The sequence below is a fragment of the Moschus berezovskii genome, chromosome 3 (genome assembly GCF_049115385.1).
Source record: "Moschus berezovskii isolate FMDL1 chromosome 3, NW_MosBer_1.0, whole genome shotgun sequence".
NCBI lineage: Eukaryota > Metazoa > Chordata > Mammalia > Artiodactyla > Moschidae > Moschus > Moschus berezovskii.
In genome coordinates this window covers 13525468-13597556 of record NC_142462.1, presented here as the reverse complement: position 1 = coordinate 13597556, position 72089 = coordinate 13525468, and the positions used below count along the sequence as shown (strand labels likewise).

General features: G+C 42.6%; 2 protein-coding genes and 1 non-coding gene across 4 annotated transcripts; all 3 read right to left on the bottom strand.

The window, feature by feature from the left end:
* Positions 1-14910: 14910 nt before the first annotated feature.
* On the bottom strand, positions 14911-31040 carry CLDN12 (claudin 12). Its single transcript, XM_088833128.1, has 3 exons — positions 30941-31040; positions 29256-29343; positions 14911-17926 (listed from the first exon to the last, which is right to left on the bottom strand). The coding sequence occupies exon 3, from the start codon at positions 17891-17893 to the stop codon at positions 17159-17161; it is 735 nt and encodes a 244-aa protein (XP_088689254.1). The 5' UTR covers positions 17894-17926; positions 29256-29343; positions 30941-31040; the 3' UTR covers positions 14911-17158.
* An 11313-nt stretch (positions 31041-42353) lies between these two features.
* On the bottom strand, positions 42354-71756 carry SUN3 (Sad1 and UNC84 domain containing 3). Of its 2 annotated transcripts, XM_055420216.2 has the most exons (9): positions 71708-71756; positions 65281-65378; positions 54496-54536; positions 52876-53047; positions 51546-51630; positions 48997-49112; positions 47644-47811; positions 43657-43749; positions 42354-42658 (listed from the first exon to the last, which is right to left on the bottom strand). In XM_055420216.2, the coding sequence occupies exons 1-9, from the start codon at positions 71742-71744 to the stop codon at positions 42539-42541; spliced, it is 930 nt and encodes a 309-aa protein (XP_055276191.2). In that variant the 5' UTR covers positions 71745-71756; the 3' UTR covers positions 42354-42538. The 2 variants fall into 2 exon arrangements, with proteins under 2 accessions (XP_055276191.2, XP_088688190.1); XM_088832064.1 differs by lacking the exon at positions 47644-47811.
* LOC129552890 (U6 spliceosomal RNA) lies at positions 56784-56887 on the bottom strand. Its single transcript, XR_008685370.1, has one exon. It is a non-coding gene; the product is annotated as a U6 spliceosomal RNA (small nuclear RNA).
* Positions 71757-72089: the final 333 nt, after the last annotated feature.

The window sequence follows — 72089 nt, the reverse complement described above, 5'->3', positions numbered from 1 at the left end:
TGCTCCTTGGTCTTTATCCCATATAATTAAGTATGTAAAAGGGTATCTATAAGGATATTTGTTATAGTGTTGTTTATGTGGCAAGTTCTCCTATTTGAATGAATTTGATGAAAACACATGAAACCATTCCTTAGAATTACTTAGAATAACCACTAGATGTCACAATTGTTCCACAAAAATAAAGCTATAGCCAAGGTCAATCAAATTTGAAGGCAATAAAGAACTTTGTACATATAGTCCTTCGTGTGTGCGTGCTCAGTCATGTCAGACTCTGCAACACCATGGACTGCAGCATTTCAGGCTCCTCTGTCCATGTAATTTTCCAGGCAAGAATACTGGAGTAGGTTGCAGTTTCCTCCTCCAGGAGAATCATTCCCAACCCAGGGATGGAACCCATGTCTCCTGTGCTTCCTGCATTAGCAGGTGGATTCTTTACCACTGAGCCACCTGGGAAGCCCCTATATAGGCTTTCACTTTAAGATAATTGGTGCTTATCCATGCCACACAGTGCAACTCTTCAACAAGGACAATTTCCATCACAAAGTACTTTGTAAAGCAGCATTTCACAAAGTGATCTTTAAACTGTCTTCGTAAAAAATGTTTTTCTCATATCACGGAACTCAAACCAGGGCTCTGTGGCAATCTAGAGGGGGAGGACGGGGAGGGAGGTGAGACGGATGCTCTAGAGGGAGGGGACATATGTATACCTAACTACAACTGATCCATGATGATGTATGGCAGAAACCAACACGATATTGTAATTATCCTTCAATTAAAAATGAGAAAAACATTTAAAATATTTTATCACAAAGAAGTCTCTGAGTTTTTATATGCTTTTATAAAACTTTATTCTAAAATGCACTAAAATGGAGTAGGCTTTTGTGGTGTGATTTGGCAGCTTCCAGGAGGAACTCAGGCTTCAAAGAATCTCACCACAAACATGTATAATTCCTAAAATTTCACTATGGAAGATTAATGTTGAGGAGTTTAAGAGTTTCCAATCTTTAGAAGTGTTAACTGTAAAATATCTCTGAATGAGGTGACCCTTTGAGCACTATTACTGAATAGTTTTAAAGATTTATTGAGCTTTAAACAAGAACAAAGCCCACTGTAAAAAAAACATCAAATGAGAACCTAGGAAACGAGATGGGGGTGGGGTGGCAGCATGCCAGACAGAATGGCTCAGGCTGGGTGCTGCATGGCTACCTGAGTGTCCTGTAAGCTAGATACGACACAATCCAGTGAGATCTTACTTCCGAGAAGTGTGAATACTCCGGGGAACCTAAGACCCTAGATAACATTTGACTTATCAAAATCTGTATTGTCACAACAATTTCCTAATGTCACCCCTATTTCCCTCATATCAAGCTGCATACTTGATGTTGATCTAAAGGCCATTCCATTCCGTCGCTCAGTCGTGTCCGACTCTTTGCGACCCCGTGGACTGTAGCCTACCAGGCTTCTCCGTTAATGGGATTCTCCAGGCAAGAATATTGGAGTGGGAAAGTAAATATGCACAAATATATTAGGAAATATATATCATTTATTTGTTTCTGTACTCATAAACTAACAGTCAAAGCAAATATTGAAACCAAACCCATATTTAGTTTTCGATTAAGAAGTTGCAAATAAAAGCAACTGCACATAGATTTAGGGCTAAATAAATGTTTGGCTTTAAAATAAGAATTTCTTCATCAAATACAGAAGCAGGAGGTGCAAACTGAATAGGAAAGCAAATCAATAGTGTTAGGTGATAACTTTTAAAAATAGTTGCTCATTAGCTTTATATCAGATATAAAATACAATCAGTAATGAAAGGGCTGAGAAGGTCTCACTTTGGCAAAGCAAAACATGGAATATCAAACCTGAAGATTCAGTTGCTTTTTGAAAGTTTTTCATTTGTAATGAATTACATTAACAAAGTGATATATGTAAGTATATTTAGTATTAGATATTAGTCAGCTTCATATTCACATCTTTAGTCCGTGGTACTATCTACAATTTTCAAAGAAGATTTTCATACTTTCTTTGATTTTCTCCTATAGAATGACTTTTTTGGATTGATATAAAAAATACTATCAGCCTATAATTAATTTTCTCCATCCAACTTCTAGGTCCAACTGAATTAAACATTCAGTTCAGTTCAGTTGCTCAGCCATGTCTGACTCTTTGCGACCCCATGAACACAGCATGCCAGGCCTCCCTGTCCATTACCAACTCCTGGAGTTCACTCAAACTCATGTCCATCGAGTCGGTGATGCCATCCAGCCATCTCACTCTCTGTCGTCCCCTTCTCCTCCTGCCGCCAATCCTTCCCAGCATCAGAGTCTTTTCCAGTGAGTCAGCTTCTCGCATGAGGTGGCCAAAATATTGGAGTTTCAGCTTCAGCATCAGTCCTTCCAATGAACACCCAGGACTGATCTCCTTTAGAATGGACTGGTTGGATCTCCTTGCAGTCCAAGGGACTCTCAAGAGTATTCTCCAGCACCACAGTTCAAAAGCATCAATTCTTCGGCAATCAGCTTTCTTCACCTTAGGCGTTACAAAAAGAGGAAAATAAGTCTGCCTATTGCTTGTGGACAAAATTATTTAAAGTTAGAGATAACATCAGTACCCAGTCCCCTAGCCACCTCCCCTGGCCTCACAGCTTTAGCTCATTCGTGTCTTTTTCAAATGGACATGGTTTATGATGTCAGTTGTTCAGTCGTGTCCAGCTCTGCGACCCATGGACTGTAGCCTGCCAGACTCCTCTGTCCATGGGATTCTCCTGGCAAGAATACTGGAGTGGGTTGCCATTCCCTTCTCCATGGTTTGTAAATGAATAAATAGTAATACCTTTTCCTGCACCATGCCATCACCCATTTTTTCTTATCCTTGAACTAAATGGTAAGGGTTATATCTTTACCCTACCATGATGGAAGAACAGTGTGGTAGCTCTAAACTGGTTAAGGGCTGGGTCTTTTTTCCCCCCAGTTTATCTTATGCCATATTATTGGAGAACTGTGCAAACACACAGTTTTGTAGACCAGGGGTCTTCTAAACATGGATGCACCCATGATGATCCATCAGGGCAGTGATTCACAAAATCCAACGCAGCCAAGCCCAGCCCGCCACTTATTTATCTTTTCTTAAAACTTTTTTATTGAGATAAAATACACGTAACATAAAATTTACTCTCTAAATCACGTTTAAGTGTACAGTGGTATAAAGTACCTTCCGAATGTTGTGTAACCAGAACCAACAGCTGAGTCCTTACTCCTGCCCATAATAGCAGCATCAACTGTCCACCGGGCCCTTCCCTGAGTCACTTACTTTCTCATTCCTGTATTCCCCCCTAAAGATCATAGTAAAAGGGGAGAGGTGGGTCTCATAACTCTTGGCTCAATTACTTTGTCTTATTTAAGAAGGCTAGTTTAACAAGAAGAAGCTTAAGCGTGCACTGTGTTTCTTTAAACTTGTAATGCGTTTTGGGGTTTTTGGTGTTGTTTCGAGGTTATTTTAAACATTCTGTTTATTTATTTATGGCTGCGCTGGGTCTTCGCTGCTGCACGAGGGCTCTCTCTAGCTGTGGTGAGCGGGGCTATCCTCTGCATGTGGCGCGCAGGCTTCTATTGTGGCAGCTTCTCTTCTTGCAGAGCACAGGCTCTAGGCACATGGGCTCGGTAGTTGTGGCACACGGGCTTTGTTGCCCAATGGCAAGTGGAATCTTCCCAGACCAGGGATCAAACCCATGTTCCCTGCAAGGTGGATTCTTAACCATTGGACCAGCAGGGAAGTCCTTGAAATGCATTTTGAATAGGGTCATACTCATCTGGGCTTCCCTCATGGCTCACGGTAAAGAATTCACCTGCAGTGCAGAAGACACAGGTTCAGTAGAGCCCCTGGAGTAGGAAATGGCTACACTCCAGCATTCTTGCTGGGAAACTCCCATGGACAGAGGGGCCTGGTGCGCTGTGGGGTCACAAAGAGTTGGACATGCCTGAAGTGACTGAACATGCACGATACTCATCATCTAAATTCAAATATCATCATGGACCGCACTACTATTTCTTTCTGGATAAGCATCTTTAAAGGAAGATTCTGATATACAACATGCTACCTTGCGTCACCTTTTTCATTCTCAGCTCCCATATTAGGTGTGGTCACTCATCTAGAGCCAGACATCCTAGAGTGTGGAGTCAAGTGGGCTTTAGGAAGCATTACTACAAACAAAGCTAGTGGAGGTGATGGAATTACAGCTGAGCTATTTAAAAAATTCTAAAAGGTGATGCCGTTCAAAGTTCTGCACTTAATATGTCAGCAAACCTGGAAAACTCAGTGGTGGCTACAGGACTGGGAAAGGTCAGTTTTCATTGCAATCCCAAAGAAGGACAATGCCAAAGAATGTTCAAACTACTGTACAACTGCACTCATTTTACATGCTAGCAAAGTTATGATCAAAGTCCTTCAAGTTAGGCCTGAACAGTACATGAACCGAGAACTTCCAGATGTACTACCTGGGTTTAGAAAAGGCAGAGGAACCAGAGATCAAATTGACAACATTTGTTGGATCACAGAAAAAGCAAGGGAATTCCAGAAAAACATCTGTTTCACTGACTACACTAACATCTTTGACTGTGTGGATCACAACAAACTGGACAATTCTTAAGGAGATGGGAATACCAGACTACATTACCTTCCTGAGAAACCTGTATGTGGATTAGGAAGTAACAGTTAGAATCAGGCATGGAACAACAGACTGGTTCAAAATTGGGAAAGGAGTAGGTCAAGGCTGTATATTGTTATCCTGTTTATTTAACTCCTACGCAGAGTACACAGAAATGCTGGGCTGGGTGAATCTGGAAAACAGCTGGAAACAAGATTACCAAGACAAATATCAACCACCTCAGATACGCAGATGATACCACTCACATGGCAGAAAGTGAAGAGGAACAAAACAGCCTCTTAATGAGGGTAAAAGAGGAGAGTGAAAAGAGCTGGCTTAAAACTCAATGTGTTCAAAAGACTAGGATTGTGGCATCTGGTCCCATCACTTCATGGCAAATAAAAGGGGGAAAAGTGGAAGTAGTGACAGATGTTCTTGGGCTCCAAAATAACTGAAGACGCTGACTGCAACTATGAAATTAAAAGACGCTTGCTCCTTGGAAGGAAAGCTATGGCAAACCTAGACAGCATATTAAAAAAACAGAGACATTCCTTTGTCGACAAAGATCCACACAGTGAAAGCTATGGTTTTTCCAGTAGTCAAGTACAGACAGATGTGAGAGTTGGACCGTGAAGAAGGCTGAGTGCCAAGGAATGGATGCTTTCAAATTGTGGAGCTGGAGAAGGCTCTTGAGAGTCCCTTGGACAACATGGAGATCAAACCAGTCGATCCTAAAGGAAATCAACCCAGAATATTCATTGGAAGGACTGAAGCTGAAGCTCCAATGCTTTGGCCACCTGATGAGAAGCGCCAACTCATTGGAAAAGACCCTGATGCTGGGAAAGATTGAGAGTAAAAGCAGAGGGGGCCAGCAGAGGATGGGATGGTTGGATTAGTTGGACATGATTTAGTGACCGAACACACACACACAAACAGAACTTAAGAACAGTCCATTGCACCCTCACAACCGTCTTTGAAAAGAAGTGTGGTGGCTATTGGCCTTCTCTGGTGGCTAGGACAATAATCTGCCTGCAATGCAGGGGACCGGGGATTGCGCCCTGGAGAAGGGAATGGCTACCGACTCCAGTATTCTTCTGGAGAATTCCATGAACAGAGGAGCCCGGTGGGCTATAGTCCACGGGGTTGCAAAGAGTAGGACACGATTGAATGACTAAGGCTACTACTAAAGTGGTTAAGGCTTGTGTCAATGCACAGATGTAGAAACTGAGAAGCAGGAGCTGGGATTCTCAGACGCCTGCCCAAGGTTACCTACTTAGTGAGAGGAGACCTGGAACCAGAGACCCCAGCGCTCTCGACTCCACACCCAGTGCTCCTCTGCTGCCTCCCACGGAAACAAATGAAGAATTTCAAGGCAGGGTTTCCCCAGTGGTCCAGTGGTTAAGAATCTGCTTCGGTAATGCAGGGGATACGGGTTCCATCCCTGGTCTGGGAAAATTCCACATGCCGTGGGGCAACTCCGCCCATGTGCCATAGCAGCTGAGTCCCTGAGCTGCAGCTACTGAAGCCTGCACATCCTAGAGCCCCTGCTCCGCAACAAGAGAAGCCACGGCAATGAGAAGCACGAACATGGCGGCTGGACAGTATCCCCTGCTTCCCACAGCTAGAGGGAAGCCTGCGCAGCAATGAAGAGCCAGCACAGCCAAAAAAGAATATGAAAGAATTTCCAGACGGCATCCAGACTATTAAACCAAGGGCAGAGCCCTTCTGAACCCAGGACCTCATGTGACTGCACGGGTCCCACAAAGCCAGTCCTGCTCTCAAAGCACAGATCCAGCTGGGTCTGAGGGGGAACTGGGGAGTGCTTCTTATGTATCCATGGTACAACTTGTGCTTATGCCACAGTAAAAGAATTGCTGATTTCTCTTGGCAGGGAGAGTGACTTTACTTCTAACAAAAAATTCAGAGGCATCTGTAGAAACAAAAACAAATACATAAACACAGGAAAAAAGGCTGCCAGTCCCGTAAGGGCAACTGCCAGTAGTGGGGTTCCTAAGTAAAACATCAGGTTAAGATGATTTTCTTTTTCCTTTGCCATTTTTCTCACTGGAGCATCCTAAATTTTGATTCCTTTACTTCCTTAACAATCATACTTTTGTCCTTTGAATAAACTGAATTTCTATTCATCATCCTTTCACTTGAGCTGAACTATAGGTAATTCTCACTTTCCACACAGTGTTAGATCTTGCTTAATTCCTGCTCTGTTCCCTGTCAAAGCTAATTCCACTGGCATTGTGATTCTGCCTTAGGGGAAATTTATCAGTCTCTCCCTAACTCCAGGCTTCCCAGTAGTAAAGAATTTGCCTGCCAGTGCAGGAGACGCAAGAGACGGGGTTCCACTCGTGGGTCTGGAAGATCCCCTGAAGTAGGAAATGGCAACTCACTCCAGTATTCTTGCCTGGAGAATTCCACGGACAGAGGAGCCTGGCAGGCTACAGTCCATGGGGTTCAAAGAGTCAGACATGACTGAGCAACTGAACACACACACACATACACTGCCTAACTCCAGGTTAGCATTAATGGCTTTTTCTACCTGTATGCCTGACAAAGTTGTACCGGCTGGTGGAGAGAGACGCAGTCTAAGAAGGGTAGGGACAGTTGGCTTTTGATGCTCTCCATTACATGGCTGAGCCATCCTCCCCCACTCCCAACCCCACCTCCACCTGCCAGGTCACATTTTCTTTCAGTCTCTTTTATTCCTCAACAGAGGGATTCAGTGTCATTAGGCTGCCCCACTCTGGGAGTCCTAGCTTGTGCCCTTTTCAGGCCAAGTATTAGGAAAGCAATCAGATTAACTTCGCTGTACTGAAACACCAATACAATTCAGCTTCCCGCTCCTAATGCTGATCTCACAATTGCTGCCATCAAGTTTTTTATTTTTCTTTTGGCTGCACGGCATATGGATCTTAGTTCCCCAGCCAGGGATCAAACCCCCACCCCCTGCACTAGAAGTGCAGAGTCTTAACCACTGGACTGTCAGGGAAGTCTCTGCCACAGGATTTTACCTTTCCGTTTGTTCTCCAAAAGGGAGGTTTTGCTTGTCAACTCAACTGCCTAGTGAATCTTACAATCAGCTATTTCCTCCTCTACCTAGGAAACTATCAATTTTATTTTTCTTCCTGAAAGGCTGACCCCAGAAATAATTGACCATTAGATAAAAACAAATGATATATTTTTTAAGGTATGGTTTATTTGTTCCTGATAACCATAGGCCAACATAAACACTATGTATGTGTGCTGTGCTAAGTTGCTTAAGTCATGTCCGTTTCTTTGCAGCACTATGGACTGTAGCCCACCAGGCTCCTCTGTCCATGGGATTCTCCAGGGAAGAATACTGGAGTGGGTTACTATATCCTCCTCCAGGGGATCTTCCTGAAGGATAGAACTGGAGTCTCTTACTTCTCCAGTATTGGCAGGTGGGTTCTTTACTACTAGTGTGAACTGGGAAGCCCCAACTACTATGTATGTCGACTTAAAAAAAATTCACAGCCTTAAAGTTGAGAGTTACATTTTATTCGGTGGTGATTTTTAGGACTTCAAACCCAGGAGACAGTATCTCAAGTGACCCTGAGAGAACTGTTCACAAGAGGCGAGGGGAGGAGCCAGATTATACAGAAGTTTTGCAGAGAAAGTTCAGGTAAGCTGAACATCAACAGATTATTGTTAATTAGAGAAAACCAGATAACCCAAGTTAAGGAATTTAGCACTTTTCTATGTATGAGAGGGCTGCCCTGGTAGCTCAGTCAGTAAGGAATCAGCCTGCAATGCAGGAGAACAACGTTCTATCCCTGGGTCAGGAAGTTCCCCTGGAGAAGGAAATAGCAACCCACTCCAGTATTCTTGTCCGGGAAATGCCACGGACAGAGGAACCTGGTGGTCTACAGTCCACTGGGTTGCACAGTCGGACACAGCTTAGCAACTAAACCACCCCCACCACTGACTTCTGGGCAGAGAATTAATGATACAGGAAAAGGGTGGAATCCTGGAGACCACTGACAAGCTATTGCACCACCAGTGAGCCATGGTGGCTGTTTGCACTGGGTGGGTGTATGAGTAGATGCAAGAGTCCGGGCTCACTGAAGTCATTCCTGCGGTATGCACCTCAGCTGTGTGGGGCCTGAATCCTGTGTTTTCACATCCTGAGTTTCTTCAGGGCTCACCACAGGTGACTGTGGTCTGATGGCTGCTATGATAGGTTCCAGGTATTCCTTCCTTCCTGAGTTCCCTCAGGGCTCACCAGCTCTCCACTGTGGTAGGTACAATTGCTGACGACTATGACTGCCTTTGTTTACTGATACGGCAGGAAATATTCCACTTCTCAAATATAGTAGTTTGACTGTAAATACATGATTTAACATCTATTCCAAACCCCATGAGTGTGTTTATTCTTCAGTTTATTTCCCTGGTAACAGAGGCAGTCACTTATAACCTAACCAGAATTAGAGAGGACTCTGCTCCCAACCTAAACCCAGATATTTCTTCCCTCCTACTCAGATTAGGCTGTTTCATCACATTTTGGTAACAAATATTCAGCATTTTCCAAGGGAATCTGGGACCATGAGAGAGATTTTTTTCTGACATGGAGCCAGGAAAGCTCACACCACCTCTTCATAGCATAAAGACAAACACTCCTCACGGTGGCCCCATGTTTGCTTTATGCTCTTTGTACCAGTCATCTATTGCCATGAAACAAACTGTCCCTGAGAAATGGAGTATTTCCTGCCATATCAGTAAACAAGGATGCCACTGTCATCAGTGATTCTGGCTCTCCAAACGAGGCACTCAGTGATTCTGGCTCTCCCTAGAGGCACTCAGGAGGCAGAACGATGCCTGTATAATCTGGCAGCCACCAGGTTGCAGTCATTCCCTACAGTGATCAATGAGAACTCAGGATGTGAAAAAAGCAGGATACTGGCTCCAGATAGCTGAGGTGCATGTCAAAGGAGTGATGCCAGTGAGCTCAGACTCTCGAATCTTCCCATATACAGAAAAGCACTAAATTCCTTAACCTGAGATGTCTGGTTTTCTTCTATTCACAAGATACATATGATGTCCAGACTACCTGCCCCTTGTTGCAAACTTCTATATAACCTGCCTCCTTCCCGCACCTCCTCAGAGCAGTTCTCACAGGGTTACTTGAGATATTGCCTCCCGGGCTTGAAGTCCTGAAAATTCCCACTGAATAAAACACAACCCTTAACTTTTAGGTTGTGATGATTTTTTAAGTTGACAGCTCCACACATAGCATCTTGAAACAATAGTAAGCACTATTTCACACAGGGTGTGTGGGTCAGGAACTTGAGGCAGCTTAGCCAGGAGATTCTGGCTTGGGACCTTTCAGTCAGGTTGCAACTGAAATGTTGGCCAGGGCTGCAGTAATCTGATAACTGTTTCCAACATAGCTGGCAAATTGGTAGGGGGCCTCTGTTCTTCCTGAATTAACTGTAGGAGCTATGTATGTCCTTACAACATGGAAGCTGGTTTCACCCCAGCGGAAGTGATCCAAGACAGAGAGAGGCAGAAGCGACATCTTTTATGACCTATAACCTCAGAAGTCACAAGCTATCATTTCTGCAAAGTCTTACTGGTAACACATGTCAGCCCTGCTACAGGAAAGAGCCAATTGTGACTCCTAGTTGGATCTGTTTCTTTGATTTGCTTTTCGTTACTTTATTACTATAATCATACGTAATGGCCTACCTTGGAGATCCCTGCCCCTCTGCCTGACTATAAGTGCCTTTGTTCAGCTCACAGAGAGACAACTTGACCCAGCCCACCTGTGAATGGCTGCAGGAAAGAAATCAACACATCCCCTCCTATGTTGCAAGATAAATGGCCTTTTTACTTTACTTCGTCACCTCCTAGCATCTAGATCCAGATAAGATGGTTATTTTGAGATATTAGTCTGCCATCTTCTCTGTCAGTTGGTTTTCCAAATGAAGTCGTATTCCTTGTTTCAACATCTCATCTCCAAGTTTACTGGCCTGTCATGCTGCGAGCAGAGAGAGCTTGGACTCGAATGTATTCAGTATGGGAACAGGACTGCATAAGGATGTGAATCCCAGGAGGCAAGGATCATTGCAGGCCATCTTAAAGGCTAGCTATCACATTCATTGTGCCACCCTTTCCATCATACAGGAAACAGAAATTCTTTGTTTCCAACGTGGCTTTCCTACATGGTTGGAAAATTGGTAGGGGGCCTCAGTTCTTCCTAAATTAACTATCGTCCTTACAACATGGCAGCTGACTTCACCCCAGAGGATGTGATCCAAGAGAGAGAGGCCTCTCTCTCTTGTGACCAATTTGGATTGGTATGTGACCAATCCAAAGGTCCTTGAGAAGGGATATTCCCTATTATTATTGAATTTGCATTCTGTTACACATGAACTTTTAAGATATTGTTAAGCGTCAATAATTGCTAAAATGAAAAAAAACACCTCTCTCAAGATAATGTGTGTGGCTGTGCTATGCCAGGCAGTGTGCTTGTCCTGGCTCCATATTCTTTGATGCACGCCTCTGTTCACTGCTGCACAAGACCTACCAGGGCAAGAATTTAGATTCTGTTCTGAGAGGGAACTAACTGCTGAATAAAGCTGAGGAGAGACAAGGTCATACTTGGATTTTATTAGGTTCGTTCTGTTGTCAGTATACAAGATGGGTTGGTGGTGGGGAGGGAGACAAAGCAATACTGGAGATAGGCCCATTAAACGTCTGTTTCAGAGAGTCCCTTTATCACAGATAAAGTTTTGCACTTGTTATAATGCCCAGTCCCTTCATTAACTAATTTGAAGTTCAGCAAATTAATCTCACCTGAGCAATGGTATGTGCTGATTTAGTGTTTAATAACAGCTGAAGAGGGTGGGGAAAGAGAAGAAAGAAACGAAGGAAGGAAGGGAAGGAAGGAGGGAGGGAGGGGAGGAAAGAAGAAAAAAAGGGCAAAGATAAAATTCTGTAGTATCTGCTAATTTCTGTGGCATCAATCTTTTCACCATGGCCAATTTTAAACTACAAACATGATCTCATTGGACAAGGAGCTGGAAAGAGATGTGTACAACTGGCTAGTACCACCAGGCTCCAGCACCCACTGTTGCCTTCAAGCTCTTTAAGCAGAAGCAGCCAGGAGCAGGTCAGCTGGTCAGAGCGTGACCCAAAGTCCTCACTCACATGGCCAGCAAGGGGGAAGACACACTTCTTAGGCACCTGCTCACCCCAGAGGACATCAGTCAGGAGCCAGGGTCCTCACTCTCTGCAGAAACATCCTGGTACTCAACTCCCAACCCGGACTATCCAGACCCCAGAATTAGCCTAAGGATAAGAAAAAGGACATGGGCATAGGGGCAAAAAGTATTTTTAAATTTAAGTGAATTATCTGTATTCATTTACTGGTAGCTCAGCTGGTAAAGAATCTGCCTGCAATGCAGAAGACCCCAGTTTGATTCCTGGGTCAGGAAGATCCCCTGCAGAAGGGATAGTCTACCCACTCCAGTATTCATGGTCTTCCCTGGTGGCTCAGGTGGGAAAGAATCCACCTGCAATGAAGGAGACCTGGGTTCAATCCCTGGGATGGGAAGATGCCCTGGAGGAGGGCACGGTAACCCACTCCAGTATTCTTGCCTGGAGAAGCCCCATGGACAGATTAAGCCTGGCGGGCTACAGTCTATGTGGTCACAAAAAGTCAGTCATGACTGAGCAATTAAGCACAGCACACAAACACTTTCAAACTATTAAGAGTGAATTATGGAGCAAGGCCACTAGATACATAATGCAGCTAAAGTATTACTATGCCTTTTCTCTTAATGAGAAGCATAAAGCATAACCCTGGAGACATGAATCTACATATATATTTTTTTTCTACAGAGGATTTAAGTGAACAAGGACCACTCAAAACCATGATTACTACGTTATTACTAATAGGACCCAGTCACATGGGGTTTTTCACAATGTGAAAATAAGAAAAAATTTCTTTCCTCATCCACCATCTCATTGTCTTCATCAAAATTTGCTGAAGCATTTGTTTCACAGAACAGTGTGGAAAGCTGGCACATTTCCAAACAAAGTAAAAAAAACCTAAATTCCCTGTTAATAGCAGATTTATATATGAATACTAGGCAGGCCATAGTTGTGCTTTTTCTCGCAGAGTTCCACAGTCCTACCTTGAGATTTTAAAGGGCTCTGGCACACTATGGCACTGACACAGAACCTTCCTGGCTAGAGGGTGGTGAGACACCCAGCAGACAGGGAGAATGACTTTCTCCTAGAAAAGTTCTCCAGTGTGGGGGGAGGGGAAGGAAAGGAGCTAGCCCTTAGGCTAACCTGTCAGTATGCTTCAGGATGACGTTATTGCTAATCAATGAAATGGGACAGCTAATTCAGATCCCTTGAGTCCTGTGGTTCTGTCACTTTGATTTATATCTCTTCTGCAAGGACCTTTCCTTTTTTTTCCAGAGAAACCTGTTGCACGTTCTTCAAATTCTCTCCTAAACATGAATTATTTGACAGATAATTTTGACTGTAAGTTTTTATGCTTTTTTATAAAAATGAAGAGGGGTGAGATCAGGAGAGGTAGAGAAGGAAGCAAAAAGCAAAAGCGGAACTGACAAGCTACATGTTTCCTCAAGATGAGTCTTAAGCGATGGTCTTAGTGGAACTACCACAAAAGCAATGATCTGACCTTCTCATTGCATCATATCAAGAAGTGCATGGTGTTGGTTTAACATTGGTGATAAATTCATTCACCTGGTTAAAGCTGCGACTGCCAAGCTGATCCATTGTTACTATTTTCCACTCTGAAATTAGTAAGTACTTTGTGAAGCAGTATTTTGAGACTATGCAAATATCCTGTTTTTGGTCAAACTTTCACCAATCGGTTTTAATTCCACTGATGTTTTCCCAACTCCGTCTATTTTTCTATACTGATCATCTGGTATTCTACGGAAGAAGCAACTTTTCTTTCTTCCCGTTTCTATCAGTAGGGATGCATGACTTTTTGCTTTACTCAATAGATTCCATGTTATTTTGATGCTTAGATTGTCCCAGATTCAACCAGTGGGAACCTCTTTAAGCTGGCTCCTCTGTAATTTGTTAAGTCCCCATCCTTCTTCGAGCGTTTCTTTTTGCGGAAGACAATGTGCTGGGCTCATCTTGCACTTTTCCTACCCCAGGACTGGAATCAGGCTTTTTCTCCAAAGAGCTCTGTGTAGGGTATATTTTTAAAAATTGGTCTTGCGTGATAGTGATTGCAAGCCATCTATATTTTTCACTTCTTGTTGGTAAATCACTCTTGTGAATTTGGTTAGCATGAAGAGTTTCTCCAGCATTTCAGCCACCCTCAGGGAGCTTGTGCAACTTAGGGGCAGACTCCAGATTGTAGTGTGTTAGCGTAATCAGCTATGGGGATAGCCAGCCTGAAATGGCTTCACACTTCTAGTGCAACATACTGCTCTGGCATCTGATGTCCCATCAGAGCCATGGGTTCAGTGAGGGGTGCTTGTGAATGTTATCACTGGGAGGCCAAACACTAAAAGCTCATTCCAGGTCCCGGAAATTTTGAGGTGACTTACCTATTAGGACCACTTTTCCTGACAACCTTGAATTCTGAAGAATGAAGAAAGGTCCTCCCACTTAACCATTTGAGAACTCTCAATCTCCAAGAGCAAAGATGACTGGAAAACTCCACTGATGAGGCAAGTCTGGCCCATTTACCTTTGTTGTTTTTCTGTGGAATGTTGAAATAGTCCAGTGAACTCCTAAGACTATTCTTAGAAATGAAGGGTCTTGATGCTTCTGAAACAATAATGCCAAGTTTTCTGATTCCAACTGCTATTCTACAGGGCTTTAAAAGGGGCTGTGCCTGTTACAATTTGCACATGTTTGAGAAACATTTCTCAAAATATTTCACCTTAAAGCACTGATGAAAATGAGGACAGAAACAGAAACTTGTAAAAATACATCTTTTAATAAACATCAAGAAGTACAGTGCAGTTTTATAGAAGTTTTACACTGCAGTTTACAGCAAACATATTATCTATTATAGTGTATATTTATTTACAAATAAATTCAGGTGTTTTTTCCTCCCATGGTTGGATAAACCAAAACTGGTGCATCATACTACATTTAAGGTCTTCCAAACTGTTTCCCAAGCTTCTGTAAAAGGCCTTTAACATGAAGATACTTGTAACAACAAAAGAAAGATATCCCCCATCACAATGATAGCCTGATGAATGCCCAAAAGTTATTTAAAAAAACTATAAATATATGGATTCCTTTGATGGTTTTGAAGAATAAGAATAGTTTCTGATAGCAAATCTGAAATATTAACAACAATAAGGGAAACAGCTATTTCTTTTGCCAAGTGAATCCATAATAAACACTAATTTGAGACTACAGTTTATGAAAAGAATTCGAAAAATGCTTGTAGTAAAAGTTCAAGATTTTATATATATGGTCCCATGGACTAAAAACTGTCTGGAATATTAATGGCTGGGTCTGCTTTTAACATTATTTATACAAAGAATGGTGGAATTCTTGACACTTCTGGACAAAGTCAGTGAAAATGGGGACAGAAATTAATTAGTAAAGGGAAAATTAATATTAATCTCAAAATTTTACCTGCTGTTGTCTTGGAATGATCAAAATTCAGCTACATCCAAAAAGAGTAAAAAGAACTGAAGGAAATCAGAAGCTATTGCTTAAAAACCAGAGTTTTGCATGCTTTCAATTGAAGGAATTTAAAATTTATACAACTGGATTTACTTTGCTATTTACATAAACCAGTGTTTGGAATTAGAAATGAAAGTACTGCTTTATACATAGAAGTACCAGAAGCATACTCAGATTTGCAAAAGAGGCACAATAACCTGTCAATCATGCAACTAGTCGTATGTGAAATTTGTAATGGGTAATAGAACAAATTCCCCATGAACACAGTACTGATGTGGAGCAAATTACATCAAATAAGTAAGCAGCTCAAATTCCTAAGGGTAAAGACCCAATATCCCTGAATCTCTAAGCATTCATCTCAGTGTTAACATGGTTTCCTCTAAGAATTATCTCATTAAAAATAGCGAGATTTTTAAATACTTCTCCCTCTTTGATATGCCATCATATTTTTAGAGGTGAAAAGGAAACAATTGGTGGGTTTTGTTTGTTTGTTTTTACCACTGTGGCCCATCCAATTCTCATGAATCTGATACCCTGTTATCACAGCATCAAGACTAAGGTAGGTGCTCTAAAGGATCCAACAGACTCAATTTCTGGTTCCAAATATTGCTGGTATTTACAATAAGCCTGACTGCCAGAAAGCCATGTCTCTGGGTGAAACGTACTCCAGGAACAATGACTGAGAAGTGAAGCCCAGCTGCCCCTGAGGTCAGTTAACCATCTGATCTTCTATCCTGAAGTAGAATTTCTTAGTAGATGGGACGAGATCTCATACGTTCCACGTATCCTCTACAGCACCTAGTAACGTGCTGGGCAAAGACACACGCTCACGGAAATAATCGGTGACGGGGCGGGAACTGAATCGAGGGTGAACATGGTCACGGGGAGGCCATGCCTCACTCCACCCATCACCCAAAAGGCAGTCACCCCGATGACTCTCTGCTGCCGTCACCGAAGAACAGATGCTTGTTCCCTGCCGCTATCTGAGGGAGAACTATCCACTCAGGCCTCTTTCTTTCTCTTGGTCACTGAGAGATTAAATGTGGGCCTGAGTGCCACCTGGTCGATGATATCTGGGAAGAAAAGGTTTTTTTTCCCCTCAAAGGAAGCACCAATCCATCACATGGCACAGTTTAATAATACAACTTATAGAACTATTTTATAATTGTTAAAATGTTATCCATACTAATAGATATTTTAAAGGTTAGGCTTATTCTCTCTGACATCACTTAAGGTACATTTTATTTTTAAACATAGGCATGAGGTAGAAGATAAGAACTCACAAAAGAAAGTCCTCTTCAAAATACCAAACTCTATTCAATACAATTAGCCCCGAGAAAGAAGTAAGAAAAGTTACAGCCTGAGCTGGTAGACTGGCTACTGATAAACTATTACCCTTACCTGAAAACAAAAGCTTAATTTAAAATTGTCGATTTTTTCCCACCAATTTAAGGTATTATAGAAAAAGGGCGATACACATTCTGACATTCTGAAATATTTCTAAGGATCGCATACAACAGCTCCTCTTAATAATCATTTTTTACTATGTGGCTCTAAATCACCTCAATTGAGACACAGGTCCTTTCTACCTAAATAACTGATCAAATATCAATACGGAGGTTAAAAATGCTTTGAGCACAAGAAGCAAGATAAAAGGAATGATTCACATTTAAAATATTGTACTTTTTATAAAAACTAGCAGCACTTCATCCTACCAAGACATACAGATTTGGCTTCATTGACTGATCAGGAACAGAGGAAAATGGATATAGGTCCAAAACAGCTCCTTCACGAGGGCAATGTGAGGCTTCAAGTTTTCTTGAACGATTTCCCCCATTAGGTGGTGTGGGAAACTACTGGGATGTCGATTTCAATGGCAGACAGGCGGGAACGGGCTGAATAGGGCTGTGAGTATGTGTGCATGCCGGGAGGATGGGAGTACAGTGGCTGCCAGAAAGGAGAAGGCAAGGACTTGCATGCACAGTACCAAATAAATAGTAGCAGGGCCGTCATAAACAAGCCCCCAGCACTAGCCACAGTGACATACACAGCATAGTCAAACGCAAAGACTGGCTCGAACTTCCTGTTCAGGTGGATGTTGTAAAAGATGACCCAGATGGACGGGGAGAGGCTCACAGTACCCGCCAGGAAAAATAGCAGCCCGGCCACCAGATGGCAGCCCGCACTATTGACCAGGCACTTAGCCAGTTTGATGTTGGGCACGGAGGACCTGAAGGCCGTGTTACACATTCCGATCAGGCAGAGCAGCAGGGCGCCCATCGCGATCAGGATGCTGAGGGGCAGGGCAAACTGGAGGACCCGCAGGTCCAGCTGGTCCACGGAGGAGTACCAGGTAACATCGTACATCAGGCAGTCATTGCCCCCGTCATAGCGGGCGCACTTCACCCACAGGCCTGTGTAGACCGTCAGGTTCTTCTCGTTTCTGTTGAACGTGATCAGTCGTAACTTCCTCCAGTTGGGAAGGAGCGTGCCCGCAAAGAGGCCTGCTACTGAGGCGATTCCACACAGGAAGGAGAGCACGGTGGCCGCGTGGACATCCCGACAGCCCATGGCAGGCAGGCGTGTGCAGTACTGCCAGTCAGACTGGGGGGACACAGAAGAGGACAGATCATGAGGGGACCCTGGGAGAGCAGAGCAGGAAGGGTGGGGCTGTCTGGAAACACAACCAGGGATGTGGAATCAAACAGGGTAATTCTGTCCCTTGTCTCCACGTGCAACAGAACGGGTATGAGCACACGTGCCCGTGACCGCAGAGTACAGGCATACATGCACACCCCTGCTTACCACCGACTGGTCATACAGCAACCAAAGTCTTCAAACATGAGCATTTTTCTACCCAGTGAATCAGAGGAACAACCAGCATAATTCCAAATTCGCATAACATCACATCTGAAATTCTCTGTTTTCAAAAACCACTCATTCAACACCCGTGGTATCAAGCCCTTGGATGTGTCAGACACTCAAATATGCAGGATCACAGCACCATTCGCAAACCATCAACTCCAAACACAAATTCGGCCTCCGATGCTCATGCAGATGTAAAAGCAGACTAGCAAAACAGGCCAAGGTGTGAGGAAAGAGGGCAGCAGAGTAGCTGAAGGCAGACGCTGAGCTAGATGGCTTCAATTCAAATCCCTACTTCAATTACTAGCCAGGTGACCCAAGCGACTTTGGATCAGTAACACTACTTCTGTGTGCCTCTCCTTCCTCATCTGCAAAATGGGGAAAATAACAGTGCCTAACTCACAGGTTTTCTAAGTATTCGATGAGTTAATATGACATCAAGTACTTAAAGTTATACCTGGCGCCTTGGAAGTGCGATGTGAGTGTCAACTATTCTAAGCACTCAGTGATCAGCTCAGTGCTTAGCATCATAGAGCAGTTCAAAGAACATTTATGGAGTAAACGTTAAATAAGAAACAGCAGACAGCTCATTCCTATGTACTGGGCATACCGGAAAACACAAAATGGAAACAGACTCCTCTCCAATGAGTTAGTCAAAGCAAAAAGACAGAAAAAGGTCCCTGACATTATTCTGCTTCACCACTTCTTGACTTGATTCACAATGCCTGGCATGGTTTTCAGATTAAACTATCAGTTACTGGTTATAATTCATACGACTACTGGTTCGTCTACTATTACTGCCCATGTAAGATGAATGCAAAGATTTCTGAAATGACAACCTATCTCTATTAATGCTAGCAAGACCCTTCATCTCAAATTAAAAGCCTGGACTCTTTTATCTGTATATGACATATTATAAAAACCAGTATGTTATTCAGCTTTATTTCTTCAGGAGTTTGAAACTCACTCTCCCAACACCACTCAAATGTATTTTTTCTATTTTCTATCATTTCTCCTGCAAGGCAACAGAACAGATTGCTTTAATTTACTATATATTTAGTCCAGTCACAAAAACTGGGAATAATTTTAGTAGCAGAAAAGATATATGTATGTGTATATACTTATACACACACACATATGTAAGTGTATAATATAAAAATCAGTTTAAGTGATTTTTATATTGTAAAATATAAAAGTGACGATTTTTTTAAGCCCTCAAGAATAACTAGTTGTAAGTTTTTCTTAGTTTACTATTTGTTTATCATGTTGTCTTCTGTCAAAATTACCAAAAGTAGTAATTGTTTAAAAATATATATTATGGATGAAAATACTTAGAGGAATTATGGTCATAATTTATTTTTTTTCCTTCAAATTGTAAATGCCTGATTTTAGCAACGAACCAACCACCTGAGTCCAACAATGGAAACTCTGGCACAGGTTTGACATTTACACTGGAAAATGCCACTAATTTTGTCAGTCTCTAGAGTCCAGCTTCCTGTTGGTTTCTGCTCGTTTATCTTCTCCCCAGTATACTGAGAGCAACTTGAACAGTGCCTGGCTCACAAGTCATTTTAGGAATATCTGAATAAAGAAATACTAGGCTCTGACCCAAGACCACAGTAGCTTAAAAAGGTAGGCTCTTAATGATATAGAACTGGACAAGGAAGTAGCCATTACTAAGCAATCATTCATTCAGCAGGGATTTACTATTCAGCACAGGCAAAACACTTGTTAGGTCCTAGAGGCACACCAAGGCAATAAACATCTGGACTTTGCCCCAGTATACTTGCCTTGAGAACCCCATGAACAGTATCAAAGGACAAAATGATAGGATACTGAATGAGGAATTCCCCAGGTCGGTAGGTGCCCAGTATGCTACTGGAGATCAGTGGAGAAGTAACTCTAGAAGGAATGAAGGGATGGAGCAAAAGCAAAACCAATACCCAGTTGTGGATGTGACTGGTGATAGAGGCAAGGTCCGGTGCTGTAAAGAGCAATATTGCATAGGAACCTGGAATGTTAGGTCCATGAATCAAGGCAAATTGGAAGTGGTCAAACAGGAGATGGCAAGAGTGAACATAGATTTTCTAGCAATCAGTGAATTAAAATGGACTGGAATGGGTGAATTTAACGCAGATGACCGTTATATCTACTACTGTGGGCAGGAATCCCTTAGAAGAAATAGAGTAGCCATCATGGTCAACAAAAGAGTCCGAAATGCAGTACTTGGATGCAATCTTAAAAAAGACAGAATGATTTCTGTTCGTTTCCAAGGCAAACCATTCAATATTACAGTAATCCAGGCCTATGCCCCAACCAGTAACGCTGAAGAAGCCGAAGTTGAACAATTCTATGAAGACCTACAAGACCTTTTAGAACTAACACCCAAAAAAGATGTCCTTTTCATTATAGGGGACTGGAATGCAAAAGCAGGAAGTCAAGAAACACCTGGAGTAACAGGCAGATTTGGCCTTGGAGCACGGAATGAAGCAGCGCAAAGGCTAATAGAGTTTTGCCAAAAGAATGCACTGGTCATAGCAAACACCCTCTTCCAACAACACAAGAGAAGACTCTACACATGGATATCACCAGATGGTCAACACCGATATCAGATTGATTATATTCTTTGCAGCCAAAGATGGAGAAGCTGTATACAGTCAGCAAAAACAAGACCAGGAGCTGACTGTGGCTCAGATCATGAACTCCTTATTGCCAAATTCAGACTGAAATTGAAGAAAGTAGGGAAAACCACTAGACCATTCAGATATGACCTAAATCAAATCCCTTATGATTATACAGTGGAAGTGAGTAATAGATTTAAGGGACTAGATCTGATAGAGTGCCTGATGAACTCTGGACGGAGGTTCGTGACATTGTAAAGGAGACAGGGACCAAGACCATCCCCATGGAAAAGAAATACAAAAAAGCAAAATGGCTGTCTGAGGAGGCCTTACAAATAGCTGTGAAAAGAAGAGAAGCGAAAAGCAAAGGAGAAAAGGAAAGATATAAGCATCTGAATGCAGAGTTCCAAAGAATAGCAAGGAGAGATAAGAAAGCCTTCCTCAGTGATCAATGCAAAGAAATAGAGGAAAACAACAGAATAGGAAAAACAAGAGATCTCTTCAAGAAAATTAGAGATTCCAAGGGAACATTTCATGCAAAGATGGGCTCGATAAAGGACAGAAATGGTAGGGACCTAACAGAAGCAGAAGATATTAAGAAGAGATGGCAAGAATACACAGAAGAACTGTACAAAAAAGATCTTCACGACCAAGATAGTCACGATAACGTGATCACTGACCTAGAGCCAGATACCTTGGAATGTGAAGTCAAGTGGGCCTTAGAAAGCATCACTACGAACAAAGCTAGTGGTGGTGATGGAATTCCAGTTCAGCTATTTCAAATCTTGAAAGATGATGCTGTGAAAGTGCTGCACTCAATATACCAGCAAATTTGGAAGACTCAGCAGTGGCCATAGGACTGGAAAACGTCAGTCTTCATTCCAATCCCAAAGAAAGGGAATGCCAGAATGCTCAAACTACCACACAACTGCACTCATCTCACACACTAGTAAAGTCATGCTCAAAATTCTGCAAGCCAGGCTTCAGCAATATGTCAACCGTGAACTCCCAGATGTTCAAGCAGGTTTTACAAAAGGCAGAGAGGCACCAGAGATCAAATTGCCAACATCCGCTGGATCATGGAGAAAGCAAGAGAGTTCCAGAAAAACATCTATTTCTGCTTCATTGACTATGCCAAAGCCTTTGACTGTGTGGATCACAATAAACTGTGGAAAATTCTGAAAGAGATGGGAATACCAGACCACCTGACCTGCCTCTTGAGAAACCTGTATGCAGGTCAGGAAGCAACAGTCGAACTGTACATGGAACAACAGACTGTTTCCAAATAGGAAAAGGAGTACGTCAAGGCTGTATATTGTCACCTTGCTTATTTAACTTATATGCAGAGTACATCATGAGGAACGCTGGGCTGGAAGAAGCACAAGCTGGAATCAAGATTGCCGGGAGAAATATCAATAATCTCAGATTTGGAGATGACACTACCCTTATGGCAGAAAGTGAAGAGGAACTCAAAAGCCTCTTGATGAAAGTGAAAGAGGAGAGTGAAAAGGTTGGCTTGAAGCTCAACATTCAGAAAACAAAGATCATGGCATCTGGTCCCATCACTTCATGGGAAATAGATGGAAAAACAGTGGAAACAGTGTTAGACTTTATTTTGGGGGGCTCCAAAATCACTGCAGATGCTGACTGCAGCCATGAAATTAAAAGACGCTTACTCCTTGGAAGGAAAGTTATGACCAACCTTGATAGTATATTAAAAAGCAGAGACATTACTTTGCCAACAAAGGTCCGTCTAGTCAAGGCTATGGTTTTTTCCGTGGTCATGTATGGATGTGAGAGTTGGACTGTGAAGAAAGCTGATCGCCGAAGAATTGATGCTTTTGAACTATGGTGTTAGAGAAGACTCTTGAGAGTCCCTTGGACTGCAAGGAGATCGATCCTGGGTGTTCATTGGAAGGACTGTTGCTAAAGCTGAAACTCCAATACTTTGGCCACCTCATGCGATGAGTTGACTCACTGGAAAAGACTGATGCTGGGAAAGGTTGGGGGCGGGAGGAGAAGGGGACGAAAGAGAATGAGATGGCTGGATGGCATCACCGACTCTGTGGACATGAGTTTGAGTGAACTCCGGGAGTTGGTGATGGACAGGGAGGCCTGGCGTGGTGTGTTTCATGGGGTTGCGGAGAGTCGGACACGACTGAGCGACTGAACTGAACTGACTGAAGTAATGCTAACCATCAGACTGAGGGAAAGAATATGCTGTTTTATCTAAACTCAAAGTGCTGATAATGAAAAAGGCATCTGATTACTACATATCAAGTGATCATTGTTAGGTATCAACCAAATAACATATACCAGTTCATAAAAATGAATAATTCAGGGTTAGAGAAAAACTGAGCAATAAAAAGAAAGAAGATTTACTCAACATTGTGAAGATGTAAAAAAAAGTTTCTCTCAATTCCTTTCAAAGCTTCAGAATGCCTTCAGATCACTACTGCTAAGTTCTAACCTAATCACAATTCCTTCCTGCTTTCAGAGGTAGGGGACAAATACTTGGAGTATCAGTATAATTGAGTTTTCTTCATTCAAGCTCCCCTGTACCCCTAAGTCCTACAAATGAAATGAGAAACAAGATCAGAATGAATTTTATTACTAATAAATAAATGTCTGTAGTTCTTAGCCTATAGACTATCAAATGACACTAATAAACAGAGCCGGATCAATATTTAATATCTATTTCAGTTTTAAGTGTGTTTAAATTTATCCTACATCAAATCAATCCAGGTGTTGTATCAGTCCCCTGAATTGGCTCAGATCCCAGAAACTAACTAAAAGTTATATTTTTAGAGAGCCAACAAGTATACCTGGAGCAGCGGCTGTGCAGCAAGCAGCCGACAGGAGCTACCCCACGTCCAAGGTCAGGAGCGGCGGTTGCATTTTGCTGGCACAGCAGGGAAGAGATAGCCCGTGTCCAAGGTAAGAGAAACCCAAGTAAGATAGTAGGTGCTGAGAGAGGGCATCAGAGGGCAGACAGACTGAAAGCACAATCAGAGAAAACCAACCAATCTGATCCCATGGACCACAGCCTTGTCTAACTAATGAAACTAAGCCATGCTGGTAGGGCCACTGAAGATGGACAGGTCATGGTGGAGAGGTCTGACAAAATGTGGTCCACTAGAGGAGAAAATGACAAACAACTTTAGGATTCTTGCCTTGAGAACCCCATGAACAGTATGAAAAGGCAAAAAGATAGAACACTGAAAGATGAACTTCTCAGGTAGGTAGGTGCCCAATATGCTACTGGAGATCAGTGGAGAAATAACTCCAGAAAGAATGAAGAGACGGAGCCAAAGCAAAACCAATACCCAGCTGTGGATGTGACTGGTGATAGAAGCAAGGTCCGATGCTGTAAAGAGCAATATTGCATAGGAACCTGGAATGTTAGGTCCCTGAATCAAGGCAAATTGGAAGTGGTCAAACAGGAGATGGCAAGAGTGAAGATCAACATTTTAGGAATCGGCAATCACTAAAATGGACTGGAATGGGTGAATTTAACTCAGATGACCATTATATCTACTACTGTGAGCAGGAATCCCTTAGAAGAAATGGAGTAGCCATCATGGTCAACAATAGAGTCCAAAATGCAGTACTTAGATGCAATCTCAAAAACAACAGAATGATCTCTGTTCGTTTCCAAGGCAAACCATTCAATATCATGGTAATCCAAGTCTATGGCCCGACCAGTAATGCTGAAGAAGCTCAAGTTGAATGGTTCTATGAAGACCTACAAGACCTTTTAGAACTAACACCCACAAAAGATATCCTTTTCATTATAGGGGACGGGAATGCAAAAGTAGGAAGTCAAGAAACACCTGGAGTAACAGGCAAATTTTGCCTTGGAGCACAGAATGAAGAAGGGCAAAGGCTAATAAGAGTTTTGCCAAGAGAACGCACTGATCATAGCAAACACCCTCTTCCAACAACACAAGAGAAGACTCTACACATGGACATCACCAGACCGCCAACACTGAAATCAGACTGGTTATATTCTTTGCAGCCAAAGATGGAGAAGCTTTATACAGTCAGCAAAAACAAGATCAGGAGCTAACTGTGGCTCAGATCATGAACTCCTTACTGCCAAATTCAGACTTAAATTGAAGAAAGTGAGGAAAACCACTAGATCATTCAAGTATGACCTAAATCAAATCCTTTACGATTATACAATGGAAGTGAGAAATAGATTTGAGGGACTAGATCTGCCTGATGAACTAAGGACATGAGGTTCATGACACTGTACAGGAGACAGGGATCAAGACCATCCCCAAGAAAAAGAAATGTAAAAAAACAAAATGCTTGTCTGAGGAGGCCTTACAAATAGCTGTGAAAAGAGGAGAATCAAAAAGTAAAAGCGAAAACGAAAGATTTACCCATTTGAATGCGGAGTTCCAAAGAACAGCAAGGAGAGATAAGAAAGCCTTCTTCAATGATCAATGCAAAGAAATACAGGAAATAATGGAATAGGGAAGACTAGAGATCTCTTCAAGAAAATTAGAGATTCCAAGGGAACATTTCCTGCAAAGACGGGCTCAATAAAGGGCAGAAATGGTGTGGACCTAACAGAAGCAGAAGATACTAAGAAGAGGTGGCAAGAATACTCAGAAGAACTGTACAAAAAAAATCTTCATGACTCAGATAATCACCATGGTGTGATCACTCTCCTATAGCCAGACGTCCTGGAATGTGAAATCAAGTGGGCCTTAAGAAGCATCAATACAAACAAAGCTAGTGGAGGTGATGGAATTCTAGTTGAGCTATTTCAAATCCTAAAAGATGATGCTGTAAAAGTGCTGCACTCAATATGCCAGCAAATTTGGAAAACTCAGCAGTGGCCACAGGACTGGAAAATGTCAGTTTTCATTCCAATCCCAAAGAAAGGCAATGCCAAAGAATGCTCAAACTACCGCAGAATTGCACTCATCTCACAGGCTAGCAAAGTCATGCTCAAAATTCTCCAAGCCAGGCTTCAGCAATACATGAACTGTGAACTTCCAGATGTTCAAGCTGGTTTTAGAAAAGGCAGAGGCACCAGAGATCAAATTGCCAACATCCATTGGATCATGGAAAAAGCAAAAGAGTTCCAGAAAAACATCTATTTCTGCTTTATTGACTATGCCAAAGCCTTTGACTGTGTGGATCACAATAAACTGGAAAATTCTGAAAGAGATGGGAATACCAGACCACCTGACCTGCCTCTTGAGAAATCTGTATGTAGGTCAAGAAGCAACAGTTAGAACTGGACATGGAACAATAGACTGGCTCCAAATAGGAAAAGGAGTACATCAAGGCTGTATATTGTCACCCTGCTTATTTAAGTTACATGCAGAGTACATCATGAGAAATGATGGGCTGGATGAAGCACAAGTTGTAATCAAGATTGCCAGGAGAAATATCAATAACCTCAGATACACAGATGACACCACTCTTATGACAGAAAGTGAAGAAGAACTAAAGAGCCTCTTGATGAAAGTGAAAGAGGAGAGTGAAAAAGTTGGCTTAAAGGTCAACATTCAGAAAACAAAGATCATGGCATCCGGTCCCATCACTTCATGGCAAATAGATGGGGCAACAGTGGAAACAGTGGCTGACTTTATTTTGGGGGGCTCCAAAATCACTGTAGATGGTGACTGCAGCCATGAAAATTAAAAGACACTTACTCCTCGGAAGGAAAGCTATGACCAACCTAGACAGCATATTAAAAAGCAGAGACATTACTTTTCCAACAAAGGTCTGTCTTGTCAAGGCTATGGTTTTTCCAATAGTCATGTATGGATGTGAGAGTTGGACTATAAAGAAAACTGAGCACCAAAGAATTGATGCCTTTGAACTGTGGTGTTGGAGAAGACTCTTGAGAGTCCCTTGGACTGCAAGGAGATCCAAAGGAGATCAATCCTGAATGTTCATTGGAAGGACTGATGTTGCAGCTGAAACTCCAATATTTTGGCCCCCTGATGTGAAGATATGACTCATTTTAAAAGACCCTGAGGCTGGGAAAGATTGAAGGCAAGAGAAGAATGGGACGACAGAAGATGAGATGGCATCACCGACTCAACGGACATGAGTTTGGGTAAACTCTGGGTTTTGATGATGGACGGGGAGGCCTGGCATGCTGCAGTCCATGGAGTCGCAAAGAGTCGGACATGACTGAGTGACTAAACTGAACTGAATAAATTATATGTCATTTCTCAGAAGGGATATATTATGAAGCTCAATTTAACTGAATTTCAATCTCGGTGCTGGAATTAATGTCCTCACTCTTTGTAACTTTCTTTGGCTGCTTTATATTTTACACCCTGCTTTTAACTCTACATTATGTATGATTTGATAGAAAGCAGTATATCCCACTAGAGGGATGAAGTAACATCTTATAGGGACAGTGAGAGAAGGAATATGTTCAGTGATTTAAAACTGAAAGATATGCTGACTCTTGGAGCTCTACCAATTAATTTGGAACCATGCATCATTTTTTCAAATGCAAATCTGATGATTTCACTACATTTCTTACCATTCGATAGCTTTCTATCGAATAGTTTCCTCAGAATAAAGTTTCCAAAGTCTCAAATCTTTCCCATAATTTCCAAAGTTTTACTTTCCACCATCTGGTTCCTGCCAGATTCTTAGTCTCCTTACTGAGTCAGTTTCCTACCTTACATATTAGTCTATGTAGCCATGATGCTTTCAACTTTTCAAATTTTGTTTTCAGTGTGGGCTTTTTCTCATGCTGTGTTTCCTCCTAGAACTGTCTTAGTCTCATCCCATTCTCTGCTTAGCTGACATGTACTTATCTTTCTAGTTTCCATGGAGGCTGGACCTAAACCTCCCCTCTCCTCTCCAGCCTCTCACATTCCTCCGTCCCTAGTTACACGCTCTGGTTGCACCTTTGTATTTTTTCTTTGATAGCAGTGAATTTGCTTATATTCTCTGTTCAGTGTTTATCCTTCTCACCAGACTGTAAATTCCAGGAGGACAGAGAGCCTTCTGTTTTATTCACTGTGTCCAACACTGGCACACTGAAGGCACTCAATTATTTGTTTCACGAATGAACAAAAAAACAAATGGAAGGTTCATATGAGTATGGTGAGGACACAGAGCTACAAATTTGCTCTAGGATCAGTTCCATTCATTACATTCATTCATACTCTGTGTTCTGAAGCCTCCAAACTGCTTCTAGAATGTCCCCCTGCTTTCCACTCTTTACTGGCCAAAGTCTCTCTCATTTTTAAAAATAAAGTTGATTTTCTTCCCCCCAAAATTTCCCAAGAACGATGAGGCCATTCCCAGGTTATTTATATGCAGCCTCTACTTCTAGAAACACATATATGTTTAGCAACACTGGTTAATTCCCACCGTGGTTAGACAATCAATTATGACAGTTGATTCTCGTGTTTTCAACTTAACAGGTATGTTACATACAGGATGTGCCTCTTGCCATCAACACTGGTTCATATATCAAACTAATGTTTGCTTATCAAAGTTAAACAATTTTTTATACTTTAATTTCTATTTCCTTTTTAAAATATTTCTCCCAATGAGGAAAAGAAATAAACATCTTTTTGCCACATGAAAGCCCCTTATTAGCGACTGCAGCAGATGTGCAAGGCTAAGAATACACTTTAACAATCTGAGGAGCACCCACGAACACTAGCTGGGCGACAGGTCTTGAGCTGAGTTGTATATACAGATGTGTGGGCTTGCTGTTTCCATCTGGGAGGCAGCGTGGTACTGCAGCTCAGGCAACCCAAGACTCAAACGCCAGTCATAAACCACCATTTGCAAGCTGAGCAAGTCACCAATGCCCTCTGCATCTCAGATTTCTCAAATGTCCCTCAAGACAGTTGTGAGATCAGTAAAACTCTTCGTAAAACAGAATAGGGTGAGAAATTTAAGTCTGTGATGATTATTGCTAGGTTTATTTGAGAGCATTCTCTTTGAGAATAGCTACTGACCAAATCAGATCAGGCCTCTGTTTGAAACATCCACTTTATATCTGACTGTTCCAGAATGACTTGCAGAGAAGGAGATGGTACACAATTAAAGGTTATCAAAGATATTTCAATTAAAAATATTTTTCAAAAGAATATCTTTCCTGTGGTTTTGAATAGAGTTCAAAGAAGTTTGGAGCAGGAATAATGGCTAAGAGCTTTAAGAATTCCAAGATCCATTACTGTATTTTTTTCAGGGACAATTCTAAGGAACAGCTACATGAGAACACATCTGTAATAGCAGCTACGTTAATCCTTGGTAGTGACTAGCAGTCCCTTCTACCTTAGAAGGTACCGTCTCCCTCAGAAGGGTTTTCTTAGTAGCTGTAGATCATCAACATAGCACCTGGAATGGAGGTCTATCCTATAATTCTATTTTGTTAAGAGAAAAAAAGTGTCACATATATGGAAGTAAAAGGAAAAAATAAAATCAAGGGATGTACTTACTCTCTGAGGTACTCGATAGTTCCAAAATAACTTTAATCAACTTAGAAGAAATATATGCACATCTGAACACAGTCAAGATGACCTGGACCTAAAGAACAGGAAAAGTACTCCAAATTAATATACTTCTTTAAAAACTCAATTTGAATATGGAATTAGGAAAAATAATTACCAACCACCTAAAACCAAAGCAATCTTAAACCAAAATAGGTGGGCAGTAAGTTCAAAAAAAAAAAAAAAAGAATAGTTTATTCTTAAGCTCACACAATATCTATTTGTGAGCTGCAGAAGAAAAAATTAACTCTCATTTTGTGACTTAGGGAGATAAGAAAAATAAGGATGAAAATCACTTCACTGTTTTGGAAATCTTTTCATAACTACAGTGAAAGAAGAAGGAGGGCTGATGAAACTCTATGTAATTAGTTGTCTTGGCATAAAACATTCCTGAGGTTTCTTTTATTCCTTTTAAAAGAATACTGACAAAACTAGTCAAAGTTACTTTGTACCGTTCCGTTCCGTTCCGTCGTTCAGTCGTGTCCGACTCTTTGTTACCCCATGGACTGTAGCCTACCAGGCTTCTCTGTCCATGGGATTCTCCAGGCAAGAATACTGGAGTGGGTTACCGTTTCCTTCTCCAGGGGATCTTCCCGACCCAGGGATCGAACCCGCGTCTCCCGCATTGGAGGAATGCCCCCTAAAACTTGCAACTAGAAATTTCTTTTCAGTTTATAGTTCCACCAACAGCTCAACCCACCATTTAAATGTTTTCATATGTCTTTCTTAAGCATCAACAACTTCCTCTTCAAACACTATTTACCTCAAGTAGAAGGATGAGAGGTAAGACTTGTAACGCCTAAGAACTTCCTAGTTTAAGGCATGTCTATATACATATATACTGCTAGCCCTACAATGATCATAAAGTAGAATGATGTTCCCAACAGTCTGCAGGAAAGGGATTTTAACCAGATTTTTTTTTCTTTTCTAAATATATGCCTGGTTGGTTTCAATCACAGTTGCTTACTTACTCCAAAGTTAAGTTTTCACAATGTAAAACACACAACAGGATCTCTGAGCAATCCTTTTAAAGTCAGGTCACCAACTCTGGCCTTCTAACGTCACGACTCGTCCCTTGCAAAGCCCGTAACACAGAACTTGGGCTTCAGAGAAAAAAGCAAAACAGGTTTCCAGAGAAGCCCGCCTCCCCCCTACCCTCGCTGCACTCCCTTTGAGCTGTGTCCTCAGGAGCATCAGAGTTTGTAGAAAGACAGAGAAGGTTAAAAAAAAAAAGGCAGAGCTTTCCTGGTTAGTGCCAATGGAAAGAGACCGCAGCAGTGACTACGAACGCTCTCGGAACAAGCTCCACTGACTGGGTTTGAACGGAGGGCAGGTCATCATTACACAACCAGCATGAGCTAGTGATTCAAAAATAGCAACCTGCACCTCCACAGCGCACACCCGGCCAGCCAAGCCCCCAGCCCCGGCCAGACACGTCGACATTTTCATCCTACTGGGTCTAGAGTAATTTTGAGAGCTCCATCAAACACCTCCTCACTCAGCGTTCACGTCCACAAAGGCGGTCAAGCACTTTCCAACGCTGAGTGACTCTCCTCGTTTAAACAACCTTACACAAAACCCTCAACTACTTGTGCAAAAGACCCAGAAACCAGAACATTCTCGCCCACACCTACCTGTTTCTCACATCCAGGGCATTTTCACCCGCCCACACGGAGGAGCCTCTCGGCGCGTCTCCCTCTCGGCGTCCCCGGAAGTGCGTTCCCAGAGAGCCGCTCCGAAGGCTTCTGGGACTCGTAGTCAGGTTCCCCAAACAGGAATGCCCTGGGTGCCTGGCAGACTACAATTCCCAAGATCCACTGAGCCGGCAGTCCCGGGCAATATCCTGCGACCGCCTCCCGCCTTTGTGCTCTGCTTCCCACCTCCCCCGTTCCTTTAACGCCTTAACCTCCGTTCAGATCTGGGTTATAGGTCTACAAAACAGAGGAAACAGAGCTAAAAATAACTTTGAGTTGGGTACCCGAATAAATACTTCCCACTAAGTGATTTATTTACCACTTTCAGTGAGGGGGGTGGGGTGGTCAGACTGTTTTTTATTTGTTTTTAAACTTTTTATTTTGTCGGAGAAGGCAATGGCACCCCACTCCAGTACTCTTGCCTGGAGAATCCCAGGGATGGGGGACCCTGGCAGGCTGCAGTCCATGGGGTCGCACAGAGTCGGACGCGACTGAAGTGACTTAGCAGCAGCATAGCCCATTATTGGGCTTCCCTGGTGCTGAGACGGTATAGAATCCAACTGCAAGGCAGGAGGCCTGGGTGCGATCCCTGGGCTGGGAATATCCCCTGGAAAAGAGAACGGCAACCCACTCCAGTATTCTTGCCTGGGAAATCCCATTGACAGAGGATCCTGGCAGGTGGGCCACAAATCTATGGGGTCACAAAGAGTCCCACTGGACTGAGCACTAACACTTTCACTTTCATGGCCCATTAACAATATTCTGATTGTTTCAGGTGAACAGCAAGGGACTCAGCCATACATATACAGGGGTCCATTCTCCCCCAAACGCCCCTCCCATCCAGGCTGCCACATAACACTGAGCAGAGTTCCGTGTACTACAGTGTAGGTTCTTGCTGATTATTCATTTTAATTATAGCAGGGTGTACATGTCCATCCCAAGCATATCATTTTTTTCCCACCTGCTGTTTCTCAAGTAACTTTACTTCAAAGCAATGGGTGAGCCATTGAGGTTTATTTGGGGGTGACCTGCCCAGGACGGATGTTGAAGTGTCATGATCACACACATAAATGCAGATAGAGTAAGTGTGGCAAATGTTGTTAACTGTTAAATCTAGAGAGAATCACGTATGCGGGTGTTCACTGTACTATTAAAATTCTCTGTACTTTTGAAATTTTTCAAAATAAAAAGTTTGAGAAAAAGCATCATGGTTGTAAATAAAAGTAAAGGATGGCATCCATTCCTATCCCACTTTGCCGCTGTATGACCTTGGGCAAAGTAAGGAACCTGTTTGTACCTCAGGATCTCATCTCTAATAATAATGTATTTATATAAAAAACTACAGTGAGGATTAAATGAGTTGCTATAACACAGAAAAGTTTGCAATAGTGTCTAACACACAACAAGGACTGTACATGGTTGCTTTCACCATCTGACATTTTCCTGTTGCTTTAGTAACAACAGGACTATTTATTAGTTTTGGGAAAAGCTACTATCTGTACACTGCTACCACTTTCTCCTCTGCCACACGGCTTCAGAGAATGCAAGATAATTTAAAGCCAGAAGCAATCCGATCCCAAAGCCAGGCCAAGAGATGTAGCGGTGAGAAAGAGGGCAGCATTAGATAGTAAAGAAACTCTGGGAACAGAACAACTCTGGGCTGCAGGCCAGCTCTGGCGATAGCAGACGGGCGAAAACAATATAACACAGGATTCTTTGCTCTGAACTTCAGCTCTCTAATGTATAAAATGGAACTGAATCAGATAACTGTGTACAAAATCATTTTACATATTTTTTCCCAATCATTGATGATTAGTTAAATCTGGTTAGCAGACTTTAGCTGGGATGTGTATGTAATGATAACAATTTTCTTAAAGCTACAAACGGAAGGGAAAACAACTCTGTTTCTAGGCTTATTAATCAAGTTCAGGTCTATGGTTAGCTTGCCTTTGGTACAGAAAAGATGAAATACGTGCCCGAGTGTTACAGGAAACACACTGACTAGGCACTATAGAGAATATTTGCATAAGTTATTTTATGACAGGAGGTCCTAGTAAGGAATACAGAACTAACAAGCCACCACTAACCAGAAGAATTAGGGAAAGAATGAAAGGAGATGCCACATGTCCTACCACCTCCCAGAATCCTCCTTGCTGACATCCATCTTGGCTGAGCAATGCGTGTAGCACAGGAAGGACCCTGAGTCAGAAACATTGGCCAGAAACAGCCCAGAAACTAGTCCCATCACCCCCTGTAAAACCCGAGACTGGGAGCCATGTGGCAGAGCAGTTCCTCTGGGTTCCCTTGCCCTGCCCCTCTCCGCCCTTTCCAATAAAGTCTCTTGCTTTGTCAGCACATGTGTCTCCTCAGACAATTCATTTCTGAGTGTTAGACAGGAACCCGCTCTCAGGCCCTGGAAGGGCCCCCCCGCTTCCTACAACATACTCACACTGTTGCTGGTCTGTCTAATACATAGTCTTCTAGCGTAGACGATTAAATGAGCTGGGGAGCAGTGTGGACGCTATTCATTATGTTTGTTTATTGTGCAAGGAAGTACTCTCATGGGAAATGCCATGAGAGCGAGGCATACGAAACACCAGTCAGGGTGTGGTGCTGGAAGTAGGCAACCTTTTCATAACGCAGAGACGGCGAACTCCACCTGGATGACTGCTTACTATGTGCGTACTTTGTGCTCAGTTGCATCCGATTGCGACCCCCGGACTGTAGCCCACCAGGCTCCTCTGTCCGTGGAATTCTCCAGGGAAGAATACTGGAGTGGGCTGTCATTCCCTTCTCCAAAGGATCTTCCCGACTCAGGGATCAAACCTGGGTCTCCTGCATTGAAGGTGGATTCTTTACCATCTGAGCCACCAGGGAAGCCCATGTATTTATTAGCTCTTACCCAAAGCTGTGTCTGCCAGTGTCTGTCGGGCGCCTGCTTTCCCACTTCAGTCCCCAGTCCCCCGAGGAAGGCTATTTGCAGACCTATAGTTACCAGTTAATGTCGGAAAAATTACCCAAGGGGAAAGACTGACATAGCTCAGAGGTACTATGGCAATCCTGATGGGCAGCATTTGTCTTTATTTTCTCCTATTATATTAGAAAACTGTAAAATGAGGAAAAGCATACTGCAGAGGTAGCATGAGTGAACATCTTTTGAGAATTACACTACTTTCAGTTCATTTCAATCGCTCAGTCCTGTCCAACTCTTTGCAACCCTATGGACTGCAGCATGCCAGGCTTCCCTGTCTATCGCCAACTCCCAGAGCTCGCTCAAACTCAACTCCACCTAGTCGGTGATGCCATCCAAACAACTCATCCTCTGTCATTCCCTTCTGCTCCCGCCTTCAATCTTTCCCAGCATCAGGGTCTTTTCCAGTGAGTCAGCAGTTCACATCAGATGGCCAAAGTATTGGAGTTTCAGCATCAGTCCTTCCAATGAATATTCAGGACTGATTTCCTTTATGACTGACTGGTTTGATCTCCTTGCAGTCCAAGGCTCTCAAGAGTCTTCTCCAGCACCACAGTTCAAAGGTATCAATTCTTTGGCATTCAGGTTTTTTTAGGGTCCAACTCTCACATCCATACATGACTACTGGAAAAACGATAGCTTTGGCTAGATGGACCTTTGTCCGGTAGGTAATGTCTCTGCTTTTCAATATGCTGTCTAGGTTGATGATAGCTTTCTTCCAAGGAACGAGAATCTTCTAACTTCATGGCTTCAGTCACCATCTACAGTGATTTTGGAGCCCAAAAACATAAAGTCTGTCACTGTTTCCACTGTTGCCCCATCTGTTTCCTATGAAGTGATGGAACCAGATGCCATGATCTTAGTTTTCTGAATGTAGAGTTTTAAGCCAACTTTTTCACTCTTTTCTTTCACTTTCATCAAGAGGCTCTTTAGTTCTTCACTCTCTGCCATAAGGGTGGTGTCATCTGCATATCTGAGGTTATTGATATTTCTCCCAGCAATCTTGATTCTAGCTTATGCTTCATCTAGTCCAGCATTTCTCATGATGCCCTCTGCATATAAGTTAAATAAGCAGGGTGACAATAGCCTTGACGGACTCCTTTCCCAATTTGGAACCAGTCTGTTGTTCCATGTTCAGTTCTAACTGTTGCTTCCTGACCTACATACAGATTTCTCAGGAGACAGGTCAGGTGGTCTGTATTCCCATCTCTTTCAGAATGTTCCACAGTTTATTGTGATCCACACAGTCAAAGGCTTTGGCATAGTCAATAAAGCAGAAGTAGATGTTTTTTTGGAACTATCTCGCTTTTTCGATGATCCAGTAGATGTTGGCAATTTGATCTCTGGTTCCTCTGCCTTTTCTAAAACCAGCTTCAACATCTGGAAGTTCATGGTTCATGTACTGTTGAAGCCTGGCTTGGAGAATTTTGAGCATGACTTTACTAGCGTGTGAGATGAGTGCAATTGTGAGGAAGTTTGAGCATTCTTTGGCATTGCCTTTCTTTGGGATTGGAATGAAAACTGACCTTTTCCAGTCCTGTGGCCACCGCTGAGTTGTCCAAATTTGTTGGCATATTGAGTGCAGCACTTTCACAGCATCATCTTTCAGGATTTGAAATAGCTCAATTGGAATTCCATCCCCTCCACTAGCTTTGTTCGTCGTGATGCTTCCTAAGGCCCACGTGACTTCACATTCCAGGATGTCTGGCTCTAGGTGAGTGATCACACCATCGAGAGTATCTGGGACATGAAGATCTTTTCTGTACAGTTCTCCTGTGTATTCTTGCCACCTCTTCCTGATGTCTTCTGCCTCTTTACTCTTTTACTACTTTAACAATGGGTCTTGCTTAAACAACTCTTCAGAAATTCTTCTTCATCTTTTAGATGTTAAAGGAAAAATACATCAATAAATTTCATAATTTTTTAGAACATTAACATCTGTGGGCCCCATTAGAAGTGTTAGGAACAGTGCTGGGGGTTGGGGCTCTGAGGAAGGAGCTCCTCCACCCAGGAGGACTGAAGTCCAGTGTTTGTTAGGGGCCTGTTGTTGTTTGGTTGCTAAGTTGTGTCTGATTCTTTGCGACCTGATGAACTGTAGCCCACCAGGCTCTTCTGTTTATGGGATTTCCCAGGCAAGAACACTAGAGTGGGTGATATATCCTTCTCCAGGGAGTCTTCCCGACCCAGGGATCAGCTCCCCATCTCCTGTCTTGGCAGGCAGATTCTCTACCACTGAGCCGCCGGGGAAGCCTTGTTGGGTACCTGCTATGTTTCATTTTGATGTATTAGAACTTTTTTTTTCCCTTTTGTGACTTCTGAAGTCTGAGTCATATTTAGAAAGGTCTTCCTCTATCCAATGCCATACAAGAGTTCTTCCAAGTTTTCCTGTTATAATTTCATAGTATGTTTTGATTCTGCTGCACCTGTAAATTTTTTACCATATTAGGAATTCAACATGTTACCTACTGGATTCCCTGGTGGCTGAGATGGTAAAGAGTCTGCCTGCAATTTGGGAGAACTGAGTTTGATCCCTGGATCTGGAAGATCCCCTGGAGAAGGAAATGGCAACCCACTCCAGTATTCTTGCCTGGGAAATCCCATGAACAGAGAAGCATAGAGGGCTACAGTCCACAGGATCGAGAAGAGTCAGACATGACTGAGTGACTACACTTTTATTTTTCTTTTCTTTCACCAACTGAGAAGTATGAATGGAATGTTCTTTTCTTAATGACAAGGTAATTGTTCCAAGCCATTTGTTTTTCCCTATCCTTTTTAAAATGCCATGTTTATCATGTAAATATTATGTTTTGATGTAGAGATTAATCTATTTCTAAATATCAGAAATAGAATTTTTTGTTTGTCCCATTGATTTGTCAGTGTTCCAGTGCCACACAACTTAATTTATATCTATGTCACTAATAATTTTGGGAAACCAGTCCAATATGTGGGTTTTCTTCCTCCCACCAGAAGAAATACTCCAACGCCAGCCGGGTGTCCTATGAATCAAGTCTGACACTACCTACCTGGAGATAGTGTCAGACCCCACAGGTCCCACAAGACTACCCCCTCATTCAACTCCCCCAGTCACAGTCCTAGCCTCCTGATCAACGGGCTGTAGATTCGGGTACCATGATCCCCTCTTTGGATTTGAATATTTTGCCAGAGCCGCTCACAGAACTCAAGAGAAACATTTTACTTACTTACTACAAAAGGAAGTAACTCAGAAACAGCCAAATGTAGGAGATGAATAGAGTGAGCTGTGATGCAGGGGCTCAGTGCTTCCATTAGCCCTCAGAACTGACCAGTGTTCCCTAATCTCCAAAGGCTCACCAATGTGGAAGCTCTCCAAACCTCAACCTTTCGGATTTTTATTAAGGTGCCTTTACATCAGTGTGATCGGTTTCATTCAATCACTGGCCATTGGCATTCGATTCAGCCTCCATCTCCTCTCCAGTCCCCAGACATTGGGGGCTGAGATTGAAAGTTCCAATCCTCTAATCTGTGGTTGCTTCTCCTGGCAACCATCCCACACCCTTTCCAAAGTTGCCTCATTGACACAACAAAAGACACCTTGATCACTCTTATGGCTTTGGAAATTCCAAGGATTTTCGGAGCTCTGCACCATAGTGATAGTGAAAGTGAAAGTTGCTCAACCATGTCTGAGTCTTTGCAACCCCATGGACTATACAGTCCATAGAATTCTCTAGACCAGAATATTGGAGTGAGGAGCCTTTCCCTTCTCCAGAGGATCTTCCCAACCCAGGAATCGAACCCAGGTCTCCTGCATTGCAGGTGGATTGTTTACCAACTGAGCCACAAGTGAAGCCCATAAACTGGGAAGAAAACCAAATGTATATTTCTTACTGTAAATCATAGTATAATAATCATACAGCTGTTTCCCTTTGTAGATTGTCATTTTTTCCAAGGTTTCTTTTTCTTATTGTTCAGTCATTAAGTCTGCCCAACTGTTCATGACCCCATGGACTGCAGCATGCCAGGCTCCGCTGTCCTCCTCTGTCTCCTAGAGTTTGCTCAAAATTCACGTCCACTGAGTCAGTGATGCTGCTGGTGTCTAACTGTCTCATTCTCTGGTGACACCTTCTCCAGCTTCCCACTAAGTTTATATTTCCATTGAAATTTTAGAGTCAATTTGGTTGAAAACACATCCCCTTGGTTTTCTATGTATATGCGTTTTACTCTTTTAAACACTTGCTAAAATTGAAAATGTTAAACATATATAAATGTAGACAGAATAGTATTAATTGAAACCTTGCGAACCAGGACCTGAGCGACTGAACTGAACTGATTCCACTTGGGCAGACATTGACCCCTTTATAAATATAATGCTTACTAGGAGATGAACTATGGGGTCACACAGAGTCGGACACGACTGAAGCGACTTAGCAGCAGCAGCAGCAGCAGCAGCAGGGATGAAAGGAGGGTGGCCACTAACGAGGCTGGAGAGAAAGTGCACCAGCACCACCTAGCGGATGCAAATGGAACTCCAGAAGGAAAACCTGGCAGTCCCTATCGCGGAGCAGCCGTGCTGCTGCGGAGCCTTACTGGGATCCTGATGAAGGAGGCATGCCACTTTTAGAACACTGCAGGAGCTATATGTTAATGGGTCTTCAAAAGGGGATACCTGAACAAAGGAACTTAAACAAAATCCAGGAGGTAAATGAAGATCCATCAGAATTTCTAGAAAGGATTTCTCAAAGTTATAGGCACCACTATGTACGTGTAAGATCAGGAGAGGTAGAGAAGGAAGCAAAAAAGAAAAGCACAACTCATAAGCTACACGTTTCTTCAAGATGAGTCTCAAGCGATGTTTTTAGTGGAACTACCACAAAAGCAATGATCTGACCTTCTCATTGCATTACATCAAGAGGGGCATGATGTAGGTTGGATACAGACCCTGAGGCCCCTGAGAATGTAAGGATGGTAAATATGAACTTTATTGGGCAAAGTGCCTCAGATATAAGAATAAAATTACAGAAATTAGATGATGTATTTAGAATGAGCCCATCTCAATTAGTAGACGCTGCTTTTAAAGTATTCAACAACAGGGAACAACAGCAGAAGCAAGAAAGATGAAAAACAAGCAACTTTTCTGGCAGCAGTATTAGATTCCCAGAAGCTGAATAGCCTAAAAGGAGGTAAGACACCACCACTGGGGAGGAACGGTGTGCTTACTGCAAGGAGGATGGGCATTGGAAAAACAACTGCCCTAAACTAAAGTATATCAGGAGGACAGGAGCCTCTCATATGGTAGAAAGGGGGGAATCCTCTGATGATGAATGAAAAGTCCCAGGGGCTCCCTTAGACTTGAGGCATCTGATTCTAATTTCCCCACAGGACCCCTGGTGGCTTTGCCAGTGGGGAACAAATTGATGGACTTTCTAATAAATGCATGTGCCACATATTCTGCAGTGAACACCACGGTGGCACAGAAAACATCCCAGTCTATCCCAGTCATGGGAGTTTCTGGACAAGTACTAAACCATTCATTTTGACAACCTCTATAATGCCAATTAGGGGATCTCAGCCTGAAACACAACTTCTTATATGTCAGAGCACCCTACCCCCGCCTTGGGGACGAGATGTCCTTTGTAAATTAAATGCTAAAGTAACTTTTTCCACCAGAACAGCTTGACACCAGGGTCCCACTGGAGCATGGGCTGAGCCTACAAACGATGTTCATGAAAACCCCAGAGAAGGAGACAGAGTTCTTCCCCACCGAGGTCTCTGGAAAGGTAAGGCCAGAAGTGTGGACTGATAGCACTCTGTGTGTGCTTAGTCTCACAGTCGTTTCTGAGTCTTTGCAACTCTTTAGACTGTAGCCTGCCAGGCTCCTCTCTCCATGGGATTTTCAGGCAAGAATACTGGAGTGGGTTGCTCTTTTCTTCTCCAGGAGATCTTCCCAACCCAGAGACTGAACCTGCATCTCCTGTGTCTCCTGCATTGCAGGCAGAGTCTTCACCCACTGATAGCACTCTGGGGAAGGCCAAAAAAGCAAGACCAATACAAATCCCATCAAAAAGGATGCTGGGACACCTAATCTAAAACAGTATCCTCTGAGACAAGATGCCCAAATACAGCCAACTCTGGAAAAGTTTTGAAAATACGACAGATTAAACCTTGCAGATGTGCATATAACACCCCTAATCCTCCTGGTCCAGAAGCCAGACTCGAGAGAGTATCAGTCTGTCCAGGACTTGAGGGCTGTTAATGAAGTCTTAAACCCTGTGGGACCTAATCCATGGTGGTCCAGTCACTAAGTCGTGTCTGACTCTCGCGACCCCATATACTGTAACCTGCTAGCCTCCTCTGTCCATGGGATTCTCCAGGCAAGAATACTGGAGTGGCTGCCATTTTCTTCTCCAGGGCATCTTCCTGACCCAGGAATCAAACCCAGATCTCCTGCATTGCAGACAGATTCTTTATCGAATGAGCTACAAGGGAAGCCCTATGTACCCTGCTTACAACTATTCCAGGAGAATATGGCTGGTTCTCAGTCCTGGACTTAAAAGATGCTTTCTTCTACATTCCAATTACAGAAAAATTACAGCCATCTATTTACTTTTGAATAGCAGGACCCAGAAACATAGGTAATCCAACAGTGTTGTTGGACAGTCCTGCCTCAAGGATTTAAGAATTCCCTTACCTTGTTTGGGGAGATGCTGGCTAGAGACTTTAGAAATTTAAGATTAGATGAAGGACTCTTACTCCAATATGTGCATGACTTACTCACAGTGAGTCCTACAAGTGACAAATGTGTACAAAATACCATCAGGACCCTGGACTGTTTGGCCAATTGTGGATATAAGGCCTCCCAGAAAAAAGGCCCAGATATGCAAAGAGCAAGTATCTAGGCTTTGCTCTGTCTCAAGGACAGTGGGGTCTTTGGCCTCACAGGAACCAAGCAATTGCAGAATTGGAAGCACCTATGGGGTCACACCCTCACTTTCACTTTTCACTTTCATGCATTGGAGAAGGACATGGCAACCCACTCCAGTGTTCTTGCCTGGAGAATCCCAGGGATGGAGGAGCCTGGTGGGCTGCCATCTATGGGGTCGCACAGAGTCAGACACAACTGAAGCAACTTAGCAGCAGCTGCAGCAAGACCCACAGACAACTGAGAGGATTTCTGGAAATGGCAGGGTTCTGTCGGATTTAGATCCCAAACTACAGGCTCATAGTGCAGCCCCACTACGGGGCACTGAAGGGACGTGATCTTGAACCCCTGTTTTGGACTAAAGAGTGCCAAACGGTCTGTGAAACAATAAAAATGTTAATAAAGTTAGTCTCAGCCCCAGCTTTGGCACTCCCAGACTTTAAAAAGCATTTCAAACTGTATGTACATGAGAGACAGGGTATAAGCCTTGGGGCGTAAATTCAAACTCATGTCCTCCTCCAGGGGATCTTCCCAACCCAGGGATCGAACTGGGATCCCCTGCATTGCAGGCTTATTCTTCACCAGCTGAGCTACCAGGGAAGCCCCTGGGTATGCAGTGGTAACACTTAAAGGGATTATTAAAGCAAAAGCCCTGCCCCCAGGAACCTCAGCTCAGAAGGCAGAAATCACTGCTCTGACAAGAGCCCAGCTCCTGGCCGATACATACACGGGCTCCCACTATGCATTCTCCGTGGGGCAGGTTCACCGGGCCATAAGGAAAGAAAGGTGGCTTCTCACCTCAAACAATAAAGATATCAAACAGGCCTCTGAAATCCTGTCACTATTTGAGGCAGTCCACAAACCATCACATATGGCCAAAATACCATGATATTTTTTTTCTGGGTTTTAATTAAGATTTAACTCAATTTGTAGATCAATTTAGACAGAATCGACTTCTTGACAGTGAAGTTTTTGTATCCAGACAGGTTATGTCTTTCTGTTTTTTAGGTCTTTTCATTATCCACTGCTGTTTTATTGGCTCTTCATAAGTTTAATTCTTTCATTTGATTTTTTAAAAATTTCCATTGAGGCTTTTGTAAATTATATTCTCTTACTGGTTGTGGTTTATATTTATGATTTTGATTTATATATGATAATTTTGTATCCATCTTTGTTTATAATGTATTTTTTCATTGATTTTATTGCTTTTGAAGGAATTCATCAAGTCATCTGCAAACGAGTTATGGTTGGCCTTCCTAAATTTTACCTCTAATTTCTTTAGCTTCTCTAATTACAGAGTATGTCCAGATCAGTGTTAAATGATAGTGGCAACAGCAGATATCCATGCCTGGTATGGATGAATTAATAAATGAAAGCAAATATGCTATTATGAGAAAGAGTGTTGAGAAATACCATCTTCTTCTAAATGCAAACTCATTTTTCAGTGCTTCAACCACATGATTCATTCTCAGAAGTCACACTAATGCAGAGATCGAATTTATTTTCATATTTTTAATAGTAAAATTCATTCACTTTTTCCTGCAAGTAAGAACCACTTTAAGGTTTCTCTCCCACTTCTGATTTTTGATTCCTATGGATGTGATACAATCAAAGGGAATTGGAGTACTTGAATATTTTGGACTTGTGATCATGGCCTTCTGCACCAGTTCTTCTAGCTGTCATCTCTTGGGGTGCCATGAACCCTGAATCTATATAAACAAGTATAGTCTGGATGTCCCCAATTGCTGAGAATTTTAAGTTTCACACATAACAAGAATTCAGGAACTTCATGCTGAAAAAATAGAAAAGATTAAAATTAATGTCTTATCAAATGAACTATCTCAATGAATCTCAAGTAATGCTGATATAAATTTAAAAAATTAGAACACTTTCTTTCCTTCTTAACTCAAGTACTTTCAAGCACCAGTCTCATGGATGACATCTGGTCTACCATAAGGAAAGAGCTGATAAAAAGGCAGACACAGGGAAGGCAGACAGCTTGGTGGTCTGGACACGGGGGACCTCTCACCGCCTTCTCCTGCTTCCATGGTGGTCCTGACTGGCTGCCCCAGGGAGCGGGCAGGTAGGGACGTGGATGTACAGCTGAATGTGAAACTCTGTAAGGGCATTCATTTCTGACACATAAATTGTTTTCAGCTTAGGTTTTTTCACCACTGGCCAAGAAGTGTAACATACTTGTGTTTTCCTGGCTTGAGATGCCTTCGCCGTCTTTTCATCAGTTCCTGTGACTAATGAGAACTAATGAAATACAGTTCTTACGCCTGACTGACTTTTAGGGATTTCTAAGTTACCAATTGGTATGCTTTCCCCTTTGAGTTAGGCTAAGAAGTTTTCATTATCTGGAATGAAATATTTATTCTCTCTGAGTTCCTCTCTGCCTCCAATCATCTCATTTTGTACCATCATCCCCACCCCCTCTACCCAAGGAAGAAGATAGTGACTGTCAGATTAAATATTATCAAGGCAATCTGATAAATAAGGACTGAGGAAGTGTGTGTGTGTGTGTGTGTGTGTGTGTGTGTGTATAAAAGTAATAGCAAATAATAAAAAAAATTTGTCTCAGAAACAACTTTCGTATTATATTTGCCTATTTTTTTGCATTAAAACTTACGAACACGATTGGAGCTAAGAACTGGAATTCAGACAAGGCTTGCTTATCTCACACTTTAGTCACAGTTATTCTACACGCCACTTTACATCAAGCAAGCCCACAATCCCTCCTGGGGATGGAGCCACGGATACCGCATCTTCTCCCAAGGCTCTCATTACCTGGAGTGCAAATGTTTGAACGGTGGTCCCTGTTTTGTTATATACGAACTGACCGAGAAAAACTTCTTCTCCTTCACATTGTTTCAAGATGCCCTATAAAGAAAGCAACAGACACGGAAGTTGTAATGAATGTGTGTTCGGTTAAAATAAATGGAGTCGATTGTCTGTTTGAGTAACAATTCCCCAGACATCTTTGGGTGTCCGCCAGGGACACGCTGCTGTGCTGCATGTCGGCACTGGGTACGGGTGGGGGAGGATCGTGAGGCAAGACCCAGCCTAATCGAAGGGCTGGCCAGACTAAGAGGGAGAGACACAGACGGATGAAGAGATGGGTGACAGCACGTGTCAGCACTGACTTTGACCTCCCAACAGTATTTACTATGCTGTGGGTAAAATGAACCAAAAAATGAACCCCGACATCGACCCAAAATGCATTACACTTCACCAATTTGCTGAACTTTGATCACACAAATAGCTTCATCCAAAAAGCAAGCTTTTGTTGATATGTGTATGCAATTTCCCTTGTGCTTTTGACCTTCCTTCTCTACCCTTTTTTAAAACTGAAGATTTTTGAGGAGAGAGAGCACACTGGTGGAAATTAATTTATCCTGTAAATCTAAAGTTTATGGTTAGTGTCTTGGAGTCGTAGTACCACAACAAAAAAAGTTTCATTAGTTCAATCATTTTGTAATGAAAATCATAATATTTAAACTATGAGTCAACTTTGTAAAAGAACTGGGACTTTCCTGGTTATCCAGTGGTTAAGAATCTGCCTGCCAATGCAGGGGATGTGGGTTTGATTCCTGATCTGAGAAGAGCCCACACACCACAGGGCAACTGTGGGCCTCAACTACTGAGCCCTCTCTCCAGAGTTTGCGAGCTGCAGCTACTAAGCCTGTGTGCACAGCTCCTGAAGCCCGCGAGCCCAGAGCTCTGTCCGCAACAGAGAATATTTCCTGCTTATTACAACTAGAGAAAGCCCACACGCAGCAGGGAAGACCCAGCGCAGCCAAAAATAAATGGATAACTAAAAGAATTGGATACATCATGATTAAATAATGCCCCCACAGTTATATATACTTTTCATCTATACATTGACATATATAAACATACATATTTCATATTTGACATATATATATATATATCTCATCTCACATAGTTCCTTTAACCTGTTCAGAGAGGCATGCTAGTTTTATTTCAAACTTTATGATCCTGTTTTAATTTCACTTGGTTCATAAATGTGCTAATACTGAGAAAACAATGAGAAGTATTTTGTCTTACTAAAAGGATTTTTTTTTCACTTTTTAAATATGGTCTATTTCTTAAAGGATTCTCGCCTGAAGGATTCACTCATAATTCCTCTCTAATGAGCAATCGCGTGCACTTTTCTGAGACAGGGTTTGATCTGCTCCAGTCCAGTGTAACTCAACTACAAGTGTCTGCAGACACTGACTGTGGGTGGCAGCAGGCTCGCATCAAAGGACAGCAGTCTCTCTGTTAAAACTCGAGACCCATAGCATCTACAGGTGTTCCGATGACACACAAGGCAGGCGAGCACCGTGTGTAACGCTGAGCCCCCTTCAGAGAGGGACCCCGAGGGGATGGAGTAAGGCATACACCTCTGAGGAAAACACAGGAGCAGACCCGAAGAGAAAAGCATCTGGAGACGGCCAAACGGTGGCTGGTGCACTGTCAACCTTCTAGAAACCACACTCTGGGGTCTCCAACCAGACCATTTAGTTGTGAAACTTGCTGTCAACTTGCCCATAAGGTGTGCAGAAAAAGCCAGCTTTTGACTGTTCAGCTCTTAAGTGAGACAGACAAGCATCACCAAACACACAAGGAAAGCACTTAACAGGGACGATGGAGCCCATATTATAAACAGTAAGGGAGGTACTTGGGAGTATGTGAAGGAGTTGAAAACATGAAACAAAACTACATCTGCTCATATCTTCAGACGTTGGAGGGAAGGTATTGCAACCCATGAAGGAAGATATTTAGATTCTAGAAAAGGGAGCATTTGCAAAAAAAATCTTAGAATAATCATGACAACAGAATTTAAAAATTCAGCATTAGGTTTAAAATATAAATTGATTAGATATTCCAAACAGTAAAACAGAAAACCAAAGAAGAAACATAAGATTAAAAACATTTATAAAACAATAGATTTAAAACAAGTCAAATCCTCAGAGAGTGGAGCTGAAATCCCCTGATAACAGCTGTGCATCAGGCCTGACCAGGCACCAGAAAGAGATGTGAGCAGAGTGCTCCTGGGGGATATCTGTAAAAAATAAAGGAACTTCCCTGGTGGTCTAGCAGTGAAGAGTCTGCGTTGCAATGCAGGGGACATGGGTTCAATCCCTGGGAAGGATGCGGGGAAGGGACAGTTATGGAGTTTGGGATGGATATGTACACTGATATATTTAAAGTGGAGAGCCAACAAGGATCTACTGTAGAGCACATAGAACTCCGCTCAGTGTCATGTGGCAGCCTGGGTGGGAGGGGGTTTGGGGAGAATGGATACATGTCTATGTACATCTCACTTGAAACTATCACATTATTAATAGGCTATACCTCAATACAAAATAAAAAGGTTTTAAAAAACAAAATGTATTCAAGGGCATTGTATGACTCAGCTAAGAACAATACGGTTCACAGAGTCACAGTGAACACATTGGATATGTATTGAAGCTGAGATCTACCATCTGGCAGTGTCTCACACATGAAAGACAGATTTATCATGTGATCTAGAAACTCTGCTCTGAGGCACAAACCCGAGAGAAATGAAAACCGAGGGCCACAGAAAACTTTGTACACAGCGCCTCACAGCAGCATTGTTCATTGTTCACAACAGTCAAAAGAGTGGGATCCACTCAGATGTCCAGCAACTGCTGAATGCATAAATAAAAAGGGGTCTATCCATATAATAAAATATTATTCAGCAATTAAAACTGAAATATTGACACATTTTAGCCTACATAGACCTTGAAAACATTATGCTGAGTGAAACAAGCCATTCACAAAAACCATTCACATATAATATGAGTCCATTTTATAGGAACTATCCAAAATAGGGCTTCCCAGGTGGCTCAGTGGTAAAGAATCCGCCTGCTAAGCAGAAGACATGGGATCTATCCCTGGGTTGGGAAGACCCCCTGGAGAAGGAATTGGCAACCCATACTGGAGCAGTATTCTTGCCTGGAAAATCCCATGGACAGATAAGCCTGGCAGGCTGTACTCCAAAGGGTTGCAAAGGGTCGAACATGACTTAGTGACTAAACGACAACATCCAAAGAGGCAGATCTACAGATACAAAAGAGACTAGTGGTTGTCAGTGGCTGGGGCAGTGAGGTGGGGGATGAGAAGTGACAGCTAAGGGGTGCAGGGTTTCTCTGGAGAATAGTAAAAATACTCTAAAATTGATCATGATCATGGTTACACAACTCTGTGAATATACCAAAAGTTACTAAGTGTACACTTTATCTGAATTGCTGATGTGTGAATTATCTCAATAAACCTGTTTTTCTTCTTTTAAGTTAAGACATAAACATTTTGGGAGAATTGGGAGAGGCATGGAAGAGAAACAATCTCCATTTTCCATTCAAGGAAGTCAATAGTAATAATCAAAACTGAAAAATCAAGGAATAACAGTAAAAACAAATACAAAGGCAGTAACCACATGAGCAGCCCAAACTCTGGCAAGTGAAAGCTTCCAGGGAGTAGTGGGACAAGGGAAAATCATGTTTCATTTTCATCTATGGGAATTGTATACGTATAACTTGGATAACATTTTTGAAAATAGCATTAAGTAGCAGTAATCATCTGGTTCAACCCTCTCACTTGGTAGATGACAAAGTTGAGATACTGGAAGTAATACACAGTGATAGAAATGTCTAGCTGCACAGCTCAGATGAGACCCCGGCTCCCAATTCCTAGCTGATCACCTCCCATAACCCCTTCCGAAGGAAGATTTAGACAGCTCCTCACATAGACAGAAAACTCGTTGGGTGCGCTGGAGATGTTTCCTGAGGGGGAAACCTTCTCTGAGATGTGCTCCATGGTAACAGCAGTTGGTATGATCTTCCTGGCAAGCTTGATTAGGGCATGGCCCTGGGAGCCTGGAAAGGCCCAGCACTTCCCAGGGTGGACATCCGGCTGGAAAGAAAGCACTGCATCAATCCCTGACTGGCTTATATAAATCCACTCCTACAAGGTTGGCCAGCTAATCACTATGGACTACAGATCTTGCTTATGCCTACAATATGAAGGCCCTGTGTGAGATGTATCAACCAGGAAAGCTTCCAGATTCCCACAGGTGTGCTGATGTCAACCAGAACCTTTATTTCATGCGTATGTTTTCCTTTGTTGCTCTAATTAAGACTGTAAGCTGCTCGTTGCAGCTGGCTGGCATGAGTGGTGATAGCACTGGTGAAGATAGTGCTGGTGGTGGTAATGAAAAGGGTGGTAGCAGTTATTGTGGGGACAACGACGGCAGGTGATGGTGGTGATGATTAATGTGATGGTGGTGGTGGTGGTGATGGTGCTGGTGGTGATGGTAGGTGACAGTGGGGATAACAGTGGTGGTGGTGGTGGTGGTGGTTGGTGATAATGATGGTGGTGGTGGTGGTTGGTGATGATGGTGGTGATAGTGGGTGTGATGCTGGTGATGATGATAATAGAGATAACAGATGATAATGGTGGTGACAGAGATGCTGGCACTGGTGCTAAGGAAGAAAAATGAGGTCCACCATTTTCTAGATCTAGATTGTACTCTGGACTGAGATTTATAGGTTTGCCCCTGAAGGTATTTCTAAATTAGAAATAAATTCAGGTGTGTAATTACGGTTAAGAGCTCTACTGTCAGTTGGTATCAAGGGCCTTTTGAATTGAACTGAAATGTTAATGAAAATCTTACTTGGAAATTTCTGCTGTTAAAATTGGGATTTATAAAAATGTGGTGACCTGAATAGCACAAAGCACAGTACTTGCACTCAGGGGTCATGCACCTTCAACAAACATTTGTCAAGTGACTGAAGTTTTTGGTGGAAAAGGAAGACTACAGAATCAGCTTTAAGAGAAGATGTGGAATGTATACGTCCTATTTGAGAAGTACATAGTCTAGTTCACTGATCTTAAAATAATAATCAATTAACTAATCATAATCTTCTGCCCCTAAAATAAGAAATAATGTATTTTGATGACTATAAAAATGCAAGGAGATGGTTTCAGGTTCTCTGACAAGTTCAGAGCTGCGTCTCTTTCAGACATTAATATTTTCATGATAAATAACAGGAACAAGATCCTAAAATATAAACAGGTTATTTTTAATCTAACTTTTACCTGGAGAATGATGTCTGGAGGCATTTCATAATTTAAGAAGCCAATCCCATGCCAGTACAGTTTTGCTTTATTATTTTTGTAACTTTCTGAGGTCCCACCTTCAACAACAGAGGCTCCTGATATGATAAAATAATTTTCAAAATTTAAAAAAATCACACAATTCAAAACACCATTTAGATTTTAATGTTGCTGGAAAACTATTACTGGGCAACTTACAAATGAGGTAAAACTCATACCAGGAAATTTGTAGTAAAAGTATGATTTTCAGCTTTCATTACCACTGAAATCTTGTCTTGAGAAAATCATGTTTGTTTTGTGGTTTCACAAAATTTCTGGAAGTGACATTATGATAAAAAAAATGAAATCTGGAGCCATTGATTTGGACATGGAACTATTAGGTGGATTGTGTCTATTTCCTAGAAAAACATATGAATCCCCACATTTTAACAGCTTTTGTGATAAATAAGCCCAATTCACTCAAAAACAAAAGCAGAAAAACCAACAGTGTCATAAATATACTAACAAGTTGTATTTATAATAGCCTTTCTTCAGATTCACTGAGCTTTAATTTTAATCAAAGATATAAAAAATATACTCATCAAATACTATCCCTTCAAATTACTTCATTTTAGAAGTAAAAAGTGTTTTATACATAAGAAATAAAATGCAAATCACTTCCTTAAATTCCAACTGGGTATCAAAATACAGCATTAAAAAAACACAAGTATGAGTGAATATCAAATCACCAGTGCTTTTTCTGAGAAGGCAGGATTTGCAATGGTGAAGTATGAGCATGTTTATAAATTCTGGATAAAAGTCCTTTGTCAACTATGTGGTTTGTAATACTGTCTCCCAGTCCCTGACTTGTCTTATCATTCTTTTCAATGTCTTCTTGCCAAGCAGAAGTTTTAAATTTGGATGAAGCCCGAATTATCCAATCTTTTCCTTTTGGAACTGTATGTCCAACTCTTTGAGCACCATCAACTTGCTTTTTCCCCACTGTCAAAAGTTAATTAGTGTGGGATTATTTCTGGACTTTTTATTATGTTCCATTGATTTCACACTTTCATTACTGTAGCTTTATAATATTGTAGTTTAACATCAGTAAGTCCTCCAAATTTGTTCTTCTTCAAAACTGCTTCAGCTATTTTTGAGAGAGTTCATAGACTTCTACAAACTGTTGTGCTGGGATCTTGATCTGAATTGTATTGAATCAATAAACTATAGAGAACTGCCATCTTAAAAATATTGAAACTTTTAATCCACAAACATGGAAGATCTTTCCAGTATTTAGGTCTTCTGTTATTTCTTTCATTTGTGGGTTTTGTTTGTTCATTTGTCCAGTTTTTAGCACACAGATCCTAAGAAAATTTTATTAAATTTATACCCAAGAATTTCATGTCTTTCACTGTCATTGTGAATAGGACTGTTTTTAAATTTTTTTTCCAATTTCTGATCATGAGCATTTAAAAATGATATATATACAGTTGAACTTACTAATTTCACTTATTCTAATAGAGTTTTGATGATTCTCTATGTAAACCTCTATGTAAATAATAATTATTTGGCATAGTCTTTATGGTTATATATGGTATGGTGTCATCTGCAAATGTGATTGCTTTACTTCTTTTTGCTCCCATTTGGCTGCCTTTTACTCTTTTTCCTGATTGCTATGGCTGGGATTTCCAATAGATGCTGAACTAAAGTGGTGAAAACAGGCATCCTTGTCCAGACCCGATCTTGGAGGAAAAGCGTTCAGCTTTTTGTGGGCATGTCATAGATGCCTTTATTATGTTGAGGTAGGTTCCCTCTATACATACTTTGTGTTCTTTTTAGTGATTGCTCTGACAATATTAATACACATAACTAACTTTTCAAAGTCAATTTACAGTTAATATCTTACCAATTTGTGTAAAATTCAAAACTTTATAACCATAGAGGTCACTTTAACCTCACCCATTGACCTTCCCTCAAGACTTGTCATATCTACATGTATTAAAATCCCATCGGGGACTTCCCTGGCAGTCCCTCGGCTGCCCTCCTTAGGCATGGGGGTCCAGGTTTGCAAGTCACGGAGCAACTAAGCCTGTGCACAACTACGAGCCCACGTGCTGCAATTACTGAAGCGCACGTGCTGCGACTACGGAAGCCCGCAGGCTAGAGCCTGCGCTGCTCAACAAGAGAAGCCAGCGGAATGAGAGGCCCGTGCACCACAACATATGAGTCCCCGCCCGCCGCAACTGGAGAAAACTTCACAGCAGCAAAGACCCAGTGCAGACCAAAATTTAAAAAAAAAAAAAAAAAAATTTTTTAAAAGGACATTACATACAGTCTTGAGACACTATCACTTATCACTAATGGTGCACTGAGACTAGTCATGAGTAGTCATTTTTGTATGTAGAAGACAAAATGCAACGAAGTTTGTGATGTGTACGCAAACTTGCTATGGCAGGCAGGCTTCCTCTGTGGTCCTCTTCACAGACGCTAGTGAGCAGAGATCGTTCTGAAGTCCTGACTTTTTACACCGAGCTTAACATTTCTTTACTCACCTGCTGACTTAAGGGCATAATCAGCCATCTGGACTTGATCTTCTCTCAGCTTTTTCAGTATGTAATTCACCAAGTTGGACATTTCCTGTACACATTGTAAAAAGAGTTTTCTGTTAACAATCTCCATCAACTTCTTGAGGCTTGACAATTTACTCTATTGATTCGGACCTACGTTTGCTAATCTGCCAAACACACACAGGTTCTTCCCCTCACCTCCACAGATCAGTGGGCTCCATGTTTCACAGGCAGCTGAGGTATCAGGGAGCTGAGAGGTGCTGGGCCACTCGCCAAGGTCATGGAGGAAGGCTGGATGTCAGTTCCCTGTCGAGCACCCCAAAATGCTCGCACAGTGGAACAGCCCAGTGAGGTTGTGTGTGCGACCTGCTGGGTAATGAAGACTGGAACATTCTGTAGGTGTTTGGGAATCGAGGCAGTTTACACAGAGCACTCGATTGCTTGTGTTAGAAATTATTCATCGTTGAAATCCATACTGGGTGATAAGGATGTTCTGAGTCTAAGAAGCCAAGCATCCTGACAGCATGTAACGGTCTGAGTTCTCAATGACAAAGCACCTTGTCCCAGGGCCGTGAGGATGGGGCAGTATGGGGGCCTGGAGGCAGCGGTGTTGTCAGCAGTATGTGTCTCTCAGGAAACAGAGACAAAGCCAGTGCTAACAGGAGGAGAAGCAAAAGCAAGCTCTTGGTCTTCATCACCATGTTGCCTGGTCTGGTGCTCATTAGGTCAGACATACTAGCCTCAGGTCCCTGAATAAAAATATCTTACTATTTAAGTATTTGTGTAAAACGTTCAGAGACTGCCATTTGTGAATGAGCAGTCTTTTTTTTTTTTTTTTACTGCAAAATAAAACAGAGTCAGATACTTATTTGGGTGGAAAGTCAGTCTTACTGCAATATAAAATCTTCCCTGTGACACAGCAATTATGCAAAAATGTGCTTCTAGGGGTGAGCTTTAGTAAAAGCAGGGGCTTCCCTGGTGGCTCAGATGGTAAAGAGTTGCCTGCAATGTAGGAGACCCAGGTTTGATCCCTGGGTCAGGAGATCCTGTGGTGAAGGGAATGGAGAGCCACTCCAGTATTCTTGCCTGGAGCATGTTAAGGACAGAGGAGTCTGGTGGGTTGCAGTCCAAGGGATTGCAAGAGTTGGACATGACTGAACAACTAACACTTCACTTTACAAGCTAATGTAGAAAAGGAATTTTCAAGAAGAAAGAAGACAGACCACACATCCAGCCATCATTACATTTCCCCATCACATAAGTTGCCCACTTTCTGAACGTGGACACGCCCTGCCTCCCTCCCAGGGTCACTTACCTCGTCGATGACCTCGGTGTGGTTCCAGCCTTCAGCGGGGTCCATGTCGGCACTCCAGCTGTAATTGTGCAGGCCATCACGCATGTCTCTAAGCAATGCCTTCAGAACATCTATTTGTTCAATTAAAAAAAGAATTTCCCGGAAGTTGTTTTCCAAAGTCTGGCTCTCCTTCCTGTGAATGGATATCTTCACTGTGAAAGGAGGAAGCAGCCCCATGCCGGGCTTCAGGGCCAGCAAAACCCAGGGGTGCTTACCATTGCAGAAGAGAGAGCCCTGAGTGCGGGTGCCCCCTTTTCTAGGGAGCCACACTGCGCTGTGTATGAGGAACAAAGCCATCTCAGGAAGCACTCCTGAGGGCAGCAGGCTCGGGCTGTGCTCTGGGCAGGGAAGGGGGCTCAAGGGACTTCACGCATCCCATTCCTTCCTCAGGGATCGAGGCCACGCGGACTTGAGCTGGGCAACTTCACAGTGCCCTATATCCCCCTCTCACTGCCTTAGGGGCAGGACACCTTGCACTTTGAGTGGGGTACAGAGCAGGGGGATGCCAACCAAGCCCTGAAATCCTGTGAACCAGCCTTTAGAGATAGGTGACTGAAAGATTCAGGGGCCAGGGTTGGGGACTTAGGGGAGTCCCCAACTGCCTTTCACCAGCTCAAGGGTGCAAGATTTTACTTCCCAAGAATTGGCTCTGCTAGTTGTACACTTTGAAAGTTACTGGTAGAGAGAATAAGAAAATGTCAAACCAATGGGTATTTCTTTATGTTGAAAAAAAATGTAAGTACTGTTAATACTTTGTATGTGTGTATTTAGTCACTAAGTCGTGCCTGACTCTTTGTGACCCCCATGGACTGTAGCCCGCCAGGCTCCTCTGTCCATAGGAGTTTCCAGACAAGAATACTGGAGTGGGTTGTCCTTTCCTCCTCCAGGGGATCTTCTCCATCCAGGGATTGAACTGGATGTCTCCTGCATTAGCAGGCAGATTCTTTTACCGCTGGCTTTCCCTTTACCAGGGAAGCCACTTCTTTCCCCCCAGTTTATGAAATGGGCTTCCCTCATGGCTCAGTGGTAAAGAATCTGCCTGCCAATGCAGGGGATGCAGGTTCAATCTTTAGGTCGGTAAGATCCCCTGGAGAAGGAAGAGACAACTGGTTCTAGCATTTCTGCCTGGGAAATCCCACAGACAGAGGAGCCTGGTGGGCTATAGTCCATGGGGTTGCAAAGAGTCAGACACAACTTAGTGACTAAAAACAACAAGCAAAAAAACAAAAACTTACGAATCAATCTATGTTCACAATTTGGAAAATGAAAAACTGCTGAAGAAATAGACTGTTAATAGTTTTTGTAAAAGTCCCATGAAAAAAGTTGTATGAAATAACAAACTAATTTTCTGTCCCACTACACTTCTCAGATAACCAAATATATTTTAAAATTATTTTAATGGCTTCATAATTCAACCCTGGTCTATTTTTCTAATTTTATCCCATTACAAAATAATAATAATACTGAAAGTACCTCCCAGTGTATGTTCCCTTCAAGAAGGATCCACAGAAGTAGAAATTAGTTTTATAATTTTACAAAAGCACTTCAGTGTTTGGACACACACCAGAATATCTCACTCACTTTAAAAGTTCCAGTTGCTCTTTGGGCATTCGAAGCCTGGCCTGAAAAATAAAACAACAAAGCCAAATCATTCCAAATCCTGCCTACTCAGGTGGAGTTATTTTTCCTGTTTATAGAGGGGAAGGAAATCACATGACCACCCTTGATAGACACACCTGGCCAGTAGGACCCACAGTCTCTAAGATACCTGCATCTTCCTGCAAAAGAGTGATATTTAGAGGAGACGCAGAAACATCCAGCCCTGAGGCTTGTCCCTGTAAACAGTGAGGAGCAACCCCTTTCTACATGAGGAAGCTGACTGCTGGATTCCATTAGCCATGACATCAGGAGGGTCACAGACGGTTATCTAACACTGACAGGGCGTCTCAGAAGGACCATCTTGTGTTTGGACAAGCGGTGCCCCAGCCAGGCTGCCGACGCTACTGACGTTGAGGATGTGCGCGGCCTCGGTGGAGGCGGTCTGCACAGGGACAGCGGACCGAGGGTCTGCTCAGGCTGCTGTGCCCCAGCCCCTCCCCGGTTCCTCCACCAGCTCCTCTGTGTGGGAGGCTCCACGTGCCACTCGGGTTCCCGGATCCCTCAGAAATGGCTGTAAAGCTGGCAGTTGAAACTGACAGAGGTGGATTCTCTCAGGGGCCTGAAGTCCAGAGGCAGGGTGTCGTTAGGGCCGTACTTTGCCCCGAGGCTCCAGAGAGAATCTGTTTCTTGCTTCTTCCACCTTCTGGCAGCCCGGGGCTTCCTGGCTGGGGTGGCACCACCCAGGCCTCTGCCTCCTCCCCACAGCCCTGTGTGTCTCTCATGAGGACATGTGTCAGTGCGGTTGAGACCGTCTGGGAGATGCAGGACTACTTCATCTCAGGATCCCCAATGACGTCTGCAGACTCTCTCCAAATAAAGGTCCTGTGGGTAGGTTCTGGGGGTTGGGCCATGAAATAGCTTCTTGGGGGTCACTTTTACCACAGGGACCACCCATGCGTTATCTGACAAACAAGGCCCACCCTCTCAGCCGACAAGTCTGCTTTCATGCTTCAAAGATGCTGGCTCCCCATCAGTTTGCTGCCAAGATGGTTCAGGCACGAGGGACATCTTATCCACGCCACTGTGCGCCACACAGAAAACAATTATCTGGCTTTTTTTTTTTCCTGCTGAGTATTTTCATTTCGTTTTTAAAATTTTTATTGGAGTATCACTGCTTTATGACGTTGTGTTAGTTTCTGCTGTACAGCAAAGTGAATCAGCTACCTGAATACACACACCTCCTCTTTCTTGGATTTCCTTCCCATTCAGGTCCCCACAGAGCATTGAGTAGACTCCCCTGTTCTATACAGTAGGTTCTCATTAGTGAGCAATCTAACTTATTACAGGCTCTCCTCAATATTTTTCTTTGTACAGAGATGTGGAGTTGGGAGCTGATTTTCAGTAGGGAGAAATTCTTTTTTCCAGTGTTTCAGTTGCTGTTTGAATAGGTTTCCTCTCGCGAGGGGCAGTGTTTTGCATTTCTGTTACTTTTTTCTGTTTTACTCTTAAAAGAACAAATAGAAAGTATGCTTTCACTAATTTGCTGATAAATGAATTTGAGAGTTCTTTGAAAGCTAACATTTTCCTAATTTTTAAAAGCATTTGCCTCATTCCCAAAAGGACTTCAGGTGGCTTCCACTTTAGGAACAAACACAGTATAAAAAGTGAGGCAATGAAAGTGAATGGAAAACAAGGACTGGAAAACGACGAAAACATGTGAAAGACGGGTGTGACTCCAGTTCCTGGAGTTCTCAGCTGTGGCCCTACCTTTGTTCCTAACATTGTAACAACGGAATTGGGTGTGGGTGGGAGGGAATGTGGAAGACAAGAAGTGACAGCGGTCCCCAGGGAAAAAAGAAAACCTCAAAGATGTGGCAGAGGCTGCTTTGCCTATGGCTGGTAATCCATCCCTTCCATGAGGCTACTGTGGTAAGAACGTGCTGGATCTCCTAAGAACTTTCCCAGGGCTTCCTTCCTGGCAGGTGGGCAGAGCCCCATGGAAGCCGTCCAAAGCCTTCGTTAAGACTTCGCAGCAACTCCAACAAGGCACCTGCTGCCCAACCCTAAACATGCCCATTAAAGGAGGACCAGTGTGCATCTGAAGTCAGTTGAATGGGTGTAGAATTGGCAGCCTCCTGAGAAATGACAAGGTGAAGGAGAGAAAGCAAAGAAACAGTTGTGGGCAGGGCCACAGCCTTGCTTCTTCTTGTTGTTTCATTGTTTTACCCTTAAAAATATGGAAGACTTATCAATTAAAAATAAATATTCTTAAAAATATGGAAGCCTTCACAAATCTGAAAGTCGTCCTTGTATGGGGGCGGTGCTGATCTCTGCATTGTTCCAGTTTTTGTATATGTGCTGCCAAGGTGAGCGCTGTTTTGTTTTTTCAGGTAAGGCTGACTGAGTTCCAAAGCTTTATGTCTTAGAATGTGGCTCCGATACTTCGAGCTGGGACAGACTGGATGCAAGAGTTAACAAATGCCTCACATGGCCAGTAGTTTTCTTTGTTTTTTTAAACAAAACTGTCACAAGTTAGGGCTTCCCAGGTGGCGCTAGTGGTAAAGAATCTTCCAGCCCGTGAATCCATCTGCCAATGAAGAAGACAGAAGAGACGCAGATTGGATCCCTGGATTGGGAAGATCCCTGGAGGGCGGCATGGCAACCCACTCTAATATTCTTCCCTGGCAAATTCCACAGACAGCGGAGCCTGGCAGGCTACAGTCCTTATGTCAGAGTCAGACAGGACTGAACAACTTAGCATGCATGCAAGTTATCTAATTTTAAACCCTGTAACTTCCAGGTTAATCCTGGAAGCTATTGGATTGGCCGAAAGTTTGTTCAGATTTTTTCCTGTAAAATGGCTCTACTAGTGCTTAGTTGTCTTTAACTTCATTTGGAACAATTTTGTTAGATCGTATTGTGACTGCTGACATATCAGTGCATTTTTAAAAAACTTATCAAATTGGTGAATTTTTGTGTAGCCATTTTAATAATGAAGACAGAAGAAAAAAGGAACATTTCTGGCACATTATGTTTGGCATAATATGCATATACCATTTTTGGCATATTTAATATATCAAGAAAGATAAAAATGCAACTGAAACACAAACAGATTTGCGGAGAAGCTGCTGTGAGTGATCGAACATGTCAAAAGTGGTTTGTGAAGTTTAGTGCTGGAGATTTCTGACTGAACGATGCTCCACGTTCGGGTAGAACAGCTGACAGGGATCAAATCGAGGCATGAAGTGATATCACTCAATGTTACATTATGTGGGAGATGGCCACCATACTCAAAATATCTGAATCAAGTGTTGAAAATCATTTGCACCAGCTTGGTTACGTTAATCGCTTTGATGTTAGGGTTCCACATAAAGCCTTCTTGACCATATTTCCACCTGTGATTCTCTACTGAAACATAATGAAAATGGTTTGTTTTTAAAACCATTGTGATGAGCAATGAAAAGCTGAAGAGACTGTGGGGCAAGTGAAATGAACCACCACCAGCCACACCAAATGAATATGTTCTGCTCTCAATTAGACCAACTGAAGTTACTGCTCAATAAATAGTGTCCAGAATCAGTCAACAGAAAGCGCACAATCCTCCATCAGGATAACGCAAGACTGCATGTTTCTTTGATAACCAGGCAAAAACTGTTGCAGCTTAGCTGGGAAGTTCTGATTCATTCTGCTTTGTTCACCAAACATTGCATCTTTGGATTTCCATTTATTTCAGTCTTTATAAAATTCTCTTAATGGAAAAAGTTTTAATTCCCTGTAAAACTGTAAAAGGTACATGGAACAGTTCTTTGCTCAAAAAGATAAAACATTTTGGGAAGATGGAATTATGAAGTTACCTGAAAAATGGCAAAAGAGAATGGAACAAAACGATGAATATGTTTCAATAAAGTTCTTGGTGAAAATTAAAAACGTGTCTTTTATTCTTACCTGAAAAATCAAAGGAACTTTTTGGCTAACCTAATACAATGATTGCAGATTGCACCTGTGGTTAGATGATTAAGCTTGCTGCTTTACATAGAGTTTTAGATTAAACCAATTAAATATTTGGAGCAAGTAATTTGCAATCATTGAAAGACGCCCTCCATTGTGATGGTGAGTGTATGGTCACTGAGGCTGTGTCACAGCTGAACTGTGTCCTTAGTGTAAGCAAACAGGACAGCCCAATGGCCACGCGCAGCAAAGCTAGAGTCTGTATTTCATCTCCGGAATTTATAGCTGTGTGCCCCTTAATTGTTCTGATCCAGCATCCTGATCTATAAATAGATTCGCTCCCATTGGAGGATAAAGTGATACCTGTATTTAATGTACTTACAATAACTTCTAATGCATTATCCTCCCATTCTCCGTGGTGAGAGATTAGGGGGGTGGGGCACATCTAACTTTCTGAAAAGCAATATTGGGACTTCCCTGGCAGTTCAGTCTAGGACTCCATGTTTCCACTGCAGGGGGCATGTGTTCAATCCCTTGCCAGGGAACTAAAATACTATATGCCTTGTGGCAAAAAAAAAAAGGTACTGATTAATTAAGATTCACTATTAAAAGATCACCTAAAAATTGTGAATATCCTTCCTGTATTGTTCTTTTAGTTTATCCTAAGTAAAAAATCAAGAATGAGTGAAAAGATTCAGCAATAATGATGTTTATAATATTGAAAAGTTGAAAACAATTCGATTGTTGAGAAATAAGTATTTGTTGAATATATTATTTATTCATTGGAACAGTTTATTTCTCACAGTTCTGGAGCTGCAATTTCACGATCAAGATACCAGCAGAGTTGGTGTCTGGTGAGAACCACTTCCTGGTCCACAGACAGTGTCTCCTCACTGAGTCCTCACATGGCAGAGAGATACCCTCCAGGGTCTCTCTCTCTTTTAAGTTGTACTGATTGATTGATTTATTCATTTTGACTGCACCGGGTTTCCCTTGCTGTGCACAGGTCTTCTCTAGCTGCTGCGAAGGGGAGCTACTCCGCATGGCGGCGTGCGGTCATAGTCCGTTGGCTTCTCATTACGGAGCACAGGCTCTAGGCTCATGGGCTTCAGTAGTTGTGGGGCATGGGCTTAGCTGCTCCTCAGCATGTGGAATCCTCCCAGAACAGGGGTCAAACCCCTGTCCCCTGCATTGGCAGGTGGATTTTTAACCACCAGACCACAAGGGAAGTCCTGGGGTCTCTTTCTTGATAGTACTAATCCCAGTCAGGGGGCTCCACCCTCATGACCTAATCACTTCCCAAAGGACCCACCTCCTAATACCTGGGGTTTGTTGTTGTTGTTTAGCTGTTTTTTGACCCCCAAGGACTATAGCCCGCCAGGCTCCTCTGTCCATGAAATTCTCCAGGCAAGAATACTACGCTAGAGTGGGCTGCCACTTCCTTTTCAGGGGATCTTCCTGACCCAGAGATCGAACCTGAGTGTCCTGCATTGGCAGGCGAACTCTACCACTGAGCCAATAGGGAAGCCCCAATACTTGGGATTAGGTTTCAACATATGAATTTGGGAGGGGACACAGCAATCAGTCTAACTCTCAACACATTCTAACTCTGGCCCCCCAAATTAATGCTCTTGCATGCAAAATACATCCTTTTTATCCCAACAGACCCTAAAGTTTTCATTCATTCCAGCATCAGCTTATGTCTAAAGTTCAATGCCTCAACTAAATATCATCCAAGTTAGATATGGATGAGACCCCACGTACAATCCATCCAAAGCAACCTCCCCTCCAGCTAAGATGCTGTGAAATCAAACAAACTGTGTACTTTCAAAATACAGTAGTGGGACCAGCATGCCATAGACATTCCCATCACAAAAGGGAGAAACTGGGAAGAAGAAAAATTTGATGAATCAAAAACATCCAGTCTGGCAGGAGTCTGCAGGGATTGGAGACTGCAGAGAATTTTTAGGGTCTCTTAGTCATAAAACCACTTAATAGATCTCCAGCCCCAACATTATTTCTTTAAAAAAAATTACTGGAGTACAGATGATTTACAATGCTGTGTTAGTTTCTGGACTACAGCAAAGTGAAGCAGTTATACATACCCTCGCGTGCTAGGTCACTCCAGTTGTGGCTGACTCCTTGAGACCCTATGGACTGTAGCCCGCCAGGCTCCTCTGTCCATGGGATTCCCCAGGCAAGGGTACTGGAGTGGGCTGCCATGCCCTCCTCCAGGGGGTCGTCCCGACCCAGGGACCGAACCCGCATCTCTTATACCTCCTGCGTGGGCCGGTGGGTTCTTTACTACTCAGTTAGTTCAGTCGCTCAGTTGTGTCCGACTCTTTCCAACCCCACGGGCTGCAGCACGCCAGGCTTCCCTGTCCATCACCAACTCATGTCCCTCAAGTCAGTGATACCATCCAACATCTCATCCTGTTGTCCCCTTCTCCTCCTGCCTTCAATCTTTCCCAGCATCAGGGTCTTTTCAAATGAGTCAGTTCCTTGCATCAGGTGGCCAAAGTATTGGAGTTTCAGCTTCAGCATCAGCTCTTCCAATGAATAACTTAGGACTGGTCTCCTTTAGGATGGACTGGTTGGATCTCCTTGCAGTCCAAGGGACTCTCAAGAGTCTTCTCCAGAACCACAGTTCAAAAGCATCAATTCTTCGGTGCTTAGCTTTCTTTATAGTCCAACTCTCACATCCATACATGACTACTGGAAAAACCATAGCCTTGACCAGATGGAACTTCGTTGGCAAAGCAACGTCTCTGCTTTTTAAAATGCAGTCTAGATTGGTCATAACTTTCTTCCAAGGAGCAAGTGTCATTTAATTTCATGGCTGCAGTCACCATCTGCAGTGATTTTGGAGCCCAAAATAATAAAGTCTCTCACTGTTTCCATTGTTTCCCCAAGTATTTGCCATGAAGAGGTGGAACCAGACGCATGATCTTAGTTTTCTGAATGTTGAGTTTTAACCCTGCTTTTTCACTCTCCTCTTTCACTTTCATCAAGAGGCTCCTTAGTTCTTCTTTGCTTTCTGCTATAAACGTGGTATCATCTGCATATCTGAGGTTATTGATAATTCTCCAGGCAATCTTGATTTCCGCTCATGCTTCATCCATCCCAGCATTTCTCATGATGTCCTCTGCATATAAGTTAAGATTTTCCACGACCAAGGTAAGAGAAACCCAAATAAGACGGTAGGTATTGCGAGGGGGTATCAGAGGGCAGACACACTGAAATCATAATCACAGGAAACTAGTTGATCTGATCACATGGACCACAGCCGAATGTGGTCCACTGGAGAAGGGAATGGCAAACCACTTCAGTATACTTGCCTTGAGAACCCCATGAACAGTATTAAAGGGAAAAATGATAGGATACTGAATGAGGAATTCCCTAGGTCTGTAGGTGCCCAGTATGCTACTGGAGATCACTAGAGAATTAACTCCAGGAAGAATGAAGGGATGGAGCCAAAGTGAAACAAATACCCAGTTGTGGATGTGACTGGTGATAGAAGCAAAGTCCGGTGCTGTAAAGAGCAATATTGCATAGGAACCTGGAATGTTAGGTCCATGAATCAAGGCAAATTGGAAGTGGTCAAACAGGAGATGGCAAGACTGAACATAGAGATTCTAGGAATCAGTGAACTAAAATGGAATGGAATGGGTGAATTTAACTCAGATGACCATTACATCTAATACTGTGGGCAGGAATCCCTTAGAAGAAATGGAGTAGCCATCATGGTCAATAAAGAGTCCGAAATGCAGTACTTGGATGCAATCTTAAAAATGACAGAATGATTTCTGTTCGTTTCCAAGGCAAACCATTTAATATTACAGTAATCCAGGCCTATGCCCCAACCAGTAACGCTGAAGAAGCCGAAGTTGAACGGTTCTATGAAGACCTACATGACCTTTTAGAACTAACACCCACAAAAGATGTCCTTTTCATTATAGGGGACTGGAATGCAAAAGTAGGAAGTCAAGAAACACCTGGAGTAACAGGCAAATTTGGCCTTGGAGCACGGAATGAAGCAGCGCAAAGGCTAATAGAGTTTTGCCAAGAGAACACACTGGTCATAGCAAACACCCTCTTCCAACAACACAAGAGAAGACTCTACACATGGACATCACCAGATGGTCAACACCGAAATCAGATTGATTATATTCTTTGCAGCCAAAGATGGAGAAGCTGTATACAGTTAGCAAAAACAAGACCAAGAGCTGACTGTGGCTCAGATCATGAACTCCTTATTGCCAAATTCAGACTGAAATTAAAGAAAGTAGGGAAAACCACTAGACCATTCAGATATGACCTCAATCAAATCCCTTATGATTATACAGTGGAAGTGAGGAATAGATTTAAGGGACTAGATCTGATAGATAGAGTGCCTGATGAACTCTGGACAGAGGTTCATGACACTGTACAGGAGACAGGGACCAAGACCATCCCCATGGAAAAGAAATGCAAAAAAGCAAAATGGCTGTCTGAGGAGGCCTTACAAATAGCTGTGAAAAGAAGAGAAGTGAAAAGAAAAGGAGAAAAGGAAAGATATAAGCATCTGAATGCAGAGTTCCAAAGAATAGCAAGGAGAGATAAGAAAGCCTTCCTCAGTGATCAATGCAAAGAAATAGAGGAAAACAACAGAATAGGAAAAACAAGAGACCTCTTCAAGAAAATTAGAGATTCCAAGGGAACATTTCATGCAAAGATGGGCTCGATAAAGGACAGAAATGGTAGGGACCTAACAGAAGCAGAAGATATTAAGAAGAGGTGGCAAGAATACACAGAAGAACTGTACAAAAAAGATCTTCACGACCAAGATAGTCACGAAAACGTGATCACTGACCTAGAGCCAGGCATCTTGGAATGTGAAGTCAAGTGGGCCTTAGAAAGCATCACTACGAACAAAGCTAGCGGAGGTGATGGAATTCCAGTTGAGCTATTTCAAATCTTGAAAGATGATGCTGTGAAAGTGCTCACTCAATATGTCAGCAAATTTGGAAAACTCAGCAGTGGCCACAGGACTGGAAAAGGTCAGTCTTCATTCCAATCCCAAAGAAAGGGAATGCCAAAGAATGCTCAAACTACCACACAATTGCACTCATCTCACACGCTAGGAAAATCATGCTCAAAATTCTGCAAGCCAGGCTTCAGCAATATGTGAACCGTGAACTCCCAGATGTTCAAGCAGGTTTTAGAAAAGGCAGAGGCACCAGAGATCAAATTGCCAACATCCGCTGGATCATGGAGAAAGCAAGAGAGTTCCAGAAAAACATCTATTTCTGCTTCATTGACTATGCCAAAGCCTTTGACTGTGTGGATCACAATAAACTGTGGAACATTCTGAAAGAGATGGGAATCCCAGACCACCTGACCTGCCTCTTGAGAAACCTGTATGCAGGTCAGGAAGCAACAGTCAGAACTGTACATGGAACAACAGACTGGTTCCAAATAGGAAAAGGAGTGCGTCAAGGCTGTATATTGTCACCTTGTTTATTTAACTTATATGCAAAGTACATCATGAGGAACGCTGGGCTGGAAGAAGCACAAGCTGGAATCAAGATTGCTGGGAGAAATATCAATAATCTCTGATATGCAGATGACACTACTCTTATGGCAGAAAGTGAAGAGGAACTCAAAAGCCTCTTGATGAAAGTGAAAGAGGAGAGTGAAAAGGTTGGCTTGAAGCTCAACATTCAGAAAACAAAGATCATGGCATCTGGTCCCATCACTTCATGGGAAATAGATGGAAAAACAGTGGAAACAGTGTCAGACTTTATTTTTTTGGGCTCCAAAATCACTGCAGATGCTGATTGCAGCCATGAAATTAAAAGACGCTTACTCCTTGGAAGGAAAGTTATGACCAACCTTGATAATATATTAAAAAGCAGAGACATTACTTTGCCAACAAAGGTCCATCTAGTCAAGGCTATGGTTTTTCCCGTGGTCATGTATGGATGTGAGAGTTGGACTGTGAAGAAAGGTGATCACCGAAGAATTGATGCTTTTGAACTGTGGTGTTGGAGAAGACTCTTGAGAGTCCCTCGTACCGCAAAGAGATCCAACCAGTCCATTCTAAGGGAGATCGATCCTGGGTGTTCATTGGAAGGACTGATGTTAAAGCTGAAACTGCAATACTTTGGCCACCTCATGAGGCGAGTTGACTCACTGGAAAAGACTCTGATGCTGGGAAAGGTTGGGAGCGGGAGGAGAAGGGGACGACCGAGAATTAGATGGCTGGATGGCATCACTGACTCTGTGGACATGAGTTTGAGTGAACTCTGGGAGTGATGGACAGGGAGGCCTGGCGTGCTGTGATTCATGGGGTCGCGGAAAGTCAGACACGACTGAGCGACTGAACTGAACTGAACTGAAATGAAGCAGGGTGACAATATACAGCCTTGATGTACTCGTTTCCTGATTTGGAACAAGTCTGTTGTTCCATGTCCCGTTCTAACTGTTGCTTCTTGACCTGTACACAGGTTTCTCGGGAAGCAGGTCAGGTGGTCTGGTATTCCCATCAATTGAAGAATTTTCCAGTTTGTTGTGATCCACATAGTCAAAGGCTTTGGCGTAGTCAATAAAGCAGAAGTAGATGTTTTTCCGGAACTCTCTTGTTTTTTCGATGATCCAGTGGACGTTGGCAATTTGATCTCTGGTTCCTCTGCCTTTTCTAAGTCCAGCTTGAACACCTATTAGATGTTCTATTAGATATTCACATGCAAAACCAATATAACACATCTAGCTGGACTCTCTTTGTAGCACATTAGATTTTAAATGAGTAACAGACAAAATGATTTAAGGAAACATCACCTGGTAATTGTAAAGCCGTGAACCATGTTCTGCAATTAGAGCATAAATTTGTCTGGATTTCTGAGGAAACTCTTTAAGCTTCATGTGATTTATAAATCCTGTTAAAGAAAAGATCAACTTTGATTAAAGAGTTTATCTGGAAATACGTATATTTTACATTGATCAAACAATTTATATTTTCAGACAGCACAGGAAAAAATAAAAGTTCTTTCTCTGTGTCCATTTGGGGCTCCTCCCTCCCTCCTTGATGCATGGTGTGCGTGCACATTACATATTAACCAGAGCTCCTCAAAGACAGGGATGAACTTTATATAAATATCAGTTTATCATTTTGACATATGAGCCTTTGTCTCTAAAATGCACGGAGAAGGCAATGGCAAGCCACTCCAGTACTATTGCCTAGAAAATCCCATGGATGGAGGAGCCTGGTAGGCTGCAGTCCGTGGGGTCGCTAAGGGTCGGACACGACTGAGTGACTTCACTTTCACTTTTCACTTTCACACATTGGAGAAGGAAATGGCAACCCACTCCAGTGTTCTTGCCTGGAGAATCCCAGGGTTGGGGGAGCCTGGTGGGCTTCCGTCTATGGGGTCACACAGAGTCGGACACGACTGAAGCGACTTAGCAGTAGCAGCGGCAGTGACTATATAACATCCAGCTGAAGACTAGCAGGGTGGGTACCCTTTCTGCCCCCTTCTGATGTCTATGTCAGTAGCTTTCTCTACCTCCTTTATACTTTAATAAAACTTTATTACACACACACAAAAAAATGTATATGACTGTGCCTTCAACTTCTAACACACGGAACAGGTCTCAGAGCTTCTGATAGTCTGTCTCGTGGGATATAATCCTCAGTTTAGCTTGGATAAAATTCCTCTCTTTTCTTCTTAACTTGATTGTTAATTGAATTTTTGTTGACAACATATATTAATAGAAATTTCTCTAAGTAGGGAAGCTATAGCAAGTTACTGTTTTTTAAAAAAAAATTTACATTGTGTTGGGTCTTCAGTGCTGTGGGGGTTTTCTCTAGCTGACCAAGGGGGCTCCTCTCCAGGTGCAGTGCTCAGGCTTCTCGCTGCAGTGACTCCTGTTGTAGGGCATAGGCTCTACAATGCATAAGCTTCAGTAGTTGAGACTCACAGGCTTAGCTGCTCCTCGGCATGTGGGATCTTCCTGGACCAGGGATCAAACCCATGTCCCCTGCATTGGCAGGCAGATTGTTTATCACTGGACCATCAGGGAAGTCCTATATCAGGTTCTTGAGTGACAATAATTTTCAATGGCAGCAAAAGGTGCTCAAAAAATTCTTCCATTGAAACAATCATCAGCTGGCAAAAAGACTAACAAGATCAACTTTATTGGAATTCCAAAACCTAATCACAAGCTTGCATCAACCAGAGGGCTGAAGGAAAGGGCAGGTTATTTTTGGCAAGAGGGCAGTGTGGCATGATCACTCACTTGCATACCATCTCCCAGAATGGTGGCAGTGGCTGTGTGGGTGACAGCAAATATTTCTGGCACAGCTTGCTTGTGCCAGGGATCTAACACAGACCTTGCTCTTCAACTACTTTGACTCTACGTGTTCATCTGCCTGGTGTTGCCCTGACTGTCTAGTGCAGAGGCCAATCTTTGTTTCTATCCACTCCCACACACTAGAAAAATCTTCTGGGAGGGTATAATGAGTGTTGAAAGAATTAAAGACATAAACTGGCCATGACCATCTGGGCAAGGGACTGTGAACGGAGAAAGTGACAGTCAGATCCAACACCATGGGAGAGAGAAGGCAGAGGATGAAGGCTCATGTGGGAGCTAGGGCTTGGAAGGGAAGGGAGAGTGTGGTGTGAGCGTCCAGGCCTGGACGCATGCTCAGGAAAGACCCCAGAGAAGACCCCAGGCTTGCACCTTGGGTGGATCTGTGGGCTGCACGCAAACAGGAGGTGAAGATTATGACAGAGTTGGGGGTGGTCCAGTTTGGCCCTGAAATAGGGTCCCAGCTTAGAGCCAAACAGCCCGCACTGGGAGAGCGGTTCTCACAGCCTTGCTCTCTCTTTCTTGTTCATTGATTCTAGGAAACCTGTCAGGTCACTGGTTGACCACTGTGATATCAGAAAAGTGACCATCACTAAACAAACAAATGACTACAGCCCTCAACAAGCAATAAAGCAACCTTTGGAAAAGGGGAAATGCCAATTCCCAGAGTTACTGCGTTATACAACTGAAATATCTGGTTTACAACACAAAATTACAAAGCACACAAAGAAACAGGAAAGCACAGCTCACTAAAGGGAAAACAATTTGACTGACATCTCTGAGGAAACTCAAACTGTGAACTGACAGGACAAAGCTTTATAAATCAGCTGCCTTAAATAGGCTCAAAAACTAAAGAAAACCACAGACAAAGAACTAAAGAAAACCAAAGAAATAAAGTATGAATGAAATGAGAATATCAACTGAAAAATTATAAAAGGAAACAAGTACAAATTCTGTAGATGTAAAGTACAATACCTGAAATGAAAAAATTCACCAAATGGGCTCAACAGCAGATCTTAGAAGGAAAAGGAGAGATTCAGTGAACTCAAAAATAAAACAATTGAGATTATCAAGTGTGATGAGGAAGAGGATAATTGCAAATCCAGATCTAGGCCTATACATCTATGGATGATTGAATTTTTTGACAAGGGTAACAAGACCATTCAATGGGGAAAATTATCTTTTCAACAAATGATGCTGAGACAATAAGATATCCATTTGCTAAAGAATGAATCTGGTTCATTTTTAATTCATTTGCTAAAAAATGAATATGAAATGTAAAAATTCATATTATATATAAAAAATAACTCAACATGGATCAATTAGCTAAACATAAGAGTGAAAATCATAAAGTTCTCAGAAAAAACACAGAGGTAAACTGTCATGACCTAGAATTTAGTAATGGATTCTTAGATATGACATCATTAAAATTAAAACCTTTTATGCCTCAAAGGACATTACTTAAAAAGTAAAAGGACAATCTATTGAATGAAAGAAAATATTATATATCTGAGAAGAGTCTAGTAACCAGAATATATTTTTTAAAAACTCTTACAAGTCAACAACAAAAAGACAAAAACTCAATTAAATGGGCAAAGAAATAGAAGAAATTTTCTGCAAAGAAGAGGTATAAATGGCAAACAAGTACATAAAAAGTTGCTCAATACTAGTTGATATCATTCACTGGTGGTGGTGGTGGTTTAGTCACTAACTCATGTCTGACTCTTGCAACCCCATGGACTATAGCCTGCCAGGCTCCTCTGTCCACAGAATTTCCCTGGCAAGAATACTGGAGTGGGTTGCTATGTCCTTCTCCAGATACAAGTCATTAGGGAAATACAAATCAAAATCACAGTGAAACAGCACTTCACATCCACCAGGATGGCTACAGTTGTAAAAAAAGAATAGCAAGTGTTGGTGAGGATGTGGGAAAGCTGGGACCATCACACACTATTAGTGGAGAAGTGACATGGTGCAGTTTCTCTGGAAAACAGTGGCAATTCCTCCCTAGCAATTTACCCATAGAATTGAAAACAGGTATTCAAACAGATACATGTACACACATGTTCATAGCAGCACTATCCACAACACCCACATGGGTGACACAGTGGACGGTCATCTATAGCTGAATGGATAAACAAACTGCAGTCTATCCAGACACTGCAATATTATTCAGCTGCAAAAAGGAATGATTCATCTACAACAGGGGTGGGCCTCAGAAACACGAGCTTAGTGAAAGAAGCCCGACAAAAATGGCCATACATTGTATGATTCCATTTATATGACACATTGAGGACATGTGTGTCCTTAGAAACAGAAAGCATGTTGGTGGTTGTTGCCAGGGGGTGGGGGTGGGCGGGGCTGGGGATTGACTAAGCGGTGTGGGGTTTCTTTTGGGGTTGATGAACATATTTTGGAAATAGAAGTAGTAGTTGCACAACATTGTAAATGCACTAAATGGCACTGATGTTCATGTCAAAATGGTTCGTTTTATATCACGTGGATTTCACCCTAGCGAATAAAAATGGATCCAAGTTCAGTTTAATTCCATTGAAATTCATTAACACATCAGTGGTGGCTAAAAAGGATCTGGCCCTTTTGTGGGCAAATGGGTAGCCTTACAGTGGGGAAAGACAGTTTGCATGCAGTAAGAAGATGTATATATTTCAATCTTAAAAGATGTGAAAGGAGAGACTTCGCCGGCAGTACAGTGGTTAAAATTTCCCCTTCTAATGAGGGGATTGCAGGTTCAGTCCCTGGTTGGAAAATAAGATGCCACATGCCTCTCAACCAAAAAAAAAAAAAGTAAAACAGAAGCAATATTGTAACAAATTCAATAAAGACTTTAACAATGGTCCACATTAAAAAAAAATCATTAAAAAATGTCTAAGGAATATAGGACATTCGTTTCCAAAACAAGGAAAATTCTGAGCACAAACAGTTCTACTGTTCACACGGCATGTTCCTGACACAGGCAGGGACGTGGAGCCTCAAGAGCAGGCATGCATCACTGGACACAGGGCTGGGGTAGGGCTTTGGGAAGTCTCAAGGCCAGAGGGCTCGTGAGTCGGGAGCAGGCAGCAGCGACGGGGTTGGGGGAGGGCTGCTGAAGCTCACAGGCTGAAATCAGCAGAGGTGAAAACCAGACGGCTGGAAGCAACAGGGCCAGACAGTGTGTAGTTCTCAGTAGAACTGAAATCTTCAAGATGAAGTTTAGAGGTCTGCTGAGATGGGATGGGTGCTCAGGGCACTAAGGTGCAGCTGAAGGAAGGCCGGTACAGACTTCAGAGAGCCCTCAGCCCAGGTATCCACATGCAAGCCCAACTGAACAGCCCCAGTTGCTGTGTAAAATGGCATTTTGTGGCGATAACTGGGTGAAACTCTGACTTCCCTGGACACTCTGCAACTCAAGGTGTCCACGTACCATAGAACAATTCCCCATTATACTAGGATTCATGGTGTGTGATATTTACAGCCAGAAAATGGCAAACCATGTATTCTAGCATTTCTTCAAGAACCCCGTGATGAGCCAAGTCTCTGGTTGTCAAAATACTTCAAGATGAGTCATCCAGATTTAGAAAAGATCAATTGCATGTGTTTGCAATAAAAATATAAAGGATTCCTAACTTCAAAGCAACTCTCTCATTTTGAACCATGATTCTGTAACAGGGAAGAAAAAAATCTGACTCCATATTGGATCTGTTTCTTTTACTTTAATCATTGCTTCCCATGGCTTTTGTCCATTAAAAAGATACTGTCTATACATAATGGCTTGCCTTGGGGAACCCTTCCCTTCTGCGTGAATGTTAAACTAAAGTGTCTTTGTTCAGCTCACTGGGAGACATTCTGACTGCCCACTTGTGAATGAGAGCAGGAAAAAGAAATGAATGCATCCCTTCCCTGAGGATGGCCAAACCAGGAGCTATTTCGCAACACTTACGGCCTTTTGATTTCCCAGATGGCTCAGACGGTACAGAATTTGCCCGCAGCGCAGGAGTGGTAGTAGGCGTGGCTGTGGTAGTCGCTCAGACGTGTTCTACTCTCTGCAACCCCATGGACTGTGGCCCGCCAGGCTCCTCTGCCCATGGGATTCTCCAGCTAGAACACTGGAGTAGACTGCAATGCAGGAGACCTGGGTTCAATCCCTGGGTTGGGAACCCGCCCTGGAGAAAGAAGGGACTGGCAACCCACTCCAGTGCTCTTGCCTGGAGAACTCTATGGACAGAGGAGCCTGGTGGGCTACAGACCATTGGGGTCTCAAAGAGTCGGACATGACTCAACAACTAACACTACCACTACTACTACTGCCCCGGCACTGCAGGACTGAGTGACCAACACTCGCGCGTCACGGTCTTTTTACTTCCTTCCCCCTCCCCCTCTCTGCTCTGTAAAAGAAACCGGCATCCAGACCCCAGAATACAGTACTCCAGGACTCTCATCCACCATCTTCTCAGATGCCCAGCTTTCTGAATAAAGTCTCTGTTTCTTGCCTCCACACCTTGCCTCCCAATTTATTGACCTGTCCTGTGTCAAACAGAACGAGCTTAGACCTGGTAACAATTCTAAGAGAAATAAAATTCTCACTAAGTTTTCAACAAAGAAACCCATATTACTTTTACAAGAGAACCTGAGTGCTGCAACTACTGAGCCCACAAGCCACAGGAAGATCTTGCATGATGCAACAAAGACTCCTCGTGCTGCAACTAAGATCTGATACAGCCAAACAAATTAATAAATAAATATTGAGGGGGAGGGGGGAAAAATGTTTCAAGAGCCCGCAGTCACTTCCAGGTTTCTGGGGCATTTATTGCAAATGTGAGTCATTCCCCTGCCATCTCTCTCATCACACACACACCCTGTGAAATGGCTTCAAGGATCGTTACTTAGTAAGACTCACCTAGAAGAAGTAACGTCAGTATAAACACCATAGCCATGACAGTCTTCCATGATCGAGTTAACCTAAAAAGAAGAAAAATAACAGCAAAAAGAATTTAGCAATACACTACTCTTAACTTTTAATTTGAACTTTAACCTCTACAACCAAGTTGACAGACATGACTAGGCTGAGCATGTGAGTTAATTTAGTTCCTAATCCACTATCTGTGAAACTGAGGGAAAACAGTATTCAAAGTGGTATATATACATATTCACACATACATACACCATACACACCCCTCTCTTTCACACACATTACTGCCCTGTTGCTGCATGTTTTTATGCCTATAAATGCTTATGAAGAAGAAAGCAAAAGAGGTTATCCTAGAGGTCTGCAATGTATC

What these genes read in the sequence shown, in the direction of transcription:
- SUN3 (XM_055420216.2), bottom strand. Translation starts at nt 71,744, where the DNA reads ATGGCTATGGTGTTTATACTGACGTTACTTCTTCTAG. An exon ending in ACTGACGTTACTTCTTCTAG is followed by an intron (nt 65,379 to 71,707) that starts GTGAGTCTTACT and finishes TTTCTTTAACAG; the next exon opens with GATTTATAAATCACATGAAG. An exon ending in ACACCGAGGTCATCGACGAG is followed by an intron (nt 51,631 to 52,875) that starts GTAAGTGACCCT and finishes CAATGTGTACAG; the next exon opens with GAAATGTCCAACTTGGTGAA.
- CLDN12 (XM_088833128.1), bottom strand. Translation starts at nt 17,893, where the DNA reads ATGGGCTGTCGGGATGTCCACGCGGCCACCGTGCTCTCCTTCCTGTGT.